The following is a 72,089-nucleotide window of genomic DNA, read 5'->3' on the forward strand; positions in this document are numbered from 1 at the left end:
TTTGACCGCATGTTGTCTGTTCACAACAAAATCTTCCACATGCAAGCACCACACCTCAAATCAACTCCAGGCCTTTTATCTCCTTAATTGTTAATGACATAACGACGGACTTGAACACACCTGCCCATGAAATAGCCTTTGAGTCAATTGTCCAAGTACTTTTGAGCCCCTGAAATGAAGGGATTGTGTTAAAAACTGCTTTAGATGGCTCACATTTTTGTGCAATCTTTTTGTTCAACCCACTGAATTAAAGCTGAAAGTCTGCACTTCAACTGCATCTGAGTTGTTTCATTTAAAATTATATATATAAAGAAGATCAAAAAATGTTTACATTTCTAACCATTAATTATAGAAATAAAGCAATAAATCTCTGTGTTTCAACTAAACTCAAGCTCCAAATTCAAGTTTCATGTACAAAGCAAGTACAGCCACTTCCCTGACTTCACCCTTATACTACGTAAAGGAGCCAAGATGGTTCTTTAGAGAAACACTTAAGTGGGACCATTACCAAAGGAACCATCCATATGTAGGTTCCCGAAAGAACTTTTAGATTAGATTAAATTCAACTTTATTGTCCTTTAACACAATACAAGTGCTGTGACAACAAGATGCAGTTTTGTACTCAACAGAAGTGCAAGTAGAAGTTAATTGTAAGTAATCAGATAAATATAAATAAGGACAGTAGTGAGGGGCTGCGGTGGGCTGGTTCCCTACCCGGGGATTTGTTCCTGCCTTGCACCCTGTGCTGGCTGGGATTGGCTCCAGCAGCCCCCCGTGACCCTGTGTTAGGATATAGAGGGTTGGAAAATGACTGACTAACTGACAGTAGTGAGGGGATTGTACAGACAAGATTAAGTCAAGAGTATATACAGAATGACTACTGAGAGTTAAAATACAATATGGACAATGCATGCAGTAAGTACAGTATGAATAGAAAAGAATAAGGACAATAAAGTATAAAAAGCATTTAAATAATAGAGATGGTAACATGAAGACAGTTGTGTAGGTAAAAGCACAGCAGAGCCCTGCTATTCTTGAGGTAGTAACAGACTAAAGACTACAGTGCAAACATGATAGACCTGAGGTGGTTACAGAGTCCCAAGGTGTACATCTCGATTTTAAGGTGTCATAGGAAGAGTGAAGGTGGCCTGGCTCTTGGATTTTCAGTTCAGCAGGGTGCCACCTGCAAGACTGAAGCTGTTCTTGAGCCTGCTGGTGTTGGCATATAGGCTCCTGTACCACTTCCTACACTTAGGTTTTGATATTTGGTTTAGTTTTTCCCCTTCTATTAGGACTTTGTGTTTCCACCCTTTCCTGGTTATTTTTGCTACATTAAGGTTTTGGTTATTTTACATGTCTCATAAATATGGTGCCTTGCAGAAATAATCTTTTAATGCCTCTGGACATGTGCTGATCAGGTTGAATTCTCTCTCACTGAAGCACATGTGTGCTTTGTTTGTAATTAAAATGAGTTACTTTCTTTTATTTTCCCCCTCTATGGTTGTTATACATATTTTACAAGGATGCTGGGATTCAGAACCTCAAAAAGAGAGAATTTCATATTGATTTTGGAAAATTCTCAAAGGTTATTGAGTTGAAATTTTGCAACATGTTTTTCCAGATGCCATTTTGTTTGTTTATTAAATACCAACTCTTTGATAAAGTAGCATCAATTGTTTCTTCGTAAAATGACAGATAGTCTGTTTTGCAATATGTATGTAATCTAAAGAGATGGATCAATAACATTTTTGACTTGAAAAAGGGATTGTATTTAGTTAATTTTATGTTTTTGTTTATCACCTATAGACTTAAGTACTTCAAAGAACTATCGAAACTGCAAGAACAGACAATCCATCCATCCATCCTACAGGGTTACGGGGGTCTGTTGAAGCCAAACCCAGCCAACCCAGGGCGCAAGGCAGGAAACAAACCCCGGGCAGGGTGCCAGCCCCCCACAGGGTGCAAACACACATACACACACCCACCAAGCACACACTAGGGACAATTTAGAATCGCCAATGCACCTGGGAGAACATGTAAACTCCACGTGGGGTGCACCTGGGAAGTGAACCTAGGTCTCCTAACTGCGAGGCAGCAGCGCTACCCACTGTGCCGCCCAAGAACAGACAAGGTATTTTTAAATGTATAAAATTGCTTCTCTTTAGAACAAAATTTGAAATGGCAAATTAATATATACCATAAATGTGAAGAAATAATTTCAACCTGAAAAAACAACAAACTCATCCTATAATCTGTACAGACGCCTGGTCATTTTTTCTGATAGGACACTCCCTGTTATTTATTTGGGGATGACTGTACCTGTGTCTGACAGATCCTGCGTAGGACGTACTTCAAAGTCAATCACTATTCTCTTCACACTCTCAAAAGAACGTTGTACAGTCATATGAAAAAGTTTGGGAACCCCTCTTAATTCTTTGGATTTTAAGTTTGGCTGAGCTTTCAAAGTAGCAACTTCCTTTTAATATATGGCATGCCTTATGGAAACAGTAGTATTTCAGCAGTGACATTATGTTTATTAACAGAAAATATGCAAGTATGCAACATGCATCATAACAAAATTAGACAGGTGCATAAATTTGGGCACCCCAACAGAGATATTACATCAATACTTAGTTGAGCCTCCTTTTGCAAATATAACAGCCTGTAGACGCCTCCTATAGCCTTAGATGAGTGTCTGAATTCTGGATGGAGGTATTTTTGACCATTCTTCCATACAAAATCTCTCCAGTTCAATTAAATTTGATGGCTGCCGAGTATGAACAGCCTGCTTCAAATCATCCCATTGATTTTCGATGAAATTCAAGCCAGGGGACTGTGACGGCCATTCCAGAACATTGTACTTCTCCCTCTGCATGAATGCCCTTGTAGATTTCGAACTGTGTTTTGGGTCATTGTCTCACTGAAATAACCAACCCCTGTGTAATTTCAACTTTGTGACTATTGCTTTAAGAATATGTTGATACTGGGTTGAATTTATCCAACCCTCTACTTTAACAAGGGTCCCAGTCCCTGAACTAGCCACATAGCCCCACAGCATGATGGAACCTCCACTAAATTTGACAGTAGGTAGCAGGTGTTTTACTTGTAATGCGGTGTTCTTCTTCTGCCATGCAAAGCACTTTTTGTTATGACCAAATAACTCAAGTTTTGTCTGATCAGTCCAAAGCACTTTGTTCCAAAATGAATCTGGCTTGTCTAAATGAGCGTTTGCATACAACAAGCGACTCTGTTTGTGGCGTGAGTACAGAAAGGGCTTCTTTCTCATCACTCTGCCATACAGATGTTCTTTGTGCAAATTGCGCTGAATTGCAGAACGATGTACAGATACACCATTTGCAGCAAGATATTCTTGCAGGTCTTTGGAGGTTACCTGTGGGTTGTCTGTAACCATTCTCACAATCCTGCACATATGCCGCTCCTGTATTTTTCTTGGCCTGCCAGACCTGTTGGGTTTAGCAGAAACTGTGCCTGTGGCCTTCCATTTCCTGATTCCATTCCTTACAGTTGAAACTGACAGTTTAAACCTCTGAGATAGCTTTGTGTAGCCTTCCCCTAAACCATGAGACTGAACAATCTTTGTTTTCAGATCTTTTGAGAATTGATTTGAGGATCCCATGCTGTCACTCTTTACAAGAGAGTCAAAGGGAAGCACAACTTGCAACTGACCACCTTAAATAACTTTTCTCATGATTGGACACACTGGTCTATGAAGTTCAAAGCTTAACGAGCTAATCCAACCAATTTGGTGTTGCAAGTAATTAATATCGAATGGTTACATGCATTCAAATCAGCAAAATTACAAGGGGACCCAAATTTTTGCACATCCAGTTTTTCACATTTGATTTAGATTTAGTTCATACAACTAAATACTGCTTCATTAAAAATCTTTGTTCGGAAAACTCCCCAGTACTCAGATGTTCCTAGGAAATAAAAGACATACCACTGTTATCTTTTTTGTTGAAAGTAGAGAAAATTATTATGCAGGCTGAGAGGGGTTCCCTTATGACCTGGCATAATATAAAATATTACAGTTATTAGTGTTAGTAAACTTAATAAAATTATGACATTCTTATTATAAAGACATAAACAAGTTATCTGCCAAAATGATAAATGAAATTGAAAAGGCAAACAAAAAGCAGAGGGTTCAATTTGTAAACTTAAAATTTATTTTTGATTTTTACTAACACTTTTATTTTCAAATATACTCAAGATGTACTCTCCAAGTAATAAAATAACATAATTAGATTAAAAGTAAATAAAGGAAACAGTAAAATAACCATAAAGATGGTTCAGTCAAGATGTATATTGAATGATGAGCTGAAAATACAATTTAGATGTGGTCTCCACTTTGAACATTGCAGGAGAACAAACTGACAACCTTAGCAAGAGAAGAATTTTGAGAAATTTCTTGTCAGAACTTCAGAAGCAGGTTCTAAGATAGAAAAATAAAAGTAAACTGAATGACAGAAATTAGAACAAGGAAACTGGTTAAGTAACATATAAAATAATAAAACTACACTCCAGAGCGTAACAGGAAATAAAATGTGAAATTGGAACAGTCATACATTAAAAAAGGACAAACATAAATCAGTATAAAGTGGAAATGTCCACAAAGAGATTAAATTTGCATATGATTAATAATGAAACATAAAATATGCTAAATACTCAAAAAGTAAGGTATAAATAAAATTAAAAACGAAACAAGAGGAACAGATACCTTATGTAATATAGCATTCTCAAACCTGCGATATCCAACTCATAGTCTCCTTGGGACTGGAACCTGAGAAGCTTTCCCCAAGGAAGAAGCTAATGCAGAAATTAACTTTCAGACAGCCCACTGACACTCACACTCACATGGGCCTTCTAAGAACTGTCAATCCACCTAACCTGCACATTTGTGGCATATGTTAGGAAAATCAGGGTAATCAAAGTAATGGGATGAACGTATAAACGTCATGGGGACAGCAATTGATTTTGGCACTGGAACACAGGATACTGGATTCATTAGACAGCTGTATTGACAACTGTTGTAAACTGCTGCTCCATGATGGAAAAAAGGTAAGAAACTACTGTACATAAAAAAGATTATATGTAAATTTAAAAAAAAATGCACACTAGCAAAAATATTATATTATATGCAATGATGTAAAGTCTAGTAATGCAAAGTACCTAAACAAAAATAAAAAATACATGGGTCAGTTCAGGTGCTGTATTGTTGTCAGAAGTCAGAGTTGACAAACACAGAGTCCAAAAAATAAACTTTCTGGGCGCTTTGTTGTCGACAGAGTATCTCACACCTGAGATCAAGGACTTGGATTGTTAGTTCCAGTCTCAGTTAAGGAGAAAGACCGCTGAGAGACTCTGCAGCTGCACACAAAGAGATTCACCTGCCCATATATAATGGTCAGGTCACCACCCAGAACTGCAGCGTCAAACACCTTTCTTGTATGAGATGAGAGCACATGGCTGAACATCTTTAGTCTGCCCTTATCACCGTCTACATTAGAAAAGAAGACCGCCCTGCTGTTCAAAGAGTTTCTGCACCATTACAAGGAGCTGGAAGTGGACACTTTGGCAGCTTGAAGGGAGGACAATGTAGTGATGCCGGTTCTTACATCAGCTGGGAATGACATCAGCACTGAAGCAACAGCAGTATGAACTGGCACTCCATTATTTAAAGGAGTAGCTTCAGCACCAGCCACTGGGGAGCCTATCAAAGCAGCAAACCTGCCACAGAAGCAAAATCATTATTCCAGTGTGGTACAAGTGAGTAGACCTTGCCTAATTTAGCGCTGTAATACTGCATTAACACTGCAATGGGCAATTTAGGAAACTGTAGCTTTGTGCCAATTCATTCATTCATCCATGAATGAATCCAGGTCTGGATCACAGTGCTAGAATCTATCCTGGCAACATCATGGTGGAGGACAGCCTTAAATATACAATGGGTACAAAATCATTGTACTGTTGCACTGTTGCACTGTTGCACTTGCACTGTTACCTGTAATAGCTCCATACTCATCTCATTCGGCTTGACATACCTGGAAGGGAAAACGGCAATGTTCATAAATCTAGCAACAAATGAGTACAATAATATATAAGACAACAAATCTCTTTCTGCATATTAATGCAACTTACTGGTCATTTATTTGTTGCATTACATCCTGTTGGCTAGATCTGAGTTTGACAACAAAGAAATAGTTGTCTTTATGAATAATTAGTTTCTGGTAGATACAGTAAAATGAGAAATGATTTATTACTACAAGCAGATTAAAAAAAAGGTTAATATACCACAGGAAAAACAAAAAAGAAATAAAAAATGAAACCTCTTTACGGTATTCTCACATCATGTTAAAATGAAATACTCTGCTATAAAGCTTGTGCTTAAGAAATAAGAAAAAAAATATAATTTCTTCCCAATTTTATTACTGTAGCTTCCAGAGAAACACTTTTTTACTGAAAAGGTCCTCAATGATTTGTTATCACTAGAGATTTAAAACAAAAATCAGATATATTAATTTCTATTAATCATATTAGACATCAAAAATGAATGTACATTGTCACACACGTGCAAATAGGAGGATGTTGTGTGGCATAGTGGGTCCACAGCTCTCAGCAAAGGCCAGTTTTACATAAGTAATCACCGCGCTCACGGCTTAGCGAGGGGCCGTGGTGGTTGTGGCTGCAGCAGTTCTCGGGGCGATTTGCGATGTGGGCGTTTCTCACCTAAGTGCACAGGTGAGAGACTGCCCACATCCGTGATTGTTCTTGGGGCTGCTAATTTGTCGCAGCTGCTATGCCCTCTCGACGCGTGAGCCAGCTAACGAGAGGGTGGAACGAAAAAGAGACAGAAAGAAGAGAACGGATGTTGTGGAGGAAAAAGCAGGAAGCAGTGAGGAGAGAGAGAAAGCCAGTGCGGGAGAACAAGCGAGCGAAAGCAGGCTCACAGCAGCTGAGCAGGCAGCCTGGGTGTTTGGCCTACACCCAGGGGAGTAGTAGTTGTGGTCGCTCCTGCAGAGTTTACTTTGGAGAGCGGGAGTGACCGGAAGGTGGAGGACTCTCCGTGTAAGGCCGTGGAAGGCAGCGGGAGTCGGGACTTAGGACAAGGTGTCCCCAACGTGAGAGCCTTGGTCGTTAGGGGAATCCCAAGTCGCTGTTTTGTGGTGCCTACCGGAGCCAAGGATCAGAAAGGCGACCGACCAGTCAGTAGCAGAGAAGGTCAACTGCAAGAAGGGCGACTCCCCTATTGAGAAGCCCAGACGGGGAGGTAGTAGGGGAGTCGCAGGTATTAAGGCACCAGGCTTCATGTTGTTGGTTTTTAAAAAAATGCATCCTGTTATATTTTAACCTCATTATTTTAAAGAAGACTTTTTTCTATTGTTTTTAACCTCCACGTTTTCACTTGCTTTTATTGGATTATTTATTTATTGAACTTTTGAAGAACTGCACTTATTTTGAACACTTTGTTTTTGTTGTTTTAAATAAAAGAACTTTAAATAAAAATAAAAGAACGGTATAGGGTTCAAGAGCTCCCGAACAGCAAACAGTAGCATGGAGCAAAACCCGCATCGTCACACGTTGTATGGACCAAGCAAAGGTAATTCCATACCAGGCCAGGGGGTGACGGGGTGCACTAAACCTTCTCCTGTTATCTCTGCAGACCAGCCGCGGAAAAAACCTGTCTGACTCATTGTTGATAGTGTCACTTCTGGGTCCGATGCCACCACTTCCGGTTTGACTACTTAAGACCGCCATCCTTACAAACCCTCATCAGTTCAGGTCTGGACTCCAACAGAGACACTTCTGTCAAAAAACCAAACCCATTGCAGCTAGGGATAATACTGTATATGGGTGGCTGCCCCAAAGCTTTTTAAGTGTGTTGAGTCTGATTTTTTCACAGCATGTACATGTAAATATAAATTAATACATATAGGCATTTTGACATTATACTCTTCTGAGATCAGTTAAAAACTGCAGCTGTCTTCTTGCAGTAGGATAGCTGAAACACAACAGGGACAGAAACATAATACAGTATGTCCCAGTCTAAAAAATGGACAAACAAAGAGCACTATGCTTGTGATGGATGCAAGCTTTAAAGCTATCAAAGTGTTCTGTTCTCTCTAAAAAAACAGTTCAAAATTGTTACAATTATAGGCAAGAAATAAAGTGAATAAGCATTAATTTCAAGTGATCCTCTTTTCTCTTGTCTACTTTTGCTCAATTTATCTGTTAATCATATTTTTATTGATATTTAGATTTCCTGTAAAAATTAAATTACAACAAATACACAAGTAATTAATAAAGCTTTTTAAAATAAATGTATATGTCTTAAAAAAGGCCATATAATTTTGGCAACAATTTATCTGGCTCTGTGCATACTACTTACGTCTGATAGATGCTCTCAGAGTGCCTTCCTCTTCACTTGGCTCCCCAGTACTAACAGAAAAAAATGTTTTAATTCTTATAGAGTTAAATGAGTTAAGCTATGAGCCTAATTTCTGAAAATCAATTAAAGCAATGAGCAGTATATTGCAGTATATCAAAGATGTTAACATAGCAAAGCCATAACAATCATTTACAAGGTATTTGGAAGCAAGTTTATAATTATTTAATCTCTAAACAATACATTCCAAAAGTTTATAAACAGAAATATAAACAAACAAACAAATAAATAAATAACTTACGGTTGCTGTTGATTAAACTTGCAGCGGCATTTTCTGCCTGTAATTAAAAAATAAATGAATTAAAACTAGTAGCTACCTAGTTTTCTAGAAATGCTTACTTCTTAGAAGGAAACGACAAAAATGTGCAGCAGGTTCACACTAACACATTTCATCTCATTAATATGTCAACACACAGGAAATGAATGTAAAATCTCAATTCCAAAAAAAGCTGGGACCTGCTCAGATCAGGACAGTAAAGCCTTGCAGAAGGGGGTAAAGTCTGCATAGAATATTTATTAATGGTACCCATCTCCCCTCAGTTCAGTACATGCTGTATGTACCACATGTTGTCTTAGAAAAAGAGCTCAGTCATTTGGCATAGTTACTGCATGTGTTTCGTTCTTCTGTTCTGGCAAATGCCACAGGCATACTTGCACTTACACTATTAGTTTCAGGGACATTTTCTATCCACAGTTCATACGGCTATTCAACGGTAATTACCACCAACAACCACATGATTTTTTTCCTTGTAGTTATTTCTTTGATGTTACTTTTACTCACTTTTTGTTTTGTTCATATTAAACATTTTTTTTTGTCTGTGGGAGAAATGCATGTAAGAAGTTATCTTTGTACAAATGACAATACATTTCAACTTGACTTTGAAACTAGCCAAAGAATATTTCAATAGTTTAACAGGGGAATTAAATGACTACAGGAGGCTTAATTACTTGAAAGATTCGAGTTATCAGCCATAAAGCAGATTGAAATGAAACAGCATGAGTGCTGAAATAAATAATTTGAAGCATCACAGAGCTTAGGGTTATAAGGTGATCTGACAATTTCAGAGAAAGCAAAATTAAGGAGGGCAATAAGGCTGAGAACCTAGCAACATAACCTAATTATAAGATACCCAAAAGACTTGATAGGAAAATATGGAATTTACTTATTTTAAAAATTCTTTAATTTCCAATGCTCTTTAATTACCAAAAGAACAGTATTTTATTAAGCAGATATATCTGGGAGAAGCAGTTTAAGTAGTACAAATTAATTTGACTGTTGCTACATAATGTCCACACATTTATCATCGAAGTCATTAATGATGGCAGTCTTCCTGTCAAAAGGTCAGGTAATAAAAATAGCAATTATAATGTCAACTCCATTGATGAAAGATGAAGATAAATTAATAATCACCACGCGCACAGATAATAATACTCTAATATTAGCCCCACAGGTGTTTTAGGATGATCACAGCTTTTTAGATTGCTGGCTCAAGCAAACAACCAAGATGTGGGAGCTTTAATTATTGTTACTTCTCAGTGGACAAAATAGGGCAAATAACAACAGAAAGATGTTAGTCCATAAATAAGGCATAGAAGTAGCTAGAAAGTCGTGTTCTGAAGCAGTACTTTAGTATAACCATAATTACTGAACAAGAAAAGGTACCTGTCTAAATAGGAAACATACTATCATTTTGAGAATGTCTTACAACAGTATGAACAAAACAGCAGTAAGGAACAAAGAGTTGGTATTTCAAAGTGTTAAAGAAGAAAATAAATAAAAAAAAGTGAATAGATAAACATCACAAATTGAAAGTCAACAACTGAAATGTGTATCTTTTCTGCAAAGACAACTCATTTGAAAAGTATCTTCTCTTTTTAATTTATAAAAATAGTGTAAAGTAAAAAAAATCACTTAAGTGTGATTAATTAATTATCATCGTTTTTCAAAAGGAGTTAAATCATGCCTTATAGCGCACTATAAACTGAAGGATAAAATTTAAAACGAGTACATTCAAAAGCAATCTGCATAAACCTAATTTGATCTGCAGTATTTGAGTTAATGCAATAAAAAAACCTTGATATTTTTTCAGTTTACTAGTATGGGTTGAGTAGCTTGATGTTACAATGAGTAGTGGTGCTGTGTCACTGTAGATGGTGGAAGAGAAAACTGTCCTTATGAGCCCTGTCGGTTTGGAATGTATACATTTCCCTGTGTTTTCGTGGGTGTGTGACTATTACATGTTTTTGTTCAATGTTGTACTTGGGTTTTTGTTGTATATCATTTTGTGGTTTAACTGAACTGTACTCTTTTTCTGCCAAACAGGTTTGACTTTTGTCTTAGGTTGTAGGGCTCCTGTGCATGTATGAGCTGACAATCAAGGAGTGATCAGCCATAAGTACAATACAGCACATACATCGGGGCTCTAAGAAAAGAAGATGAAAACTGTGCAAACAGAGCATAGACACGTTTGTCTGAAATTCTCTGTTTTTTCTCACCCCAACAAAGCAGAAAACATGAAAAAGACACCTTGAGTCATACAGGGTGGTCCAGATCTAATAATGCAATTTTCATTACGCTATAACTTATTAAGTTTATTACATAGATAATTCACAACTGAATAGAGGACAAGTGGGACATTATATGGAAAATCAGTGAATTACTTCAATGTAAGTCCATTTTCGTTTATTACAATATATTTCAAAAATTCTTTTGTATGGATTGTTTTCCTACATTGCATTAAAAGTTGCACAGTTCAAACAACAACAAATAAAACAGGTACTGAATAAACTAACAGACAAACTGAACAAACCCAACCTGACCCTAAAATAAAGGTACATAAGTTAGTAGCGATGGACAGAAAGGATTGAGGCCAAAATACTCCCTTTTTTACTGTATGCATTTCCTGAGGTGGCTCAAGCCTCAAAACTGTGTGGGAGACACAAACTGATGCTCTAACTACCATGACTGGTCTTCAACTAACAGCAATTACAAAATTAAAAAAAAAACTCCAATTAAAAGAATGTTTGGAGGAAGTAAACTTACACAGATTTGGCTTTACAAACTGATTTTAGTAACTCCATCCATCCATTTTCTAACCCACTGAATCCGAATACAGGGTCACGGGGGTCTGCTGGAGCCAATCCCAGCCAACACAGGGCACAAGGCAGGAACCAATCCTGGGCAGGGTGCCAACCCACCGCAGGACACACACAAACACCAAGCACACACTAGGGCCAAACCAGAGCGCCCGGAGGAAACCCACGCAGACATGGGGAGAACATGCAAACTCCACACAGGGAGGACCCGGGAAGCGAACCCGGGTCTCCTAACTGCGAGGCAGCAGCGCTACCACTGTGCCACCGTGCCGCCCTTTTAGTAACTCACGTTTAGAATTTTCAAGATACTAATGAGATTCATTTCAAATAAAGTGCAGTACGGCTAGCTTACTCTTTCTTGCAATATAATTAGGAATATAAAATTAGATGTATGACTAAAGCCTTCTACACATTTGGTGTCCCGATGATTCAAACCCAGTAGCTGTGTAGATTTTGCTCTGTACTAGTGATGAGTTTAACACTAGAATTTGTAAATTAACTGTAGGTAATAATTTGAAAATCAGTTCTTTCTGCAGGGCAGTATGGTGGTGGGGTGGATAACTTCTGCTGATGTTTTTTTATTACTAGCGAATTGTCTTACTTCACATGCAGCAAAATTGTACCAATAAGCAAATAACACTTCAAACATTATTAAAAACTTACTGAGAATTAGTACAATACCCATAAGGAACAACACCACTGCAAAGATCAGTCCTCCAATCCTCAAAGACTCATAATCTAAAAAGTAAAAATAAAACGATCAATTAACAGAGGTCTACTGAGACCTAATTCAATGACCATGCATGGTTTCTACTAAACAGAAGCTAACATTGCTAAGTTGTTCAGCAACTAATTATGTATTCTAGCTTTCAGTTAGGAATATTGTTACTTTTCTCTCACAACAAGGACAGTTAACAGATGTATTTATACATTAAGTGCAAAAGACTAATATAGTTGTTTTCTTTTCGTTGCTTTATTAATCCTCATGAAAATTTGGAGTATCTAGTCCATAAACAAGGCAAGTAGAAAGGCAGGGATTCAAAAAGCCTGGTAAATTTATGAATGCATTCAGTTTCTGCAAATATTCCAAAAAGGAACAGTATATTCTTTAGGACACAAAGAGATCTTTTGTAGCCTTTTACAGTACTTACCGTAATGAAATGGGTTATCTTCATTCTTGGGTCTGTCTGAAAAATAGTAGCTATGTGAATTAGCATTGATTAGTATACATGTATGTTGTTATTTTGTGTAAATAGATAGATAGATAGATAGATAGATAGATAGATAGATAGATAGATAGATAGATAGATAGATATGAAAGGCACTATATAATATAGATAGATAGATAGATAGATAGATAGATAGATAGATAGATAGATAGATAGATAGATAGATAGATAGTGTCAGATGGGACATTTAAAAATGAAATTAAAATACAATGTGATAATTGGGACAGAAATATCCCTTATATTGTGTTATTACCTATAAAATGATTAATTCTTTACTAGGAAAGCATATATTTTCATTTTTGGTCATTGCATATTACTGAATTCTCAGGCTGTCAGATGTGATGCAAGGCTAAATGGAATGGCAGTTAATCATGGGACAAAGTACTATAACAAAAACCCTACTAAACCATACAAAACAAATTTACAGCTGCCAGTCAACCAAATATGTACATTTTTGGGGTGTGGAAGAAAAGCACATCATGAAAACAGATGTACATACTAGTAGAATATTGAGACTACATATAAGCATTGTGTTCTAAGCCAGATCTATACTACTGTCAATCAACATTGCCATAACCTGAACCTCCTGCACAGTTGAATTGCCTAGTACTGCTCATTCAATAATGAGGCCATCATGTATCCTGGGAATTAACTAATTATTGTTGATGATCAACAGTGTGCAAGGAAACATGGCATATGGTAGGTAAAGCCCTCAAATGCGGTCAATTCATACTGTTATGTATTGTGAATGTAGATTTTAATCAAGATTGTCTAAAACTCTTTCTTTTAATGCTGATATCACCCATTTAAGTATCTTTGATATTGTTAATTCATTCAATTATTCATTCATTTTCCTCTGCTTATCTAACTGGTTTGTGGGAGCAACAGTCTTAGCTGTGAATTCAAACATCCCTTTCCCCAGCCACACTTGCGAACTCCCATTGCGGGACCCCAATGCATTCCCAGGTCATCTGGGAAATACGATCCTTCAGGTAAGACCTATGTCTTCTCTAGTGTCTCCTTTCTGTCAGTCATGCCCCTAAAACCATTGTAGGGAGCTGTTTTGGAGGCCTCTGTATCAGAGCCTCAATTGGCTCCTGTCGATGTGGATGGCCAGCGGCTCTACTTCAGCCCTCTCCCGGATGTCTGTGCTTCTCATACTGTCTCTAAGGGAGAGGCCAGCCACCCTAATGAGTAAGCTCATTTTAGCTGCTTGTAAATCTCATCCTTTTGGTCATTACCCCATAGCTCACGACCATAGGTGTGGGTATGGATTTAGATTGAACGGTAAATCAAGAGCTTTTCCTTCTGGCTGAACTCTTTCTTCCCCACTACACATTGGTATATCAACTGAATAACTGCACTAGCTGTTCCAATCCGTCTGTCGATCTCACTATCTCTTCTTCCCCTCCCTTGTGAACAAGACCCCTAAGATATTTAAACTCCTCAACTTGAGAAAATAACTCACCTCCCACTCAGAAAGTTCACAAAATTCCTAATGAGTACCATGACCACAGATTTGGAGGTGCTGATCCTCTTACTGAGGAACAGGTCCACAAAACACATGTAGATGGATTGGGTGGACTCCCACTCCCCCCCAGGATTCTCATGAAAGTAAAAAGCTGGTCTATAGTTCCAAAGTCTGGACAGAATCCACATTGTACCTCCTGAATCTAAGCTTTCATGGCTGGTGAAGTATCCTTTCCAGTACTCTTTCATAAACATTCTCAGAGAGGCTGAAGAGTGCAATCCCCTAATAGTTGGAGCATACCCTCTGATTCCCTTTTTAATAATGGGGGCCACAACCCTGGTCTGCCATACCAGGGGCACTGCTTCCATGCAACGTTGAAAAGGCAGGGTCTTCAACATTTCATCCACCCTGGGACTTTATGACTGTGGAGTTGCTAAACTACCTCAGTGACCTCCCTCAGGGAAATGGACATTGATCTTCCATCAGCATCTAACTCTGACTTCTCCACAGAGGGTGTGTCCATTGGGTCCAAGAGCTCCTCAGATTGTTCTTTCCATCAACCAGACTACAGAGTACCAAATAGTTTAGTGCCAACCCCTGGTTCTATCAGCACACACTAAACTCCAAATGAGAAAACCACAGCTGCTTGGTATTAGATGAGTCTGCTCGAATCTGTGAAGGGGTTTCATCTCCTACCTACTTCGATGTTACATACCTGTGTCAGCATGTTTAAAACTCCTACCTCCCCACCACGCAATTAAGAAAGCCAAGGAAAATGAACTGCACCAGCTATTATTTGTTTCCATTTCAGGTACTGCGCAGCATCTACAGTTTTAGAATGAATCTACTTAAATTTACAAAGTATATTCATAAGAAAGGTGGGCAAATATAATGCAATATCAGTTTAAATGTTTTTAAAATCAGTCAAATTTATCAGGTAGAAAATCATTTTGTAAGAAATGCTACATTTTTAAGAATCTTTAAATAATACACTCATGCAAAACTAAGCATTCTACTGCAATGAGATTAAGAAGAACCACAATATTGGTTCAATGATTTCAAAGTATTAGTGTGACTAGATTTAAAAAGGTAATAAAGTAAGTATTTTCTGATTTTAAGAAAATGTCATAAATAGCGGTATTCAAATGAAAATTTGCATTTGTATTTAGGCATAAGTTTGATTTATATTTATTTATTCATTTTATTTATTGATTTTTTTATTATAATACTTGGCATTTATAGCTCAGATTACTTCAATTTAAATGAAACACAAAATAATATTTAATAAAAACTAAAACACCTTTTTACAAAAAGTACATAAAAATGCCAGGGACATCTGGTTGAGGAGGCCTTAGGACTTTCTTTGGCAGTTCCTTACCCTAAGAGACCCTCCAGAGAATGTCCTGGTGACAACAGCAGTCTCAGCTTTAAAGTAACCTCAGTTACATTGGACAGGTGAGCTTAGAGTTCTGAGATGAGTTGTGCAAGGACTTAAATTGGCAGTGAGTTAATCTCTTTTCATTAGTAAGTCCAAAAAGAAACCACATACTACATTTTACTTAGAAATATGATATTTTCCTGTCTATTGCATATATACATTATAAACACTCTCGTTCTCTTTCTTCCATCCTGTATATTACAATGGATGGACGAGTGGAACGGCCTCCCGACCAAGTTGGTGGGGTTCGTCTCTCTCTCTCTCTCTCTCTCTCTCTCTCTCTCTCTAGAGAGATATACAATATGGACAGAATTATTGGAATTCCATACCATTACACCAACAGCGACTTTAATGACATTACATTCAAATACACAGACTTTAATATGGAGTTGACCCTTCCTTTGCAGCTTATAACTGGTTCTACACTTCATGTAAGGCTTTCCACAAGATTTTAGAATTTGTGTCCATTCACTCTGTAGAGCATTTATGAGGTTAGCTGAGGTGTCACCCATCGCATGGCTGCACTTGGGTCCTAATTTGGGGATCCTGAGTTGATTTGTCATGTGGTGGGGGTGGCAATGAACTGTATCAGCGCGTGCTCCTAACCTCTCTCTCTCTCACTAATGTCTGTTCCAATTCATCCCAAAAGTGTTTGATGGGGTTGAGGTCAGGGCTCTGTGCCGCCAGACAAGTTCTTCCATATTGACTCATTCAACCATGTCTTTATGGACCTTGCTTTATGTACTGGGGAACAGTCATACTGGAAAAGAAAAGGGCCTCCCACAAACTGTTTCTTCAAAGTTGGATGCATAACATTGTCCAAAATGTCTTAGTATGCTGAAGCATTAAGTTTACCCTTCACTGAAAGTAAGGGGCCTAGCCCAAACCCTGAAAAACTGGCCAACACCATTTTACTTCCTCCACCAAACTTCATAGTTGGTGCAATGAAAGTCAGGCAGGGAACCTTCTTCCGGCATCAGACTTGCCAAACAGAGAAGTGTGATTCATCACTCCATAGAATATGTTTCCACTGCTCCAAGGCCAGTGGTAGTGTGTTTTACACCACTCCATCTGACGCTTAGAATTGCACTTTATGATTTGATGTTTGTATTTCATGAAGTTTATATGCTTATATTAATGCCAGTGGAAGTTTGGAACTCTTCAGATGAAGAAGCAGCAGAGTGCTGTCAACTTTTACACACCATGCACCTTAGCAGTCGTTGACCCCGCTCTATAACTTTACGTGGACTTCCACTTCATGGCTGAGTTGCTGTTCTTCCTAAACACTTATACTTACAGTTGACCGTGAAATTTTCAGCAGGGACAAAATTTCACAAACAGTCTTATTGAAACTTGGCATGCTATCACAGTACCATGCTTGAAGTCACTGAGCTCTTCACAACAAGCCATTTTGTTTCACAAATGTTTGTAAATGGAGACTGCATGGCTTGGTACTTGGTTTTGTGCACTTGTGGCAATTGGTCTGATTGAAACACCTCAATTCAATATTTAAGAGGTGTGTCCCAATACTTTTATCCATATAGTGTAAATATATGTAGAGAAAGATAAAAGGTAACAATTTAATTAAAAGATCATTATATACAATCTTTAAAAACATCATAAAATAGTAAATACAAAAAATACATTTACGGTTGATATCAATAAATAAGCAAGCAATTATCTCACCTTGTGCATCATCAGTGCTTGTGGCTGGAAAACAAAAAAATATACTTAGTATATGACAATGGATATTGCAGGAAAACAACTAAATGAACCTGAAATCTGTGATGACAGAACTAACTATAACAACCCAAAGCCTATAATGCAGATTTCCTAAAAACCCCTGTTGTCATCATCATCATTTTGTTTTCTTAAGTAGTAATATTTATTTTTGTTTTTGTCTATCTGGACACCACTATTTTGTGTTTCTGGTTTTTATGTAAACTGACATTTTTGTGCATCTAATCTCTGTGATGTCACATGATTGCAAGGTCTTGTAAATCAAAAGCACACAAAATAACAAAATGTGGTGAGGACCTATAAACACTCCCTCACAATTTCTGGACAGCACCTACACTTCTGTCTAAAGATGGGCCTCACCCCAGAGAGCCTACAGCCTCAGGCAACAGACTGTCTTTTCCAGCCTGTGCAGGCCCAAAATGAGCTATGGTTCTTAAATTTCAAAAGTGACTTAAAATAACCACAGTATTCAAAAAAGAGGAGACAGAAAACTGAAAAAGAAAAAAAACTTTCTGGCCAACAAAACTAAGTATTTGAATATTTCTAAGAATTTATTGAAGAATTAAAGAGCCTAATAGGTTTAGCCTGATAAGCACCAACACCTTAAATGAAGAAATCCAAATACAGAAAACAGGAATAGTACTTTAATTCAAAATCAGGGATTGAAAAGACAGAACTCCCCTCCTAAATTCAATAGAACTTAATAGTCCACAGTAAATAGTCCACCATTCGACACTGCCAAAGCTGCTGTGATAAGCGCAACCTCAGCAGGAATACTTGCTGGGTGGAACCCCAGCTGCATGATTTGTTGGCCCCACTCCTTGGGGTTCAACCCAAACAACACACAAGAGACAAAGGAGAAAAATAAGACATACATAGATACTGTACAAGAAATATCATGAAGTTAATAAAAATTATATTATAATGACATAACAAAATCAACATAACAAATATAATATTTCAATAATAAACGTCAGCTGGAGTGACTACTCTGGCTGTGCCATGACACTGTGACCGGCGACATCATGGCTGTCGGTTTATATATGATGGCCATGTGAGTAAAGTAGTGTACTAATTTCTGTTAAGTAAATAAAAAAACTAAAGAAAAGTTTTTGTTCAGATTTGTAGTGGTGCAAGTCCTGGTATGAACTTCAGTTTAGTTTTGAATGGGATGCTTGTGAACTCATTTAAACTTGACAATAAATTTTTTGACTTTTTGTGTTTTGTCAAAAAGTTCCTTTCTGCAATGTCTTAAAAATAAATCTCTGTCACTTAACTTACTAATTTATTCTGTTTTGACAATTATGGAAAGATTCAGAAGCGTACAACAAAATTAGTAGATGGGATTTCAGTAATGAAACAGGGATTACTATCCTGCTACCTATCAACTATCACAAGAAAACGTTACAGGAAAATCAGAGCTCTGTCAGGGAAAACATGTGCAGGTAATAAAGGAATTAAAAAATGAGGGCCTTGGCTATGCCAATATGGTAGGCATGCCTTTTGCATCTTGCAAAAATATTAGTCACATTATTCAAAGAAACCTAAATGTAAAAGAGTAAAAAAGGCAGAAACCAAAAGAAAAGCCCCAAAGAAAGAAAGAAATCTCCTTAAAGTATGTTAGGCATTTCATGAAAACATGCCCAGCACCTCTGCGAAATTTTGACACTAATATTTCTGTCAGATGAATATTTCCAGTTCACAAGTACAACAATCTAATATATAAAGCAAAGTTGATGTATGTATGTGTGTGTGTATGTACAGTACAGGCCAAAAGTTTGGACACACCTCCTTATTCAATGTGTTTTCTTTATTTTCATGACCATCTACAGCACTCCATCACTCTCCTTCTTGGTCAAATAGCCCTTACACAGCCTGGAGGTGTGTTTGAGGTCATTGTCCTGTTGAAAAATAAATGATCGTCCAACTAACCTGACTTCTGCACAACACAACTGCTGGTCCCAACCCCATTGATAAAGCAAGAAATTCCACTAAATAACCCTGATAAGGCACACCTGTGAAGTGAAAACCATTTCAGGTGACGACTACCTGTTGAAGCTCATCGAGAGAATGGCAAGAGTGTGCAAAGCAGTAATCAGAGCAAAGGGTGGCTATTTTGAAGAAACTAGAATATAAAACATGTTTTCAGTTATTTCACCTTTTTTTGTTAAGTACATAACTCCACATGTGTTAATTCATAGTTTTGATGCCTTCAGTGAGAATCTACCAATGTAAATGGTCATGAAAATAAAGAAAACACATTGAATGAGGAGGTGTGTCCAAACTTTTGGCCTGTACTGTATGTACTGTATGTATGTTTGTTTGTTTGTCAGCATACATGTTGCAACAGACGTTCATGGTGGCGCCATCTAGCGGCATATTTGCTCCCTGTGTGTCGCTCTTTACCCATGTTTCGTTAAATTGCCAAGAGATGGCGCAAGTGTCCAAGTATAAGAAGGCCGACTGCTTTGATTGGGTGAAGGCAAACTGCCATATAGATGTAAAACTTGAATGACCCAGTGAGCATGACCGGCTCACACACCCGCGTTTCCGTGGGTCACACTCCCACACGCACTGATGCTGCTGTATTTCATTCGCCAACGTCCGTTATATGCAAGCACGTTTTAACAGAGACTTGCCTTAAAAAGACAGCATCCTTCCCCCACCATTTCCCCTAGACACAGCAGCGGATGTATGTCACTTCTGTCTGTAGTTACCATCGTCAACACTCCTTAGAAACAGAGCACCATCCCCACCATTTTTCCCAGTACAGTTTCAGTGCTACTATTTCTCACTGGCTTTCCATATTTGTGGTGCTATTTCCTTGCTTTTCCGACTCACAGTACGATTTCAGTGTTGCTCTTTCTGACTGACTGGTGCTATTTGTTCACTTTCCGACGTGTTGTAAATAACGTAAATTCATCTCACTGTGGTGGTTATTTCGTACGTAATACCATGTAACACATTATAATTGTCCTGCTTTTCGCTACTATACCCATGCCACCGAAAAAAAGATATAGAATTGGAAGGTCCACTTCAGATGCCACAATAAAGTCTATTTCAAGGGTGTCTGAAACGCCACAGCAATCCAGAGTGGAGGAACTTACAATAAAATGTCAATCAGAAAACTGTTTGTTCTATTTCTATGCTCTGTTTCTTTCATTTGGGAAATTCACCGGTTATAGATTCCCGGGCAACGCCTGGTACTCCTGTTAGTACTAAATAAAACAGACAGAGAAAACACCTAAGGGTAAAAGTTTTTTTTCCTTGATGCAAAAGATTTAATTGCATTTTTAATATGGAAAAATTAAACTAAATAGTTAATTGAACTGTGAGGTGGACAAAGGTAATTCTAAATGTTAAAAATAGTGCTGTAATTGGGACTATTTTGTTAATGCCCAGACCTTTAGCTACTATAAACATCAATCAATCAATCAACATTTATTTATATAGCACATATTCATACAAAAAAATGTAGCTCAAAGTGCTTTACAAAATTAATAGAAAAATAGGAGACACAATAAAAGATAACATAAGTCAACATTAATTAACATAGAATAAGAGTAAGGTCCGATGGCCAGGGTGGACAGAAAAAACAAAAAAAAAACTCCAAAGGCTGGAGAAAAAAATAAAATCTGTAGGGGTTCCAGACCAGAACATTCTGATGACTCCCAAAGATACTTCACTCTCTTTTCCTGTTCAGTGAGGCAATATGCTGGATATATTGAGTCAGTTGTATTTTGCTGCTGTGCCTATGAAGTACTGAACAAACTACACAAAGTATTTACTGGAAGCAAAGTTAGGAAGACAATTATCTTGCCATTGAAATTCAACTCATTTTGCCTTTTATGTTTTTTTACCTAATTCTACCAGGGAGCACATGTTGCTACGTTTTGAAGCACAGTTTGGTCTGGCAGGGGAAGTTGAAACACATATGTTGCAGTAACCTGAAGTGACCTGATTTGTGTCCATCTTACCTTAATCGTTAGACACATTTCTCACAACTTAGACAGTTGTACTCTTTTAAATCTGAATCTAAAACCAGTAAAAAACCTGATCCAAGTGTCTGACTTCCTTATCTCTTTCTCTTTCCTGTACTGACTGGTTTTGAAAGTCCTTCTGCCAGCTCCATTTCCTCGTTATGCTTTGTGTAAGTGGTGCTTGGAAATAATATAAAAATATTACAATTAAAAATCTAATGTATAATGTGTACAAGACATCTTTTTCATAATATGTTTTTTGTTCATTGTCACAATATTTTTTACTAGTTTTAATTAACGTTATAAGCCAGTGGATCCCAAACGCTATCCTGGGGACACACTGTGGCTGCAGGTTTTTGTTACAACTAGATTCACAATCGGTGATAATAATCGATAACACCTGATCTCATTTAATTAGCTGGTCTTTTTTACTCTTCTCTTATTCTGCATTCAGAAAAACACAACAGTATGGTTTATACATTTATCAGACATTTAGAAATATTTCTATTGTTTTCTAAAGCTATAAACGCTTATCTCTCTTTTGTTGTTTTCCTAGTATTTTCCCCCTTTTCCTGTGTAGTTTGCTTCCTTCATTTAACCCTAATAGTGACAATTAACAACCAGCATAGCAGACACTCGTGATGATGAAAGCAGCAACGACTTCAGTGTCAGACTTGCTAATTAGTAAAGAATCAATTAAATAACCAGAACACCAGGAAAAGCAGAATGAAAACTAGGTTGAAAAATTTGTTAATGACTTAAAAAAATAAAACTACAAATTCCCCATATAACTGCTTATTACATTTTAATGAAAATCTGCCAAACTTAGTTTGTTATTTCTACATTAGTTCCAAAATGCAGAAACTGGGAAATAACGACTCACTTAATTAGGCTAAGAGTCCAATGAGAAACAGAAGTTGGTTGGAACAAAAACCTGCAGCCACAGGGGGTCCCCAGGAGCGAGTTTGGGCAACATTGTTATAAGCAATTTGTCATCTTATGTTTGTCCCACGACCTCAGACCTGACAACCAATTAACACCCACAAAAGAATGAAAAAGTAATGTTGCAGGATCCCAGTCCTGATGTGCATCCCTAGTTTCATCTTCATAAAATTGTTTAATAAATATACTGCACTAACTGAATAAAGTACTGGTTGCAATGTGAACCTGAGGTCAATGTGGCTTATTACAGCCAAAGATTCCCAATTGTAATACTATATACAGACATGACTAGTATAGTGCCCCATGGAGGAAAATACTCCTAATATGATTTAGCAGGCGAAGTAACAAAAAGAGAAACTAAAAATCTGAAAGACTACAAAAGTCTACCAGGATGGTGTCATAAACTGTCTCTTCCAAGAGACATATGAGAAACGTTCAATTTATTTTTGTATAGCACTCTTCAATAAGTACAAAATCAGAGTGCTGTAGCAAGTTTACAAATGCAATGCAAATTATTTGATTTACATACATAAATATAGAATGGTTAAACACTTAAACAAAGCATATTCAATATGATTTACAAAGCAATCATAACAATATAAATCTGTTAACATTACTGTACAATTATGAAAAAGAAAGTTGATAAAAGCTGACATTGATCCTATGCATGAAAAGCTCCAGTGGCTTAGTATTTCTAAAATGGAAATATGCACATTTAGGGGAGCACAATGAGCAGTGCTACCATACAAGAAAAGTTATAAAATATACTGCGTATTTGTGATGTATATTTTATTCATGCATTACAAAAACATTATGTATGCAATACATGTCCCTGCATTGATGTGTATAAGTACTGTAATTATTTAACATGGGGATGACTAAAGTCTCAAGCTTGATTACTTCTGTATTAGATGCTATATCTATTTTAGTAATCTTTTTTATCATAAACTTTGAAACTCTCTTCAAATTCCAACTGTGCACGACCTTCTGTGACTTCTGACAGCACACTTTTGGTTTTAACAAGCACATTCATGCTGAAGATCCACAATTTTCCTCTTTGTTTAAAAGTTGTCATTACCATGTCTCATCATACTATCCTATCCTTGACCTTTGACATATTGTTCAGGCAACTACTGTAGAATTTAAATCTACTGAGTAACCTAAGTAATAGGATATCCAGTTTTAATTCATTGATTTTTTGATTCATGTTTTAATGTGAATCTATGTGACAGAATTTACATAAAAATTGTTTGATGGATGGATGTATGGACTGACTGAATGATTCCCTACTAATTTTTACAAGGTGTTTTAAAAACAAATCATTGATTATAGGAAGACAAACATAACATTTTTGGTTTTATACTTAATATCTTATTAATAATTTATAAAACTTACCCAGTGCCGAAGCCACCACTCCACAGATCACTAGCAAGAAAGACAAATCCATCACCCCTGTGTGTTAGAAGAACATGGCGATATTGAGTTTATCAACTACAAACAAATTATGTGTTTACAGAGAAATCAGAAACAATCATTCTAGATTGAATCAATGATTTGAAGGGTTTCTGTTTGTGACATTGGGATTCAATTTTTTTCTCACCAGGGTACCATATGAGTAAGAAAAATAAGTGAGCAACTACAATTAATGGTCAAAAAAATACAAAATTTCAACTCATATCATGCAAAATACATATTGAGAAAGTAATATTAAACAAAATGAACATATACTATGTGACCAAAAGTTTGTGTACACCTGATCATCACGCCTACAGTATATGGGCTTGTTGGACAGCCCATTCCAAACCCATGGGCATTAATATGGAGTTGGCCTTCCCTTTATGACTATAATAGTCTCCACTCTACTGGGGAGGCCTTCCACAATGATTTTAGGAATTTGTTCCCATTCAGACAAAAGAGCATTTGTGAGGTCTGCTACTGATGTTGGACGAGAAGACCTGGCTCCAGTCTAAGCCAAAGATGTTCAATAGGGTTGAGGAGAGGGCTCTATGCAGGCCTGTTCCTCCACACAAAACAAATCAAACTATGTCTTTGTGGACTTTTGTGCACAGGAGAATAGTCATGCTGGAACAGAAAACAGCCTTTGTCAAACTGAAAGCACACAATTGTTTAAAATATATTTTGTTTGTTATAGTATTAACAGTACCTTATACTGGAACCAAGGGGCCAAAGCCAAACCCTAAAAAACAGCCCCAGACTATTATCCCTCTTCCATCAAATTTTAAAATAGGGACTATGCCCTCCAGAAGGTAGGTTTCCCCTGGCATCTGCCAAACACATATTCATTCAGCAGACTGCCAGATTGTGAAGCATGGTTCTTCACTTCAGAGAACACATTTCCACTACACCAGAGTCCAATAGCATTGTGCTTTACAGCGGTGTTTCTCAATCTCTCTGGTATCGTAACCCACTTTTTGTGACCAAACAAGTGAAGGGGTTGAGGGGTCTTCCTTTGAGACATGAGAGCAAATGGGTAAGGGGTCCTTAATGAATCGTGTATGATAATCAGAGTGTTTGGATCAGGTGTATTTTTGAATTGAGAATGATTGTCAGAATGGGTGACGGATCAAGTGCGATTCTCAAAGCAGCAACCTGCTTTGTGACCCACTACCGTTATGAACAATAGCAACTTGTGACCAGGCAGCTGCAGTGGTTGAGAAACGCTGGTTTACACCACTTGGCATTATGCATAATCAAAGGCTCGTGTGCAGATGCTTGGCAATGGAAAACCATTTCATGAAGCTCCTGACAATCAGTTCTTGTGTTGTGTGTTGATGTTGTTTTGAGAAGTAATTTGGAAAACGAAGGAACAGCTGATGGGCAATTATTACACGCTATGAGTTTGCATGATATAAAGTACCAGTTTGTGGCTGAGCTGTTGTTGCTCCTAGATGCTTCTACTTTGCAATAGTTACTGCTGACAGGGGTAGATCTAGCAAAGCAGAAATTTCAGGTACAAACCTGTGGCAAAGGTGGCACACAGATTGTGGATCCTGATGTATGTATTGAGAAAATAGAATATCTTAACCAGTCACAATACCTTTAAAAATGTTTGCTAAGAGCAAATTAATTTAAATGCAAATTTCTTGGGTTTTTATTTGATAAAGCCAGCTACATCAAATAGTTGGTTGTGTCTATGGTTTTCAACTGACTCTCAGATCATAACTTGTTCACTTGACATTTTCTGTCTTATGAAAGGTAAACCTTTCAGTCCTTCCCAGGTAACATGTAGCCATGATAATTCTTACAAAATTAGTTCTGTGATAAGAAATAGAATTAATAATATTTTTTATATACTAATTTTACTAATCCTAAGGTACCCTATTCCTTTGATGTTAATACCACTAGTTTGTTTCATTTGGTCCTCTTAGATGTCTTTTACTTTAAGCAGTAACTTGCATCCAAAATAAGAAATAACAGTAATGCACAGACAAAATTAACCAAATTATATATGTTAACACAATAATAAAATCAAATAGCTGAAATATTCACAAACCTATAATTGGATTGAGCAGGTTTAAATATAGGTACACAGATATATAATACAAAAAAAGAAATTTCAAGTGTTTATCCACTTGGGTCATTACATTGGATGAGGTGGATAACAAAACAAAATGCAAAATGTATCAAAAATCTACAATATGGAAATAAGAAATTATGGACAGAAAACTGGGAACTCTAAAAAATAAAATTCCAAAAAGATTATCTTGTTTGAGTAAAAGTGATTTACAACAGAAGCCAAAACTGCTACCATTAAAAGAATATTTGTCCCTAGAATAATGTACTCTGTGTTCCACCAAGCTTCCTACAACCAAGAAAGATTGTAGGCAGAATATTAGAGTGGTGTGATAATGAAAGAAAATTACTGGGGAAAGTCAAGCGTCCAACATCTTTAAAAACATAACACTAAACACTAATAAACCTGTTACTTAACAGAAAATAAGAAACAATAGATATGAGGTATTTGTTGGGAACATTATTAAGAGTTGCTGTTATTTAGGGGATTTTTCTTGTTTAATTTTGTGTTATAATACTTTGGATAATGTTATTATTATTTTCATTGACATTTTGAAAACAGACATTTTGTGACATCTTTTTATTGGCAATGCCAAGCTATTGCTATTAGCGCTTGTTGACTGTGCAATTTGCATAATGCAATATCTAATATTATAATGCTGCCATTTTAAAATACGAAAGCACAGAAAAGTTGGCATCTCAGTTTTTAGATTCCATAATAAATAATGACTAGCACTTTTCTTGAATTGTATTTTCTCATTTATGACTACAGTTTTTAACTCTTGGCAAATGTACTTTGACTTTGATTTTGGCTCAAATTTTGAATTTTGTTATTATGATGGTTTTAATGCTAGTCCATTTGATTACCCCTTTTGCCAGATTCCTTTTATGTCCCAGTTCATCTGACTGGACAGCTAGCCTGGAGGAATCTAGGTGAAATAAGATGAAAGGGTAGTCTAACTGGGCATGAAATGGGGCTGAGTCTTGCTGAAACAAGATGAAGTGGTGAGTTGCCTTGCACTATGATATCCCATTGAGCTGAGAGGAAGCTGAACTGAGATAAAGATATACATAATAAAGAAGATCAGTCTCCATGTTTTTATCCATGGAGAAGGAGAAGAACATCTCTCCCTCAACAGCCACATTCAGAAAGACCGTGTCACCTGGGCCTATGGAGATGGCATGCTGAATCAAAGATCAGGCCAGAATAGAACATAATGATGAAGGGGCTATTTCCCAGGTCATATTCTTGTTAACATTTTGACAACACTCATTTGAACTCTGCCTATATTTTGGGCATATTATCTTAAATACATAAATAAAGGTATCTTTTTTTCTCCTGTCTTGTTCTGATACTCCTTCTACTTTCCTGGGGTTATAGAATTTTATGGAAAGTGGAAACATTCTGAACAACAGTAATAGTCAACTTTGACAGAATGGTAAGAGAATTGGATTTGGGGCGTTCTTTTAGGGTCTATATAATAAAGGATATAAAGGAGAATAGGGTAATTCTAGGACCCTGCCACATCAAAACACAAATAACACAAAATAATATTTAAGGAGACAGCCCAAAAACATAAGTTATAAAACAAATGAAAATATATTGGTGTGAGCTCTGTGACAGACTGAGAACCTGTCAAAGCAGATCTATGCCTACGCTGCCAAGATAGGCTCTAGCCCTTTTAATACCTTACTTTGGAATAAGCTGTATAAGAAAATTATGCATACATAGCCAGAATGGCCGAGGCAAGTTATTATGGGTAGACTAATAAATGTACAAAGAGCACAGACATAAAAAAATCAATAAACATGAGGATATAGTATGGTAAAGCATTCTGGAGAACATGTACTCAATTTGCATGCTAAAAAATGCTAGGAACAATTTAAGTTGTCCACAAAAGGGTTATAAAGAAGAAGAAAGCAGTAACATATTTATTTTGTGAATAAACAGTAGCAAAATAAATGTGGGAAATGCTGTAGGAAAAATAAAAACGTTTACTTTATACCAAAGAGATTCTAGCAAAGTTATTTACTGATTGGAAAAACAAAGAAAGATTAACAGAAAAAGGGAAAAGAATTTGAATAGTAATTAAAGTTATAAAAAAATCATTATAGTGGTAATGTAATAAACATATGAAATTAAGTTCATATATTGTCATTGTTACATTTTCCAATATAGAGTGTACATAATACAATGAAATTCTAACATATCCTCAGAACTGTAACAATAATACAACTCCCACAAAGACAAATACACAAAAATTGTATACTGTGCAGAACATGTTTAATCTACTTTATATCTCCATCCATTTTACTCACCCACTTACCCATAGGGCATGGTCATGGGTGATCGGCCAGCTAAAGCTAGTCCCAACAATCATTGGGTACAAGGCAGAAACAACACCTGCTCACAGCGCCAGTCCATTGTACAGTGAACGCACACACTAGGCCCAATTTGACAAGACCAATGCATCTAACCTGCATGTAGGTGGAAGCCTAAGCAACTGAAGAAAACCCAAGCTGACATGTGGAGAACACGCAAACACCACAGAGTAAGCACCTGAGACATGAACCCTAGTCTCCTTATTGTGAGGCAGTAGCGCCACAATGCCACCCATTTATACAGGGTGGCGCAGGGAAAAGGGAAATTTTGGAACTAGGTGTTGGCGAACCTGGTGCGTCAGCAATTGTTTGGGACCAATACAACGTTGTTTAGAACCCTTTGCCATTAGTTATACTGGAGCAGTGGAGTGGTGAGCCTTTTATAAGAATGGTGATAGTGTGACTGCTGCTCAAAGGGAACTTTGGCATCATTACTAGTTAGTTCATCATGATCATGTCCCATCTGCTCATGTGATTACGTCCATCCATTAACCAACCTGCTATATCCTAATTACAGGGTCACGGGGGTCTGCTAGAGCCACTGGGTGCAAGGCAGGAAACAAACCCCAGGCAGTGCGCCAGCCCACACACACCCACACACCAAGCACACACTAGGGACAATTTAGAATTGCATGTATTTTGACTGTGGGAGGAAACCAGAGTACACCCATGCAGACACGGGGAGAACATGCAAACTGCACGCAGGGAGGACCCGGGAAGCAAACCTGGGTCTCCTAACTGTGAGGCAGCAGCGCTACCACTGTGCCATCGTGCCACCCTTGTGATTACAACATGGGTGCGTAATTTTGAAGAAATGGGTTCAGCCTTAAAAAAAGAAGTCCATAGTTGGAGCCACTTGTCATGCTGCCCGACAATCGATGGCAGCTATTCGATGATTGCTTGGAAGGCACATCATTTCACGTAACAGTGACATTCCATGGCCTCTGAGATCCCCAGATCTCACTGTTTGTGATTTTTTTTTTTTTTGGGGACATCTTAAAAGCCATGTGCACCGCACACATCCTGCAACCATTGCTGAACTAAAAAGTAGAATTTGAGAGGAAATCGCTGGCATTCCTCTTGACAAGTTATGTTAGGCAGAATTTCCACAACAGACTGTCAGAATGCGTACGGAGAAATGGACACCTAAAATGGCTGTTTTACCTTGTTGTCCAGCACTTTGTTTGAGTCCCACCTTGATTTATATGTCCAGGTTAAAAAAAAGGAAAAGTCATTTGTGAATGTGTTTGTGTTCTTTTTCATCCATGTTTATGCTTCCAAAATTCTGTTTTGAAAAACTCTAAATAAGGCTCCTGTCTCTCATGTACATTTAGTCTAAATATTTACCCCCGACAAAGTGCATCCATGTGCCCTTTGGTGGACTATCAAGTGTGCTCTAGTCTAAATTTTATATGGTATAAAAGGTTTCTGGTATCTCTGCAATTGAAAAACTTCATTCAGTATTTGGATACACACAGGCCATGCTCATGTTTCACTCAAATTTGACACATGCAATTATTTTAGAGAAGTGTGAACCGCAAAAAAGTATCAGAAGTTTTCAGATCAGATTTATACTACTTTCTTACATGGTACTAAATCCAGTTCAGACATATGTTATGTGAATGTTGCGAATGTGACCAGTGGTTGAGCACTTGAAGTGATATTACTAAAAATTGACTCCATTCTACCTCATTATTTTTGCAACCTTAATCATACTGCTGCCTTAAAAAAACAATATTACTTATAGTACAGACCCAGCATGCAAAAGGAAAGAAACTAAGGTGATCAGATTAATAATCATTTGTTGTGTTTGTCACCAACCAACTGAGTACAGTCAGTACATGTTTTCTGACAAAAATGGTGTGCCTCAAGCAGGTAATTGAATAACCCATTTGACATTCTGAATTGTCAACAAACTCCTCCACATCTCACTCTCACCTGTCCTGGCTCCTCTCCTCATGCCTCTTTGACTCTAGGTACTGAGCTGACAGTGATAATTGCACTCATGCAAACAGCCACAATTTTTTCATGTCCTGTTTCCCTTCCTTGCCATCACAAGCACCCAAATTTGAAGACATCTGCACTGAAAACAACAAAAAGTAGTCAGAAAGCTGTTCGTATTTATGGGGATCTGTAACTGCATTTCACATCTGTCTATGAATTTGTTTATTACTTATTCACATGTGGGACACACTCAGCATTATTACACCTAATGTTAACTTTTATTATTAGATTGGGGTTTCTTGCAAAATAAAGTGGAATAGTACCATACCATTCCATTTTTTAACATCCTGAACAAAGTCACAGGGGGCTGGAGCCTAACCCAGCATGCACAGGGCTCTAGGTAGGAACAATCCCTGAAAAGGACACTAATCCATCATAGGGTTAAAACAAACACACACACACACACACCCTAGGGTCAATTTAGCATCCTCAAACAAAAAAACTAGATGTATGTTGTCAAATATGATAAGCATGGGAGGCAGCTAAAGGGCTTGAATAGTGACAATTCCATGTCTGACCAAGGGGTGGCAAGGTGCACTGACTTTTTCTCTGACTATTATGCAGACCATTCATGGGAAATTCCACAGAGTTCTGGCACCCATGATGACACCACTTCTTATTTTAGTGCCCACGATGATGCCACTTCCAGGCACCCGTAATGACCTCACTTCCGGTTCTGCTGCCTGTGATGAAGTCACTTCCTGCGCAGACCTTTAAAGCCACCATCTTTGCCACATGTCATCAGTTCTGTTTTTGACACTGGGCCAGATACAACTCTTCCAAAAATTAACCCTTCTGCAGCAAGGGCATAATATATGGGTGGCTACCCCAAACCATTTTTTGTCTCCTGTCCATTCTTGTGACAATGTCAAAAATCAGAATTGAGGCGCCTTTAGCTACAGTATGCATCCACAGATTATATTATATGAGAGACAACAGGTGTCTCTGCGTTATGTGTGTCACATTATCCTGCATGTTTAAGTCTGCTGTTTACTGGTCAGACTGAACTGGAGCAGTACTATGTTAAGTAGCAAAGTAACAGTACTATTAATGCTGTGGCTTCTTGCTGGACATCTCATGATTCTCTCTGTATTTCTTTAAACTAGTCTTATCTTCTAACTTGACCTTTAAGCAGAGTGTATCAACGGTTCATTGTTCCCAGTATAGATGAAAGGTAAAGTGCTGTGTGTTTGTTGTGGGGCTGGTTGACCACTGGTCTTCATCATGTTCCTAGTCTTACTTTTGATCCTTAATTCTTACCGTTTCCATTTCTTCCTTCTGCACTGAGTCTCGCTTTATCTATCTATACATGGGTGGGATGGGTATGGAGTGAGTGTCATGAAGGGGGTGTTATTGCTTGATATTAATGTTGATATCTGTTTAAGACCCTTTTTATGACTGTTGTTCCTTTTTCCATTCAACTTCAATAAAAATATCACAGAAAAGTAAATAAAAAATGACAAAAGTAATGAGCTAATGGTTAATTGTCTATACTGCAGATGGAGCAGAAAATCAACAGTGACTGTGGTTTTCTGCTTAACCATCACACAAAATGATGTGGAAACTTTCACAGAGACAGTTTACTACAGTGGTTCAGATGTTAGATTTGTTCCATTGATCGTGTATTCAAAAAATGGTTCATCACTGCCCCCTTCTTTCCTCATCATCTGGGAATCCTCTTCAAATGGAGGAAAGAATGTACTTGATTCAGTGCTACTTCACTGCTACTATCTACTGGCAGAGCACAACTTACAGTTAGTAAGCTGGAGGAGAGGCATACCTGGTGCACTGCACCACCAAACTGCCAAGGGCCTTTTTAAGGGGAACCACTGTACCACATGTTATATTATTATAAAGAAAGAAGAAAAACCAAGGAAGAGTGAGTAAGAGATTAACAGTAAAGGATTAGCCACTAGACCTATTGATGACAGTTTATAAAAAACTGAAGGGAATAAGATTTAGGGAGTGTAAATGACTGAAAAATCAGAATAAAAAAATTAAAAGTGGAGGAAACCTAATAGTCATAAGAATTGTAGTTATGATATACTGAATTGGTGTAAAGTGTAGGGTATAGTGAAGTAGTAACAATTACAGTATATCAAGCATTTGGAAATTATTGCATAACTACTTTAGTGAGAAGTCAAGCAAAATGACACATTTATTGGCTAACTAAAAAGATTGCAATATGCAAGCTTTTGAGGCAACTCAGGGCCCCCATATTGTAATCTTTTTAGTTAGCCAATAAAAGGTGTCATTTTGCTTGACTTCTCACTACATTCATAATGGCTAACAAACGGTACAACACCCTAGTACTTTAACTACTTTGAAATACTTTAAGTGAGTAAGTGAAAAGAGACCTAATAAGACAATTATTTTAAATAATGGATTTAGGGCAAGTTAAAAAAGAATGATTCTACATTGGTGTTTGCAAAGTTAGACATTAAAGATTAAACAGCACTGACTAGTAACAAGTGTCAGATTCTTTTCTGCTGACTTTTATGTAAATGATCCTTTGTTCTCCCCAGTTGCAAGCAGACTACAGCACCATCTTTTGACTGTCACTAAAGAAAGAAGCTGCACAGCAGCACAACACCAGCACTGCTTTGTTACCATTCCAGGGATCTGTGCACCGTTTGCATAGCATTTGCATGTGCTGTTTACATGTGTTTTCTGTGGGTAGTCCAGCTTTACCTCTCATGTTAAGATAACCAACACCTATAAACTGACCCAGTATGAATGCAGGTTTTTGTCTCCGTAGGTAAGCACTGTAAGATGCTAGTGTTTTTGCCAGTTTGGCTCTCCCAAGCACATATAGTTTCCAGCTCTCCACAACCTTGTTACAAAATAATCAAATTTAGAAAAAGAACAGAAATGTTATCTTCAGAAGAGTTTTTTTTCTCAGGTCCTTATGAAAGTTAAAGTTAAGAATGTTTATAACACCATCACAAATCAGTACTAATTATTTTCAAAAACAGCTTACTTTGGAAGGGCGACTGACAAAAACATGAGGACTTTCTACATGTCCAAAGATTTCTTTCACATTTATCCATGCACCTATTAATCCAGATGGCATGCTGGCTTTTGGGTTGGCGCTGCTGCTTTACAGCTCCAGAGATCCTGATTCAGTTCCAACCAATGTGATCGCCTGTGTATAAATTTCTCTGTTTTCCCACAACAACCCTGCAATGGACTGGTCTTCCAGTATCGGCCTTTGCCTTTGATTACTTTTTCAGATGTGTTCCATATAAGGTTTAATTGAAGCCAGAATCTATTCTGACAGCTCAAGTGTTAACACTGGGCTGGCCATCAGTAAACTTCAAGATACACAGGCACAAAGCATTCTCAGACACATCGAGTTAGTGTGCAGTGCCAATAAACTTGACATGGTAGGAAACTGGAGTACCTGGGGAAAACTAATAGCAAGAACATACAAGCACTTAACATACAGAGACTGGATGTTTTTTCTCCTTCCATTTTTTACACCATTATATGGCACTCTATACATTTGCTTATTTTCTTTTTGAGATAAAGTGTTTATTGAAATTTTATTAGTAAAAATGAGCAAAAAAATAACACAGTTTTCTCATAAAATAAAAAAATAGTCAAAAGAAGCAATGATAAATATTAACAGTGACAATAACCTTGCCCAGGACTCTATACCAACCACAAAAATATGCCGAGATGAACAGGAGGAAATAAATAAATTCAAATACAAAACCAAGGAGGGAAATGTAACCTGGACAGATCCTATATGGATAAAATGTAGGTAGAAAGAGAGAGCACAATGACTTCCACCACAATAGTTGCACCACAGCATGCTGCGTTGCAATATACGCATTTTGCAATATACACCACTGAGTTTTCAACAAGAGTAAGGTTGAAAAATGAAGATTGCCAAGATGTAGAAAAGACACATCAAATTTCCAGAGAGAGGCTAGAGATGCCTCTGCAGCTACTGTGCTAAACAAAAGAGCATCCTCTGGAGGGAAGATAGGGAGAAGGATGAGAAGCTGACTAAATGAAAACTTTGGTGAAGCAAGACAACTTAGTGTGAAATATAGTAAAGATAAAATTAGCATAGCAAAAGAAATATAAAAAGGTAAGACTTAATGGCATGCTGCAAACATATTCAAAGAATTACTTGTGATGTTTGACTGGCAAAAGAGACATCAGGGTTCAAAGAGGCAGACTCATGTAAAAATGATTTCAAGCAGTAAAGTAAATGCAGTGAACAGCTCTAAATTAAATATTTTGGACATTCAGGCTCTTTGAAGAAAAACTAGCATATTTTCTGGCCACACAAAAGGTATAAAAGTAGCATAAAGAAACACTAATGCTACCACTCAAAATTCCTTATTACACTATGCTAGAGATTTCAATACTAGACACTTTGTAAATGAGTAGAGAATAAAAAATCTATTTTAACATTGACACTGCTAGGAGTTAATGCAGTATTTCGCAGATAGCAATTTGTCAGCCTAGTCCTTTAAGCGCTTCTTTCTTTACTGAAATGCAAATATGTGAAATGATATGGCAATATGAAGCATTTTAATCAAATAGTATGTTACCTATTGCATAAATATGAATTAAGTCTTATTACTAACCATGCAGATCACTGTTTATATATACTGACATACTGCAACACACTCGTATGAAAATGATTAGGTGGGCAAAGGGAAGTAGTGAAGATGTGGCCTTACCATTAAGGATGCCATAAACCACAGAATATGAAGCAGTTAATATCCTAGCAGACAAATAACCTGGGAAAACTCAAATGACTGCAGTTAAACCCTTTGTTGCTGTTGATGCTGTTATATTATATTCCATTTAATAATTGTGTGTGTTACAAATAACACAGTCAAGTCTTTCTTAATTAAATAGCAGTGTTTAAAATAATACCAATATATTACACAGAACCTAGCATTTCTTTTATCAGCCATTAAAGATAAAGAAAGATAACAAAACAAATTACTTTTGTCACTTACAATCCGTATCATTTGAAGCACTTTAGTATCTTAGAATGAAACAAATAATATTTTATTGCACCTCTCAGCACCTACACCTGACGTGTGTGTTTTTAAAAAAGGTAACACTACAATTTCCTTGAATGAGTTCAAAAACACTTAACAGGCTGCAGAGGGTTTTGATATATACTGTAATTATTACTAGGTTACCATAGAATACCAGCAATTCACATTATATTTAAGAACACATTTAAGTTGTTCTAACTGAAATAAATTGCTTAATATTTACTAAGCCTTTTTGTAAACTTTCCTATTTAAGTTGGAACAGTGTATTTAACTAACCTCACAAACAGCAACTAGTTTGGTCAGCATGTTATTATTCTTGTCTAGAGGTGCTGCCAAAAGTTTACAAGAAACAAAGTTGTTGATTCTATACTTACTAAACCTAAATTTAAAAATATATGTAAGAGTTACTAAAGTTATTAAAGATCACGTACTATAAAAACAATTGTCAAAACAGTAATGTTGTTGAGTAGCAAAACAGCACAAAGTTTTCTTCAGGCATTCCACTTTTCACTTTCCCAAAGAAATGCTATGGTAACTGGTAACCCTTAAACAAACTGTTTGCATGAGGGTGCCATGTGTTGGACTAGTGAACTGGCTTTGCACTCCATGCTAGCTGGACTGACAGCAGCTTTTTACAATATTAAAATGGAAAATGTAGGCTAATCAAATGGATATTATATATATATATATATATATATATATATATATATATATATATATATATATATATATATATATATATATATATATAAAGATCTGATTTATCAGTTTTGGCATGATAGATAGATAGATAGATAGATAGATAGATAGATAGATAGATAGAACTGAAGAGCACTATATGATTGATAAATAGATGCGAGTTGTGCAGTTCTACTTACTGTGTGGGAGGTTAACAACATACTGTTTTTTCAGACCTGCTGGATCCAGTTCAGAGTCCCCGGGCTCCAGAGCCTATCCTAACTGCAGTAGAAGCAAGTTATGAAAAGCCTTGGACGTGGTGGTGGGGGTGGTGCCATTAGATAAGACTTGAAAGGGCGGCAGGCAACTTCCAGAATCACTGCCGCGTCCCCCATGTATAAATCTTCCTTCTTTACTTTTGTCTACTGTGCAAAAATGTTATCAGTTTCTTAACATTTTTTTTGTTCTTTCTACTTTTCATGTTTACTTTAAATCCTGGCATTTCATAGGTATTTTTCAGCATAAACTACATTCGGCACACTGAAGTAACTCGAGGTCGCGTTTTATCAGCTTCTACAGTCTAGCAAACAGACCCTTGCAGCCAGTGACCTCTTCAGAAGTTAAAAAAGAATAATAATAATAATTTAAAAAATAATAATAAAATCTAAGCAATGGTGAAATTAGGTATTCTTACCAATTTCTCGTTTTCTTCTAATGAAACAAACTTCCCTGAGACAGGGCCTGTTGCATACAAACTTTCAGGCTGTTTACTGTAACCGTGCACCGTTAAACGCTCGTAGACTCGTCGTCTCGTCTCCGCGAGCTGCGCGCGTGACTGGGACTGCGAGTGCGAGTGCGAGTGCGAGCGCGCCGCGCACGGGCCCAGGAGAAGCTGTCTGACAGCTGTGCTGTAACGCAGTCGCGATGGAGTAGATCCAAGTTTAAGTTTAGGGTGGGTGGGAGCTGCTGGACTAGGCTAGCAGGAAAAGAAGGAGGGGTCGAGAAAAGCTCTCGTGAACAAATGCGTCTTTCTTTTTTACCGCCTTTTCGAAAGTGCAAAGGGGTCTGTAACCTTCAGTGCATTCCCAGCATTGTGCCATATAAATAGAAACGACGCGAGAGCGGAGAAATGAACTGCAGTCCAGAACAGACTCGCGGCTTAAAATCTGCAACCTGAAACCCTTAAATATCATAGTACCCTAATGTTTACAGTGTCACAGTACGAATGCGACTATATGTTTAATTTAGAGATCATTCAGACGTACACATGGCCCGCATGTTCTGCACTTAGAGGGTCAAGACTAGTTTGCCAAAAACAGGGCCTGTTACAGCCCATTGAGGCCTTTGTTGTGTGGTTTTGGACTATACAAGAAATACATTGTTGTTGTTATTGTAAGACTCGAATACTGCTTTTAAAGATTTAAAAAAAATGCTTATATCAAAATACATCAATTTTGATGACAAAGAAAAGAAATTTCATGTGTGAAAAGATTAAAATAAAGATCTTGATGCTTTTGTGATTCGCATAAAGGTAAGGTTTTTGTGAAAGGAACTGCATTAAACAAACCTTGAAGAAATGCTTCAGGGTGAGACATTGATGCAGTGTCAGGATTTGCTTCCTTCTAACTACAAAGACTTCAGTACTGTTCCTGGTCAAACACTGTGCCAACCGTTCCCTAGTTTATGCTTTTTTAGTCTTCTTCTTTTTTTTAATTTGCTCTTTTACAGAAGGCTCTGACTTGATTTTTTTATTTCCAATTTGGAACAATTATTGTGTAATGTGTTTTGTCTGTGTTTAAAAGAATGTTAAATGGGATTCCATTGAGGGGATATGTATAGAGTTGACATGTTGCTGTAATACTTTGTAAATGTGAAAAATTAATGGGATGGGCTCAAGTATTACCAAGCAGTGTGAAATGGAATTCAACTACATTACACTAATCCTTAAACTAGCTATCCATCCCCTTTACAGTTTTTACATTGTGTGATATTTGAAAGTTCAGATGAATTGAATTGCTTAGACAGCATTAGTCTGATGGTTTATGTTATATTAAATTGGGTGACATCAAGTACTAGCTCACCTATTGAATTATCTCATCAATTATTTTTCTTTTGTCAAACAGCCTGTTCATTTATTCAGTCTGTCATACACGTGTGCCTCATCACCCCTCATCAGCTTCCATAATATATCCAACCCTGAACTGATCCCTTTCCACTACACTAATAATTTAATCCCAATGCTTCCCCTTCCTGAAGTTCTCTTGACTCCCCCGCCCCACGCCATTACAACCCTCATTTTGATCCCCCTGCCCGCTCAATCTGTTCACCTTTCCCAGCAACTGCCCCTCCAGAAACAATGTGTCCTGTCCGTCCTGATGATATTAGTTAAGCTAGTTCTCGTGGACCAAAAGAGAGATATATGGGAGAAAAGATTGTTTTCTTAATATTGCATGATGTTTGCACCTCCTGCATCTGGTTAGAAGCTGCCTAAAGTCATGTCAAGACAGTATTATTAATGATATACTCAGAGGGCTTGAATGTAAGATCTGCTCCATTCTAAAACATGACATTAACTTTGACACTGATCTATATCCTCTAGTCCTCATATTACTGAATTATTTAAAATCTACATTCTCCCATCGAAGCAATATGGAAAATATGGGAATTATTCATTTTACATAGAGCTGTCTTATTCAATACTTTTTCTCAGTCTTCTCAGATGACTGTATTTCCACCCTAAAGGTCTGTCAGAATGCTAAAATAAGGATTATTATTAGAAGTAAGAAATCTAGAGCAGCAGAATGAAGTTAGCACAAAGCAAAAATAACATGATTGTATAACTTTTTTATATACTCCTTCACCGAGTTCCAATTAAGTTGAACCAATTCACACTGCTCTGCTTGAAAGCACAACATACGGTAAATGAGTTAATTCAGTTTCAATTCTGGGAGGAGCTCTACAGAAGAAATCAACATCGAGATTACTTTTAATTGGCAAAGGAATTAGGGCAACTTTTTCAAACTTATTTCTATGTTCACAGTCTTCATGACTATGAGGAAGAGTATTTTCTTTTTTTCAGACACTGAATCATCCATCCATCCATCCATTATCCAACCCGCTATATCCTAACACAGGGTCTGCTGGAGCCAATCCCAGCCAACACAGGGCACAAGGCAGGAAACAAATCCCGGGCAGGACGTCAGCCCAACGCAGAGACGCTGAATCAAGAATGACAAAATAAATGTTATGTTCAATGTGACAACGATGCCCCAACACTATTTCATTAATGGCTATAATAATCAGAAACATGCGGATAACTGGATGTTAATGATGTGGTGATAGTCCTCTCGAGAGGCTTAGCAAAATGTTTTTGTTTTACATTTGGATGCTTATTTATTGTATCATGCTTACTTTTTATTAATAAAACTATTGCACACACATTTATTTCATTACAAGTAAGTCAGAGACTTTTTATGCAACATCATAACTTTGCTGCTTATCTTTACTTCTTTGTCTGTTATAGAGACTGTTGCAATCCAGTCCCAATGATAAAGGAGTTATGTTCAATTTATAAAAATGTTTTTCATGTCAACACACCCTTCGGCATTCTAAAGCAGTAGTGAAAACAGATCCTTATAATTATATTTTCAGACAGCAAGTGGAACTATTCCCTTGGAAGAATGCAGTCTATTTACCCAAACAGAGGCTATATAATTTTACACACTTCTTCTGTTTTAGGATTAAATCCTCCTTGGAAGAGATTCTGCCAAATGCCTGCTTTCTTTGTCATATTTTCTAGTTGTGTCGCTTCATAAACCCTATCCTGCTCGTTTTTCATTCACTTATTTTTTTATGTGTTTTTGGAATGTGGTAGTAAATTGTAGTATCCTGGGAAAAGCCACATTGACACTCAGGCTGTGCTGGCTGCACAACGACAATGGTCCAGTCAGCATTTGAAACAACTACTCCGAGGTTACAGTGCCATCTTTAATAATCTAACGTTTTGTTCTCTTTGTTGAGCACCACTGGGATCAACAATTGGCATCTTATAGTTCTCTTCAAATTCTTCCTCAATGAACAGTGTAGTGTGAGGGCTTTCCTTATGCTGCATGCTCCCAATCTTATTTTGCTGAAATGGAAGAATCCCACTAAACCTTCTACATTACAACAGGACTGAGATAAGTTCTGCTATGGAAAACCAGGAAAATTAATTTTACCTAATGCTGAACAATACTAACATTCTTCTGTCTATAGCATCACATTATCAGTATGTCCAATTAACTGTTGATCTTCATTAAATGCAATAACAACTGTAGACATATTGGTATTACTAATCAATGACTTCCTAATTTTTCCACTGTATTACTGTTTCAATGTTTCAGTTTTTATGAGAAATAAAGAACTTGACCAGGCCTATTTTGTTGTTTGTTTAAATGCATTTAAAATGTTGTACAAATAACTGACCCTGCACTCTTACCCTAAGCCTCTATCTCCCTTCCTGTGTGCGTCTGGAGACTTATTTGGGGTATGCTAAAAATGACAAATTTCCAAATCAAAGAAATTGTACATGGCAAATAAAGAGAATTAATTTTATTATTATATTCCTCATTTCCTCCATAACAGACATTCAGTTATTCAGACAGCAGATAAGAGTGCAGGCATGAAACTAGACTCCATGGTGGTCCTGTGTACATCATGGGTTATAAAACATGTCAGAAATATCATCAAAGAATTCACTCGCCCAGGCAACCATCTCTTTCAGTTTTACCATTGAGAAAATGTTACTAAATGTCACTAAAGGAAAGAACCAGTAAACATAAAAACATTTCCTTTCCTACTACAGTCACTCTGGTTAAACACAGCCTCTGATTCATCTCTGTCTTTTGCTGAATTTGAAACTCCTCTGTTCAACCTGAGTTATGCCTATTTTATAGACTTGATTTATTACTGGACATAAGTGCAATTCTACATTACTATATTGTTTTATATATTTGTGTTTTGTGTAATATATACTCAACCGCTTATGTATACATTGTTGTAATGTCGTCATATATTGTATGTTGTGTTGTTTAATGTCACACCAAGAGAAACTGTGTTGCCTCACAATAAAGTTCTAGTCCAAGTTCCTTATATCATTAAGCTTATTGTTAATCGAAACAGTATTTTTCATGCCACTGTACTCTCTCTTGTAAAAAATGAAATGGGGGGATAATATTTTAATAATCAGACACTGAGTAAAAGTGATAAACATGCTAAGATGGGGAGGCATGTTGGCACAGTAGGTAGCACCAATGCTCCAGAGCTCAGAGTCCTATTCAAGAAGCACTTAACAGGAGTTAGGAAAAACTTTAGATAGAACTGCAGGTGTAATCTGCAATTCCAAATGAACTTAATGTGTATGGTTTTGTCTCAAGGAAGAAAATCTAGATTCACTGGGGAAACAGAATGTCCAAAACTCCCAACAATAGTGACCAAACCGAGATTCAAGCCCAGTCTCCTTAGGCTAGAAGCAGTGGTTCTAACTGTTTTCCCAACACGCTGCCAACATACCCTAAAATAAACAAAAAAATTCCTACAAAAATTCTACATACAAATAATAGGGGGAGGGTGTGAGGCTGCATCCCCTATTATATAATACCTTTGAGGACAATAGTTAACACAGTACAAAATATAACAGTAGAAGACTTAGAACAGATAACTATTTACTATTTAGTTTTTTACCACACTTTTCAGATAAATAGATATTAATGTTCACAGAAGATTAAAATAACTCCACAAGTTAATTAGCTTTGTGGATGTGTTAAGAATTACCTTTAATGATTAAATTACTGACACTCTCCAGAGACAACAAATCAATAGATTGAACTGGTAAACTGACTTTCTTGCAATATTTATGAATGACCAATACATCTTTAACAATGTGATATACTGTACTTCCTGAAAAACAGATGTCACCTATGATTCTAAAGGTTTTAACCTCAAAATAACCATTTGATCCAAATAAAAAGAAAAATATAGATTTTGTGGCAGCCGGCTGGCGTCCGTGCCCAGCCGGGATGCCCCTGCACACTACATTCAGGGGGATCAGCCCTGGACAGTGCAATTCCTCCCCCTGGACGCTAGATGGCCGCCTCCCTGGGCTGGAGTAGTGCCTCAGTTTCCCACAGGGCTCCCTGGGAATTGGAGTTGGGTGCAGCCCTGTTGGGTCCCGCAGGGGTAGCTGTGTTTGGGACTCCTGAGCCTGTGTGGGCAACAGATTCGTCACACCTGGAAGTGCCGCTGGATCTTGGTGATCAAACACCGGGACACACTTCCAGGTGACCTATAAAAGGGAGCCAGCAACCACCACTCATCGACCAGAGTCGGGTGGAGGAGGACAAGGTTTCTTGAAGAAGAGGAGTGGTGGTGCCAAGGGGAAGAAAGTGCTTTACTGGGGAGTAATAGTACTTGGGACTGTGTTGTGGCTTGAGGGATTACGAGGAAGACGTGCCCTTCAGCTGAAGATAAATAAAAGTCTGGTTATTTTACACATGCCTCCAGTGTCCAATCTGTGTCGGGGCAGGCGCTATATAGTGTCTTCTTACAATTTAAATGATCAATGCAAATGTATGACCAGGTGGATACTATTTTTTTGTAGGCAGTCTGCTTCGCCTCTCAATACCTTATCATAAATTGCTGTTCTTTTTCCTCAAACCTTTTTGCATTTGTATTTTTGGTAATTTATGTTGTTGCTGTTTTGTATTATATTTTTTGGTGAATATTGTTTTATTAATTGTGAAAGTCAAGTCATTAAAAAATTACACAAAGCCATCTATATCAATGTCAATATGATGTCAGGGATCTAATGATATATATACCATTACTATGAGCAACAGCTCTATAATAGCAAAAATGAAATTGAAAAAAAAAATTGAAAGAAATACACAAAATGGCAGCACCCATGAAAAAAACAAGAACAGAAAATTGCAGTAAGATGACATCACCCAAATAGCATTAAATTTGAATAATGAAAATTAAAATAAATAACATGTACTAGACAATTACAAATATTGAAAAACAATGAGTAACACTTTTGAAACAGGAGATGCTGGCATGAATAAGGTACTGTGACCCTGACTAGACTGCAGCCACTGGTGTATCCTTAAAAAGGGTCCCTAAAGCAACAATAGACATTTCGAAGAGCTGGAAGGGTAAAGGAAGAAACCCTCAGGATCTTAAAGAGTATTTGAAGACATAAAATAGAATCTTCCAACAGAGAGCTTGTTCATCTTCAAAGGAAAACCATTGAAAGGGAATTTTGCCATTTTAGATCCCATCTTTCCACATTGCATGTTACCTCATAACTTTTACTTATGTGAAATATTAGAAGATCAAAGTATAGAATGCCATATACTGATGTAAATATATTAATTCACACCATTATATTTTTTTCGTGTTTTAACATATGTGGATATGTCAAGAGCTGATCTTCATTTAAACACTATTTTTACTGTAATTGTATGAAATTGCAATAACTTATTCAATGAAAAATTAACAGATAACCCATTTCAGTCTTTGGAAGTTGCTATTGCCCCCTCAAGTTGACATTTCCTAGATCTGTCGAGCAGTCTCTGTTTTTCCCACTTCTCCATACAGAATTATTTCACCAATGCAATGTTTGATGGGTATTTTGTGTGCAGACCCAATTTTTAAATCCCTCCACTGCATCTCAGCAGGATTTGAAGTAGGGTTTTCGCTTTGCAATTACAGAATCCTCTATTTCTTTCTTTTCAGCCAGGCCTTAACAGATTTACTAGTATATCTCCTGACAGATGGTCTCACATTATCCTCAAGCACCTTCTGAGCACCTGTACTGAAGACATTGAAATGGATTCTGTGATGGTCAGCTGTCCGGGCTGTCATGCTGCACCAAACCATAACATTTCCACCATTATGCTTTACAGTTGGTATCAGGTTCTTCGGGTTAAATTCTGTCTTTGGTTTTTGTCTAACATTTATTCTGGTACTGTTGCCAAATAACTCTATCTATGCCTTGTCAATCCAGAGCACAGTGTTTCAGAAGTCTTGGTCTTTGTCTAGGTGTTCATGTGTAAACTTTATTCTTTGCCTGATGTTCTTTCTGGACAGCAAATGTTTCCTCTTGGCACACCTCCCAGGTAGATCTAAACTGCACAGCCCCTTTTTAATGGAAGACTCATTCACTTTGACATCAACTGTGGTAAATGTTACCTGTAGGACCCATTATCTAATTCAGGGGTTCTTTGAGACTTCTTCGAGCATCTTGCTTTCTGCTTTCAGGTTGAATTTTCCTTAATGTTCCTTGCCCTGGACAAGCTGGCAGTTATTTGACATCTTCTCCACTTGTAGATTTTCTCCCAGACAGTGGAATGATTTGTTTCCAATTGTTTGGAGATCTTTTTAAATCCATTCCCAACTGTAAAGCATGTATAGCTTTCTTTCTGAAGGACTCAGAGAGTTATTTCGATCTCGGCATGGAGATGACACACATTTTAACAACAAAGAACAAACCAAACTCAATGTCTGAGGTTTAAATAAGAGGACAAGTTCTGACAAGATGCTCTGTAATGATGTTCTTATCATCTACATCTGACCTGGTGCACCTAATTATAGTTTTTGGTTTTGTGGGTAATGATAAAGGTAGGGGGGCGGAAAGGTGGTGCAGTGGGTAGCGCTGCTGCCTCGCAGTTAGGAGACCTGGGTTTGCTTCCCGGGTCCTCCCTGCGTGGAGTTTGCATGTTCTCCCCGTGTCTGCGTGGGTTTCCTCCGGGTGCTCCAGTTTCCTCCCACAGTCCAAAGACATGCAGGTTAGGTGCATTGGCGATCCTAAATTGTCCCTAGTGTGTGTTTGATGTGTGGGTGTGGGTTTGTGCACGCCCTGTGGTGGGCTGGTGCCCTGCCTGAAGTTTGTTTCCTGCCTTGGGCCCTGTGTTGGCTGGGATTGGCTCCAGCAGATCCCCGTAACCCTATAGTTAGGATATAGCGGGTTGGATAATGGATGGATGGATAGATAAAGGTAGGTGTGGACTTACTTCTTCAACAAGCAAAATTTGCATTTTGTTTATTTAAATTATACAATGGACTGCAACATATAGATGTGGCACGGTGTCTATTACATAAAATCACCTTTACCTATACATACTGTTTAAATGAACCTCAAATTTTGATAATGTCCAAATATGTTCTTAGTGTTTCACAGGACAGTATTCTACATACATGTGCACTGTGTTTACTTTTGTGGCTGCATTTCACACAAGTCTGCTTGTTAATCTCCTCAAAATGAACATTTGGTAAGCTGTATGGTTACACAGGTATGGGGAGGCAATTGGTAATTTATCTACTGTAAATTTATGGTACAGTCCCTAAATGTAAATACTTTAGCCTAATCAGTATTTTAATTTGTGTCTGTCTCTTTTACTTTTATAAATCACACTGAAACCAGTGAAGAGCATTACTAGAGCCTAAATCTTCAATCTTCTCTTGAGGGCCAGTGAGTATTCAGGGTTGATATGAACGCTCTTATGGAGCACTATGGTACACCGCACGCCAGAAAGACATTTTAGTCTAGCAGTTCATAGATTTTTAAAGTTTCACATTTCAGCTATTGAAGTTTCAGTCTAATCTCTAGGAAGGGAGAGAGTGAGACTATATATTTATTGCCATTGATGTGCAGTTTTCTATCCTCAACCTTCACATCACCCTTGAAGCGTCCATGTGTAAAATCATACTTGAACATATACACCATGTTGTCCAAGTCAATAAAAGGGTCATTGATGGCCACAACTTCCACCATCCCTGAAAGCACTGCAGCACAGGTAACAAGATGACCAATGCGGCCAAATCCATTGATTCCAATCTTCACCGTCTTTGTAAGAGGTGTAAACAAAAAAAGTCCTTATCTGTGAGATCACACCTCTCAGGAGACATAGCAGTCAGTCAGTGTATGAAACCTGATATATCTCTATATTATAAAGATCCTGATTCTGAATGGCAAATATGGCAAAAATTAATTGATATCTTGCAGAACATTTCTACACAGCATTTTCTGCGTTGGCTGTTGCTTAATTGCCGATCAGCTTATAATTAGGTAAACAGTAGACAACTTAAGGCATATTACAGACACATGACAATTTACTAAGGTTATAGTCTTTTTTCAGTCTGGTTGTCTTCAGTATAATCAGAGTCAAGTTGTTAACTCAGCTTTGCTCTGCTTTCTCCAGTGCAGGGTACCAGCTGCAACAAATACGAGGCAAGTTCCAAATGTGAATACAACACCAGCTCGTCTCAGAGAGCAATCACTCAAGCGGCCATTCTTAAAGATACTACTAAAGAACATACACCTACTGTTAAGCTGCAATTGTGTGCCTTTGGACAGTGGGGGGAAATTGAAAAGAGGAACAGAAAACCCAGCATAACTACACTGAAACAGATAAATGTGCTGAGGCTATAAAAGTCTGCTTCTTCAATGCTGACTGAGGTTAAAGTTCAAAAACAGAATGACAAATTATTTTACTCAAAGCATTCCAATATGACAATTTTGTAGGTGCTCTGTGATGAATTGGTGTTTCCTTCAAGTTTTTATTTTTTTACTGTTTGAGTCAGGAAACATTAATGCACCCCAAACCAAAAGGGGTTTGCGAATATAGTGAAGTTTTTGTACATACAATTTGATTTGTCAAAGTAGATCTTATTTCTCTGCTCATTTTAAGGATGATATATGGTAAATATTTGCTAACAGAGAATAAAATTGGTACAGTTAAACATTATAAGTAATATTACATGAGTTAATAAAACAATGCAAAAATAAATGTTAAACAGTTCTGTCAAAGATATTCTAAACTTAGGTAAATGGCAGCATTATACACTGCGTTAGCATAGATTGTGATATGGCAACCAAACTCAGGGAGCTACTAAGTACTTACCTTCAAAGTCTCCTTTAACTTTATCCAAGAATTTATAATGAAAAATCCCAATGGATTGAAAATACTGGCTTGTCATTACCTGGGCAACAGAAAAAACATACATAGGCATCTAGAGGCATGAGGTCTTTATAACACAGCATGCCTAAAATGTCTGATCCTTCATATTTGCTGATCTCATGGCTGTGAGAAGGGGTGCAGCTGCTTGAACTGTATTCAACTATGTAATAAATCTGTTTGGTCATTTCAGTGTCTCTGAAACTATGGTTACTGGCCTTTAAGGAAAGTCAGATTTTAAAAGGGAAACAAAACAAATCTATCTGGGCTACTTAGATTGTATAATGAAAGGATTGCTTGCTGCTACAACATAACTTTGATTAGGTCAAGAAAAGACCAATGGGAATTTTAGTACATTTTTAAAGCAAATTTTTATTAAAAGAGTGTTTTTTGCCTCAACAGATAGATGAGATAGAATTAAATCATTTATAAGTGCAGTAATTCATTCATTTAAAAAATAATGTTTAGGGCATTGAGGAGTCTAGTCCAGAGTCTCTCTCGACAATATCGGGTGGAAGGCAGTACGCCAGCTTGGGGAGTGTGTAAGTCCATATCATGGCATATTCACACACACATACGAGGTATAGTTTGAGTTTTCTACAAATGTAGAAGTAATCTTTGGAGTGTATTTGGGATATTTAGAGAAACACATGCAGTATAAAGCAAAAGATAGGTACAAAATAAATAGTCGAGGTCCCAGTTGTGACACACTCCACTCATTATTCTGCGTTGTAGGTGCTTGTGTTCAGAAACACTGCCAGCAGAAACCTTTTCTCTAAGCTTTGAAGGAAGAACAAATTGCCTCTTTTGTCAAGAGGAATCCCAATTATGATTTCAGTTCTATAAGAAAACATATTTAAGCTGCATTTCATATTTAAGATTTAATAAAATAAATGCCTGTCTGTACAGTGTAGCAGTAGGGGGTGCTACCGCTCCCTTGAACCCTCAGGTACCATGCCAAACACCAGGTAAAAGTTCAATAATTATTATTTTTATTATAATAATTACATGCACCAAGCACCCTCCACTCCACTCTACTCATTAATTAATCAATCATCCACTCCCAGACACTAAGCCACCCTTTCTCCCAGCTCAGCTCATTGTCTGGGATTTCCCTTGTTTCTTTTATATCTCCCGACCTGGAAGTGAATCCACCCTACAGTCCATGAGATTCCTTATTACTTCTGGGTCAGATACAAAGTCCTTTTCTTCACCCCAGAAGCACGTCATTCCTACTGTTCATGTGACCAGGACGTACTTCCGGGTTATAGGGCACGTAGCACTCCCCAAGCCTCATTACAGCGGCTCCTGGTGGTCCCCATGGTATCCAGCAGGGCTGTTTATAAAAACTACAAGGCCCATGAGGCCCTGCTGGAATTTGGGGGATCCTCCATGCTGCTGGGAGGGCTCTATCTGGCGGCTTGGAGGTGTGGGCCGGAATATATGGCCGGCCATCCTTCACAACAGGAAACTTTTTTTACCTAAGAATATAAAACATAATCCAAATTAAGTTTATAATTCATGCACTATGAATACCTTAAACAGTTCCAGTGTAAATCAATTGATACGAGAGCTTATAAAGGTTTGGGGCACCCAAAGGTGATCCCCATATAACTGAAGAGGTTACAAAAAGAAAAACCATGCAAATGAATGCGAACACAACTTCTCGGAAGTGAATCGTGTGTTGACTGACTCCAACATGGCGGAGGGTTTTCAGGCTTGAGAGGAGGAAGTGACATGTTCTGTCCATCAATCTTTCATTCTGCAGAAGGAGGAAGAGAAGAGTCATTAAGTGACAGTGCCAACTGTGGTATAGCATTCCTGTGGCATGTAATTAAGGCACTGTGCCCACGGAGGCGTGTGGGGGTATGTATATATAAGGGATGACACCATGAAAGGGGGAGAGATAGATGGATAAATGCATCGAGGTAGAGAAGAGTATTATAATGGAGGTTAAAGGACGGGAAAGGCAGTCTAAGCAGGAGGATCTGGCCACCTAGAAAGAGGTGACAGAACGAGATGGGGTCCCATGAAGGAGCATTTGTTGCTGGCGCTATATGGGCTAGTCTACCCCACTGAATGTTCGAGTGAGTGGGGTGAGCGAGGCAGGTGTCCTCCCGAGGGATCCGAGGAGCGACTACGGGAGAGCGAAGGATGAAGGGAGGAGTGCCGACTTCAATGGTCTGGCAGTGATGTCCATAGGGAAGCCAAGACGAAGGGCGGCTGAAGGAGCTCGTTGCTGTTAAGTCTGTGCCGGCTGAGGGAGCAATGGATGACCCGAGAAGAAAGAGAAATGTAGGTGGGCCGGAGAGTAATGGGAGAGACTACATTTTAACTTCTACATTTTTTAACCTCGGGTTTTATCGGATTTATTTATCGTTGTTTTTATCCTCACTTAGCACTTGTTTTTATGGATTTATTGAACCTGATGCACTGCACTTTGGGCAGTTTTGTTGGTTTTAATAAAAGCACTTTAGCACTTTTTGGAAATATCTCTGGTTCCATGTGAGGGATTGGGTTCAGGGCTTCCATAAGGACACTGGGAGCGTGGAGAGAACCAGCATCGTCACACCAATCCCTGACCCTGAGTGGAATTACCATTTGTCGGGCCATGAAGGTGTCTCCTAAGTAAATGTACAGTATGTGACACCCACAACAGTAGAATGTACAGAGAGATGTTCTACAAAAATTCAAGGTGATTAAGAACGTTTAAGGTTTATAATGTCTCAAGAACGTCTTGTGGATTTGGCCAGACTGAATTTTGAATTGCACATTGCCAGAATAATTAATTTTGATGCTGTCATTAGACATTTTACACAGAAAATGGCAAGTTAAGCTAATTTTTAAGTAATTACTGTCACACATACACATCTGATGACCACTCTCTGGACTCATCAGAGGTATGTATTACCACTTCTGGTGGTCGAGATGGGGCGTTGATGCTAACATTCTTCTCTCTTGTTTCCTCCATAGTAGAGAACACAACCAGTGAGGGCAACTGAGGGTACCCGAGCTACAAATCAACAGGGCTGCCATAAGAAGGTGTTCAGTCTTACACCCAACCCAACACTGGACAGAGTTCCTTCATGACTACCTTTCTGACATCTAGCCTAATGGCAATGTTGTTTTGAAGCTTTTTTCTGTTGGTAATTTTTTGTTGAGTTAAAAACAAAATATTTTGGTTTGAATTAAATGCCGATGACTGGGTTACCACCCCAAATTTTTCTAGTGGTAACTTGCAGTTCCTTTACTTGACCACAATACTAAGCCTATTTTTTACTTTTGAGTTATAATTCTTTCATCCTATATGCATTTTTGAATTTGTAGTATGAAAGAAGAATGTTCTAATGTGATTTTTTTTTCCTGATCTGGATTGTGGCATATAAAGATGTTCAAATGTGCATTTTTTCTTCTGACCTCTCTTTCCACTTATTATAGAACTTCAGATGCAGAAATTCAATTAAGTTCTCTCTCATCTTCTATAACTTTATTGACATTATATTTAAAACCTTAGTGGATAAAAACATGATGGCTAATGAAACAGGAAAAGAGCCATGAAAACATTTTTACACCATCTCATAAAATTCCTCTTTGATGGCCTACCTACAGTATATCAATTAACTTCTTGTTCATGCTCTTAATGCTGAGTCTCCTTTCTGGTGTCACAGTCAGCATCTGTTTTCCTAGTCTGGTAGCCGGCCCGGACACAGACAGATGGACATCACTGTTTCACTCACGACATATTTATTTACAATAATGTGAAGCGGGCGGCACGGTGGCGCAGTGGTAGTGCTGCTGCCTCGCAGTTAGGAGACCCAGGTTCACTTCCCGGGTCCTCCCTGCGTGGAGTTTGCATGTTCTCCCCGTGTCTGCGTGGGTTTCCTCCGGCGCTCGGTTTCCTCCCACAATCCAAAGACATGCAGGTTAGGTGGATTGGCGATTCTAAATTGGCCCTAGTGTGTGCTTGGTGTGTGGGTGTGTTTGTGTGTGTCCTGCGGTGGGTTGGCACCCTGCCCAGGATTGGTTCCTGCCTTGTGCCCTGTGTTGGCTGGGATTGGCTCCAGCAGCCCCCGTGACCCTGTATTCGGATTCAGCGGGTTAGAAAATGGATGGATGGATGGATAATGTGAAGCACACACAACCCCCTAAAGTCACCCAAAGTCCAGGCCAACTATACAAAATGCCTTACTCTTCAGGCCACCTCCTTGCCTCTCCTCCCAAGCTCCATCCTTCTCCAGTCCCGACTCAAGCCATCATATGGAGGGAGGCGGCCCCTTTTATAGTCACCCGGATGTGCTCCAGATGCCTCCCGACAATCTTCCTCCAGCACTCTCCAGTGTGGTGAAAGTGCCGGCTGCGCACACGGAGGCACTCCAGGTGTTCCCAATCCTTTTCCCCCAAGCACTTCCATGTGTGGTTGAAGTGCTGAGGTCCAGGGTTCCCAAGGCATTGGGGCATCCCCTGGCGGTGACCACGGGCCCCTACAGGGTTGAGCTTCAAAGCTCTACACCCGTGGTCGCCATAGGCACCAGGGCGGTCACCCCCATGTGGTCTGGGGGAGGCACAAGCCCTCCTCCGGTTCTCCGGGGCGTCCCAGCTGGGTCGCCCCCCCAGCCATCTGTGACACTAGGTGTGTTTTAAAATAACTCCGAATGCTGCTACCGGACCTCTATATTCTACTCCTAAGTACATTCACACTACTCCTCTACTCCACTCTTTTTGATTACTTCTTCATTCCTGACCTACAAGTCTCTGCAGAACCTGAAAACCCTCCTCTCCCCAAGTGATCCAACTGCTTGGTCCTATACTTTTGTGTGACTCCACCTTTTTCAAATGAAGCAAAAATATATATTGTTTCTTTTTTAAAGCATTTTATTGATTTTATTAAAATCAGATGACATTCCATACAAGCAAGTCAAGTTTAACAAAACTAGGTTCGAAACATATCAACCCCCACCATTAGAAAGAGAGCTAGGCCAACAAAGTACAACTTCAAACTAGTAAAAATATCAAATAGATAAATTTATAGATGAATAAAAATAAATAGAATAAGAAAAGAGGGGAGAGAATCCACTTCAAAATACACATCAATACACATGTCTTGATGCTCATTATCATACTTTGTAATGACTTGTTCCTAATCATATTATCTGCTTCCTATCTACTTACAGTCAGTTGTGAAAGCACAACTTTTCACAAAGCAGCTCAGTATTGCTTAGGCGTTATGCCACTCACTTGTCCTCTGAATATCTGTTTAGTTGGTATGAGCCTATCCATCCATCCATCCATTATCCAACCCGCTATATCTTAACTACAGGGTCACGGGGGCCTGCTGGAGCCAATCCCAGCCAACACAGGGCACAAGGCAGGAAACAAACCCCGGGCAGGGTGCCAGCCCACCGCAGGGCACACACACACACACCAAGCACACACTAGGGACAGTTTAGGATCGCCAATGCACCTAATCTGCTGGTATGAGTCTTTCAGCTCTTTATTTACTGTCCATTCACCCATTTCCCTATCCTGCATAATCTAATTGTGCATTTATAGTGAGCTGAAGGTATCCAAGAAATGGGTGGTGGGCAGAAACCAGCTTTGGTTGTGGTGCCAGTCAGTCACTTACAGTATACAATGACAGTTATGATAATCTGTACGTCATTGGGGTATGGAAGGAAGACTAGAGTACCTGGGGGAAAACCCATGCAGAGGTGGGGATAATGGGTGAACTACCCACAGTCAATGAACAGCCTGGAGTTCTAAGCCATTTTCAGGAAGTTGTGTAGCAGCTGTACCACCCACAATGATCTCACAGAAACAGAAAGAAAGTGAAATTTATCTGTGGCATATCTTTTCGTTATCTAAATGAGTTGTAGTAGGCGTGTGAACTGTCACCCTGAGCCATATGGCAGCAGTGCTAATTACTATGTGACTGTCCATCTTATGATTTACTGTACTTTTTTCGAACATGTTACTATGTTTCATCTAATCCTTATTGTATTAATTTAGTGTTAACTTTGACATCTCTTTCCATGTAATTGTATTTACAATATGCACTGTAGATTCCTTATAAACAACTATGTTTAAAGATCTTAGCTTAATAAGAGATATGACCTTTAGAAGTAACTCTTGAAATGAAGCTAAATACAAATAAAGACAAAAGAGACCAGAATGCTATAACAAGGGCATTTTATTAACAAAATAACAACACCAGAAGTTATTAAAATTAAGGGTAAAATATAACAAAATAAATATATCAAACAAAACCCTGGCTGCCCTACTGTGCCTAACTAACCTCAGACTTTGTACTTTTGTCTGCTGAGTGTTTAAAGAACTTGCCTACATTTCAAAAGATAGAAGTCCTTAAAGTTATCTCTAGTCCTCCTAACCTTCCCACACAGCCTTTTTGTCCTCCCACTAGTTGAACTTTTGTCCTCCTATTGATGAACTCATAGGTCAAAATTTCACTGACCAAAATTTGCTTTTAAGCTTAAGTCACAAACTACTTCTGTCTCTGGATCCCTTGGGGGCCATCATTCTAAATCTCCCTCCAGCAGCTCCAGGTGTCCTTGCTGTTGTTACTTTCCTATCATCCTGCACAAGCATCAGGTGAGACCCCCAAATGCTAATTTATGCTTTGCGTGTCCATGTATATGCAAGGGCCCATGTGACATAAAGTTTGTCAGCTGTCATGTCGTGAACATGGGCATCTGTGAGCACATGCTTCCAGTTTTTTTGTCCTCATGGTCCTGTGTGCATCTGTGCACGTTCACTTTGCAATGCACTAGACAACAAAATACAAATGTTTTCGAAGAGAAGACCAGTGTTAATACTGTAAATAATTTTGCATCAGCACATTTCATCCCTTCCATGGTTGTACTGTTGACAGAGCAGGATACACATCCTCTGTTTGCAACCATTTTTGCTGCTGTCTGTGTTCGTTTAGGTTTAGGGTATAAACATTACTTTAGTCAGCTTTCCATTCCAGTGAGAAGCAGGGGGGCATGTAAAGCACACTGACCTCTCGCTTACCAGACTGAGTAAACATAATATTTAAGTGACATGGACCAGGACCAGTGGATAGTGGGCATGCATGTTACCTCTGAGGCACAGAGTGGCAGCCAAAGGGATGAAGCCAACTGGGAGATGCCAGCAAAGTGCCTACTAAGTGTTAAGTATCTGTGAACACTGATCTCGGAGCTGCTGTTTAACCAACTTCTCCGGTAGTCCTATATGCTGTGTTTATTTGTGGTTAGAAAGGTAGCGGTGTGCCTTCAGATGTATTTGGTTACAAATATTATGCCACCAAAGAAAAAAGGTTGGGAAACACTGATCTAGACAGTAGCAGGAGGCTAAGTTTTTTGGCAGGTTTAGTGAAATGACTCAGTTTAATCACAAAGTAATTGAGAAACTTTCAGGCCTGAAGGAAAGGAAGGCAAAATTTATGTTCAAGGAAATCTAGATATCCTGTTCTTAAAGGCAGAATAAGATTTATTATGTTGGACTTATCCTGCGGGTGTAGTACAAGACAGGTTGGGGGAACAAGTTATTTTTTAAGATGGGGTCTGTGGATCTTTCAATGTGAATGTGTGCCCAGGTGAGGCAAGCCAGGCAAACTTTCATGGGACTGGGCAGACCGGCAGCAAGTGTTAGGGTGGGAATGCCTCTGTGGGTGTGTTAAATGATAAACTGGGATGCAAGACTGAGAAGAATCAGAGATCTAGTGATTCTATGAGGTGGATTTATGGAATATAGTAGAAATGACTAAGGACCGGGCCCTCCTTTAGCAGAAGGAGAATAACATTAGGATTGGGTTTATGTCATGGATATGTTATAGGACAGACAGAAGTTCATGTTATTGGAAGATTACAGAGATGGAGGTGTTGACATTAGATAGATAGATAGATAGATAGATAGATAGATAGATAGATAGATAGATAGATAGATAGATAGATAGATAGATAGATAGATAGATAGATAGATAGATACTTTATTAATCCCAAGGGGAAATTATGGTGTGGGTTTTGGCAGAATGGAGAACTGGGCAGGTTAGCAGAAGAACAGGTGTAAAATAAAATCTGGATGGCAGGTGCACCATTCCTTTCCACACCTATAGGGAAAGTTATGGGAAGAATAAGGGGACAGTGGATGTCACGGGCTGAAGTTTTGGAGCACAGCAGAAACGGGAAAGCTGGCATCAGATTGGGCAGCATGATGAAAGGGTACAATACATTTTAGCCTGGATTTGTCCTATGGGTCTGGTAGTGGGCAGACCAAGATATGCATTGACACTATAACGAGGACCACAAGAGCATGTGGAATGACCAGATAGATAGATATCAAGGGCACTATATAACAGATAGATTTGAAAGGCACTATATGATAGATAGATAGATAGATAGATAGATAGATAGATAGATAGATAGATAGATAGATAGATAGATAGATAGATAGATAGATGTCTCAGTTTTGTCCCCCCAAAAACTGCACCCCCACCCAAATTCTTTTCGCCAGCCACCACTGACCCTGACAGGTGTGCAGAAACACCTTTTAGTATACTTAGTATGCTTCATTTACTCAGGTGTTTCCTTTATTTTTATTCAATATATTTCTCTTGTAAATGCAAAAACAAAGATTAGATAGGAAAAGGTTTGTGACTTCAAACGAAACAATCCCATTTAATGTGACTTTTGTTACTGAAAGGTTGCAGTTTGCTGGAAACAGCCAGTTTGGTTCTCTCATGACTTTATCACCCTGATAAACAGACTAGTTTAGCTGTTACCATTTTACCATTTTTGGTGTGACAAGTGGTTTCTGCCTCACAGCATCTGGCCGGCTCTTGCGATTCTAGACAAATGACATCTCCTGCTGGGTGATCATTAGTTTTATACCAGCTGGGAGGAAGAAGAGGAGCTCGCAGAGGATGTACGTTTGTCATCTTACAGCCTCTGCTCTTCTAGTCTAGGGAGGGAAAAAAACTGTGTGAATAAACGTTCTGCCCCAGTTTACCCTACCAAAAGTCTAAGTGACATGCTAACCAAGTTTGGGTGTGTGACACTGTATTAGTTCCTTGTTATCTGAAAATGTAGTTGCTTATGCCTGCAATGTGAGTTGATGAATCATGTGTTGTGGTTGATGCAACTGAAAAAACAGCAGTAAATCACATTTTGCACAATAATGTAAAACATTGCAGTTGAATGTATTTTCAGTTAAATAGTTTTATAAAATTGTAACATGTAAGGACAATAGCTGTTATATTTTGGAGAAAACTATCATATGAATTAAAAGATAAACTTACATGTTGTGACCTTGGCAACAGTTTGCTTGTTTTAACTGAAAATAGTATTCTGTTTGCTAATTGAATAAAGATGAGACATCTTTAACATAGAAAATGTAGGTAAAGGTTTGTTTCGTTCTAAGTCTGCATTGCTGGAATCTGCCCCCAGTGATTTGTAAACAAATCATATTGTTTGATAATGACAAATTCCCCCAATTTATTGTTCATGCTTTTACTTGGCTTGCGTTGACAATGTAAAATAGAGGGGAAAGAATTATTGACTGAAATTGTGTCCTATGCAGTGCCTAGTCAAGAGTCATTTTCAAGTCATATTATGAAAGAAAAGTGTCAAAATGCCTCAGGATATCAACACACATCCTCATTAGCCCTGGCCAGACCCTCATTTCTTCACCTTTAACCCTTTGTGTTTCCTAAACCAATCAGCTTCTTGTTCTGTTTTGGCTGGACTATTGAGTTTCCTTTCTGAGGACTCTGTCAGCATCTGTTTTCCTACATGTATGTTAAACTTAATTCAGAATGCTACTGGCGGACTCATATATTCTGCCCCTTACTGCATTCACACTACACTTGTACTTCTGTCTTTCCACCTACTTTTTTCACTTATGACTTAATTCTTGTGGACAAAGGTTCAAACAAATAGCAGGCAGACACCAATTCTAATAAGCAGAATCGTTTATTTCTGACTTCTTGGTGAGCAGAGCGGCTTTTCCTTACAGAGAGAAAATGCAAGGAAGGCCCCCAACAAGGGCGGTTCAGCTGCATTTATAACAAAATCTTCAAAGAGAATGGTTAGAAAAAATAGAGCAGTTCCATCCAAGGTCACAGAACATTCTTTACAAAATTTGTTGATTACAACGGAAAGCATACATTCTAGTCTTATATTTGGAATGAAGCTTATCAAAAAACTTTGATGTTTGGCATTTTACTTGGACAATAATCTAGATACTGCTGAAGCAGCTGGGAAGAGTCAAAAACTGCATTCCACACCGGCAGCTCTACTCCATGCAAGTACGCTTCTGTTAATAATAATACCTAGCCACACAGAGAACATTCAGATTTTCATACAGAAGCTAGCAATAGATTTTAACTTCCATTCCACATTCTGTACCTGAGTAAGTCCATCTTTATTAAAATAATAATAATAATAATCTAGATGGAAAACAGTGTTGCAATATGAAGATCAAAAACTAAACATCACAACATGACACTCAAGATTAGATATACTCTGGGATGAAACCAGTGAAGATGCTGGTACAATTCAGCTTTCATTGTTCCTTCACACTCGACCAAATTTATTAGTATTAAAATAACAAAAGAGGAACCCTGACTAGTAACTGAAGAATCCCTCCAAGTGCTAGTGTGGGTAAGCACACAGAGATAATACTCCATGGCCAATAAAACAAGAGGATTTAGGGTCTTCCTGTATCCCCCATTTTGTACATTATAATTGCATTATATTTTGAATTCCCTTTTTCTGTTGAGAGGTTGAACCTTCATTGTTTAGGGTTAAACATTGTAAATGTGAAGGAGGACAGATGGAAAGATGGACTTCTTGCCCAAACTGGATTCAATAATTGAAGGACCGCAGGAATGGAGACACAAGCAGACCAAATGCACTATAATCCTTTTCCCATCTGGGATCAGTTTATAATGAATGGACTGGCTGAACATGGATTCTGCGAACAGTTCTTACCCCCAGACAGCTGGTGACAGTGTTCCTTGAGGCTGATCCCAATCAGGACACTCCCAGGGTTGCAGTGAGGAAGTTCAGCCCTGTTGGGGTCTTTGTGTATTGCCAGAGTGCCCTATCAGGAGAGGAAAATATCTGTAAATGCTCCTGACAGGCAATGGAGTGGCACCGAAAGCAGCCACAGGTTTTGCTTGCAAAGACATCTGCTACTTCACATCAGGTAATCAGAGTCGGGCAGCAGCCGGCAACAATCTTGGAGGAAGGAAGGAGGAAGAAATTGATAGAGTTGTGTATTGTGTGCTTATTGATCTTTTGACAGGTGATTGAGGAAAAGGTGTGGTGACTAAATAAATATCTTTAATATGAAGCCAGAATCTTGTTGGGCTTTACTGTGTCTGTAGTTTGAGGCTCTAGAGTGCCATCCTGTGGTTACAGCATCAAGTGTTTCAAATTTAAATAATTGAGGGATTATTCTTGTTTAAAAGAGTTAATTCTAAGTTTTCGGCATGTGTTACTTTTTTGCTATTTGTACATTTTTTAAACATAAGTTATATTGAATTTATGGATTTTCTCCAGAAGTATTGCTTTTTATTGGCTTCTGTAATTTGTTTATATGGATGATTGGTGTTTAAATTTAAATTTAATGACTAAACTATCTAACCTTGTTTTGTGAGTGTTTTGAGGGTCACGGTCTTTCTTGTTTCTCCCCTCCAAGTAATTATAATATAAGCTTGATCCTATGTAGCAGTCCTCAAAACACTTCTAACTGTGAAGTCACTATGGACACACAGAGCAAATCGGTGTACAAGAAATCGATAAAACTGCTGCCTGTCTGGACCTGACTAACAGAGTTTGGGCTCCTGTCTAACAAGTGGGGCCTAATAAATTTGCCCTCCACGGTACCAGTAAACTCAGGGATGGAACTGCAAACATCAGGGGTGTTCAAGATTAAGGAGTGACCAAGATAATAGGGAGCACATGGTTCAAAAGGTATTCATGGGAAACCATTGTAGTCTTTACAGGCAGACAGCTAAGAGGCCACCATGGTGCTCTGATCAATTAATGCCAATATTGACTGTCAGACAGAAGTCACTGGATGAAATCTTGTGTCTCCAGCCAAAGGGAGACCAGACCTTGACTTGCATGTAGCACCATATTGACTGAAAATTGTCTCAGGAAGGCCCCATAAATCCTCTTGTGCTCATTCAGTCTGTGACCTTGGAGTTGGGTGAATTGGTATGGCAAGACAAATTAACATTTAGAGATATCTCAAAATGAATTTCAGATATATTAAAATGTAATTTACTTTTTAAGATATCTGAAACTCACTTTGAGATATCTTAAAATAATTTTCTTTACATTTTAAGATATCTGCAATACATTTTGAGATATCTCAAATGGATTTCAAGACATCTCAAATACATGTCAAAATAATCATGCCTGCTCTTCAAGTGAATTTTCAGATATCTTAAATTGACCTATCATGCATTTTAAGGTATCTCAAATGTATTTCAAGATATCTCAAAATCATTTCCTGTAAAAATGCCAATTTGTTCAATGGGACTTCCTGTTTATTGTAAGATTCCTTAAAATGTATTTGAGATATCTTGAAATGAACAGGAAGTGATTTTGTGATATCTGAAAATGTATTTGGGATAACTTAAATTGTATTGCAGATATCTGAAAATGCTTTTGAGATATCTTGAAATACTTTGTAATTAAGTGTCTTTTTAAAGATATCTTAAAATGTATTTTAGATATCTTGAAATACAACTTGAGATATCTAGAAATATGTTGTAAGATATCTGAATTGGAGCAGAGGCCCATTTTAAGATATCATGAAATGAATTTTACATATCTAAGAATGTATTTTAGATATCTCAAACAACAGTGAATTTTAAGTTACCATAAATGCTTTTTAAGATATCTTAATTATATTTCGAAATATCCTAAAATAACTTCCCACTCATTTTCAGATATCTCAACATAACTTCTTGTGCATTTCAAGATATCTCAAATACATTTTGAGATATCCTAAAATAGACAGGAAGTCCCATTCAACGAAATGGAAATTTTACAGGAAGTGATTTCAAGATATCTCAAAATGCACAGGAACTTAAATTGCATTTAAGATATCTTGAAATGTAAAGCACGTCATTTCAAGATATCTTGAAATCTATTTGAGATATCATAAAATGCTTTTTAGATATCTTAAAATTAATTTTGAGATATCTCTCAATGTTATTACAGCTTGCCATAGAATTGGTACTGGCAGTGAAATGACTTTGAGGTAACACTGAAACTGAAAGGCAAAGACAGCCTAAAAGAATTGGGAGATGAGTAATATCAAAGAAGAAGAAATGATAAGCATGCTGAAACTGATGAATGTAGGCTTATAAAGCAGGAAACAAAGCCAAGATTCAAAGCAAATGCACAGTCGAAAGAAATGGCTAAAGGGATTCCAACGCAAAAATCTTCTTTCAAAGGCAGGAGAGAGGAAAGACCTGGTCAGGGATAGGCAAGAATTTAGAAATGCCAAAAGAGAGCCAGAGAAATGATTTACAAAAAGCAAAAAAAGAATTTCAAAAAACAAAGCCAAACTAAGCAAAAGGTCCTAACACGAGCTTTTTTTGATAACAACTAAGTATTCTCAAGAGAACCTGAAGGTGATTGTAATTAAATTAACCCAAACCCCCATGGCCAGGCTAGACATGCCATCATGTTTTAAAGTCATAGTGATGTAATGTCGGGAACAACTCAATGTCGTCATTATCCGTAACCACTCCTACTGTAGCTATGGTAAACAATATGGTGATGGCTATGAGGCAATTTTAAAATAATTAAACAATACAACAAAAATACTGTACATCTAAAAATGAGACATGTGCCAAAGGAATTACAACAGGCAAAGTGTTGACTAGTGGGTGGAAGGCAGTCCTGAGTTTGTGGAAAAAGGTATGGAAGACAGGGAGGTAGTGGTGATACCATGGTGGTTTAGTACTTTAGGCATCCCATTTTCATGCTCTGCTGTCCCTTCTGGAGTATTTCTTGCCTTGTGCAAAGATTCTGTTAAAGATAGAGAAGGATCACCAAAAATGAGCATGTGAGCATATAAAACAGATCTGAAATACATAAGACAGAAATGTCTATAATTGTTTGTGAATTACTGGAGCCCACTATTGAATGTGCTCAATGTTTGGCTCCAGCAACCCTATTCAGGAATAAGCAGGTTAGAAAATGACTGACTGACTATTAAATAGAAATTCGCTTATTGTAATTATAATTGACAGTTCATTGGTAAAATAATATAATTTGGTTGTATTCTTTTTATTCAATTAATGTAAAATGTATGGCTTACCCACAGCGCACCGGTGGCAAACTGGGTAGTGCGGTTTCCTCACAGATCCAGTGCTCTAGATTTGAATCCTTCATCTGCTTGTGTCTATGTGGAGTTTTCACATTCTTCCTGTGCACGTGAGGATATTCCTGCAGGTGCTTCAGTTTTACCCCCAAATCCCAAGGACATAATGGTTACATTGTTTGGTAATCTCAAATTGGCCCCTGTGCATTAGTGTTTTCCTGCTTTGTGTCCTTTTTGCCAGGATAGGCCCAGCCACTTGTGTCTCCAGACCAGATTAAGTGGGTGTGAGAATGTTGTAAGAGTATATGATGCCTGATAAGTCTTACTTCTGTAAATGATATATTATGAAAATATGCACAGCTTGTTGCTATGCCAATGACCGTGCTTTTAGCCTTTGTTTGCATAAAGTTAAGAATATAAGGGCTCAAAGTCAGCCTGAGAAAAATTGAAAAATGACTCTGGAAGATGTAAGAATGCAATGTAATTCAAAGGAGCCATCATCCTTTTATAGTATACTAGGGAGTCTTCCATCTTTATCTGAAAAAAAAAAATCTATTATTTCATATGCATGATGATTATGCCTCTAAAAATATTCAAATAATACTCTTTGCTCCTTACCAAGATCACAACCGTTTTTTGTTTTTTTTTGTTTGTTTTTTTTGTTTTAGAACTGCAGTAAGACTACTTGTTTTTTTTTTAATCTTACTTGTAAAGAAACCCAAAGGCTATTGGACTTTCTACAACAAACTTTCGTTACAGAGTCACAGTGCTGGAGGTAATTCAAGTTCAGCTTCAAGTTTAATTAAACATATGCATAAGTGTAATTAAACACTGGTGACAGTAATTCAGTATCAACAAAAAGACACACAGACAGACACACAAAACAGCTAGCATACATAGAATGAAACATACCATATATGTACCATATACAATTACTGTATATAAGATACTGTATATATAGACAAGAACACAGTAGTGTTGGTAAGACTAGCTGTTCAGTAACTGGCATGCAATAACATGCACACTATTTATTATTAGAACTGGCTGTTCAGTAATCTTAGGATCTGTGGATAGAAACTGTCTCTAAATGTACTGGTGTGAGTGTGAATCAACCCGTATCATTTGTCAGAAAACAGGGGTGATAAATAGCAACTGGATGTTATATGGCAAGTGAGGATGGTCTCAACTGTGCACCTGGAGAAATAATTGAGAACTAATTTAATAATAATAATAATAATAATAATAATAATAATAATAATAATAATAATGAGAAGAAGAAGAAGAAGAAATAATTCTTCTCCTGGTCAATTCAATGGTCTAGTTTGCTCCAACCGATGATGACATTTTGTATACCGCACCTTCTTGTGCAGTTGGCTTATTCAAGTTTTTGCACTTGCTTTCATATAATTTACAATGGACATATAATTTATCAAATGCTTTCCTTTCTGAAAATTGTTGGTAATTATGATAGACACAGCTTCAGGCTGAACACAAATAGAATTTTAGAATAACTGTATCATGTAGGAATTTGAAGTAACAAGAAATTAAACTTTGCATCCTTAATTTCTTCATGATGTGGACACATTGTATTAATTCAGTTCAGCTAAAAATATTTTGCTACTTGTACTGTACTCCATGTCTGATGCTTCTTGTTTCAGTGTCCAATGATAGACGGGAGCATTGATGGATTCCACTTGCTCTGATATCCCTTTCCTATCTTTCCTGGTGAAAACTGATCCCTAAAGCTTGGATTGATGAGGGACATGCATTGCCATTCTGCGCTCTTCATTGAAGAATGGGCACCACAAATGCATGACTATCACAGGTTTAAAAAAACATGTAACAAGATGAACTTGAACTGAAAAACCAGGAAGTCAGATACCACTTACCTAACTACTAAGTCAAAGAACAGCCCTATGCCAGCCATGTGCTACTCTCCATGACATAATTCCCATTTCACCAGCCAAAAATAAATTAACAAGAATGATAAAGACAGGTGTAAAATGCAAATCTCATGCTTAGATAAATGTAAAATAACAATAAGAAAATGCCAAACCCCACGAACAGCAAAAAACTGGCATATAAGCAAAAACATTCAGAGATTTTTAAATTAGTCAAATATCTTAAACAATTCCATATTTATCAATAATTTTGGATGTTAGATGGAATTAGAAAGCAAATAAAAGAAAGTACAATTCTGAAAAGGAAAGCAGTGCTATGGCAGTCAAAACTGAGCCATAAAATTAAACTGAAATCAGTTCACCCAGCATCTTGAAATAAACTTCCTGATTTTGCTGGTTGCACTGGCTTGGTGTCGTCTTACAGATCTCATGCAGTTGATACATTATTGGTGGTGCCATAATCCCAGCCTGTCCAGTTTTTGTTATACTGTAGTTTGACAGTGGTCCAGACAAATGTTGATTTGCTTTCTTTGTTGGTCTCCTTTCTTTTCTCTTACCTTGTACATTCAAATATGGCACCTGGTGTATGTCCGAGAATTGTGACTGTCAAACGAATGTACTGTCTTAAGGGTCACGGCTGCCAATAAGGCACATTAAAAAAGGAAAGTAGTTGCCAAAACACAAAAAATATATGTTGTTTATACACATATTGATAGTCTATTGTTTGCGAAAAGAGAGAATTGCTGGGTCGCATGGCAATGTTGCTTTGGATAAATGGAGGAAATGTGTTCAACGCTGACTACACCAAGGTTAGCAGAGAAGAAGTCCAAGTCTGAATACCAAATACCTGAATACCTAAAGACATGTTATACTTTATGGTTTTGTATACTTGAAGTATGTCATCAATCAGTCGGACACCTAGTAGTCTGGTTTTCTAGAGTTGCTAGAAAAATCATTAACAACATCCTTGAATGCCTTCCATGTGATTTCCTGCGGCCCCACTAGCAGATCTTTGTTCACATTATTATTGACGACATGTCTGATTTGTGGACCAATAAAAATGGCTTCCTTAATTTTGATGGCAATTACTTGTGGAAGCATCTGTAAAATATCAAAATCCTTCACCTTCCCTGTGCATCGCTTTCAGAAATTCTTTTATGAGTCAAAGTTTTATATGAAGAGGAAACAAAAATACCTTTGTTGGGTTGACAAAAAGTTGATGTGCCACACGTTTCTGTCATATTGGAGTAGCCAGTTCTTTTTAATGTAATGAGACTCTTTAGCATGGCTGGGTCATTCACACATGAAACAACATCTGGCATTTCCAAGCTGCATTCCTTTTAGGAGTGCCATTACTTTGAGATCACCACAAATGTTCCAGCTGTAGTTGTTGTATTGTATATGTAAACTTCTAGAATGAACGGAAATCACAAAATTAGGTGATTGCAATAAAATCGTATGTAAAAGGAAAATCTAAAGTTGATTAAAGATACATCCAAAATCTTCATTGTCTAGTGCTATTTCTGATATTATTTTTAAATCTCCCAGGTCTGATGTCTAGATTTTCTGAAATTGCATGTCCTATGGTCAATATTCTGCCAATTGTTTACACTAACATTTAAACCAATTTAGAATTACTAAAGCACAATCCTGGAGGTAGCACCAGTCCGTCATAGTACACACTAACATTCATTCAAGTTTCTCCGATGTTGTCTTTAATTAGTTGTGTTAGTGAATTAAAGGAATGGATGAATGAGAACTACTTGTCTTTAAATACAGATAAAACAGAGATGTTAATTGTTGGAGGGAATGACGCTGATCACAGCAATATTTTGTCGTCATTTAACTCAGTTGGAATCCCAATTAATTTTACTGAATCAGCTCGCAATCTAGGAGTTATCTTTGATTCTAGCATGTCATATAAAGCACATATTACAAAGTCTTCCAAAACATGTTTTTTCCATCTTAAAAATGTTAGGAAATTAAGGCCATTCTAAATAAACAGGATTGTGAGAAATTAATTCATGCATTTATCTCTAGTAGGATTGACTACTGCAATGCGGTGTTCACTGGCTGTTCAAACTGTTCTTTATACAGCCTCCAGTTAATCCAAAATGCGGCTGCAAGAATTATTACAAGAACAAGAAAATATGAACACATAACTCCAGTTCTTAAATCTTTACACTGGCTCCCAGTTAAGTTTAGGGCAGATTTCAAAATCCTCCATTTAACATATAAAGCATTAAATGGCCAAGGTCCGGCTTACTTGTCTGAACTTATCATGATTTACAAACCTGAGCGCACATTAAGATCTCAAGATGCCGGTCTGCTTAGGATTCCAAGGATTAATAAAATAACAGCGGGAGGTTGAGCTTTTAGTTACAGGGCCCCTAAACTGTGGAATGGTCTGCCTGCTACCATAAGAGATGCCCCTTCAGTCTCAGCCTTTAAATCCCGGCTGAAGACTCACTACTTCAGTTTAGCATATCCTGACTAGAGCTGCTGATTAACTGTACAGACTGCATCTCTGTTGTTCGTCATTAGCACTAAAACATAAGTAACATGATAATTATAATTGAATACTAACCCTCACCTATTCTGTTTCTGTTCTCGGTACCCAAATGTGGCAATTGGTGCCACGGCCCACCTGCCAAGTTGTTTGCCTGCCTATGGTAAAGTCATCCCTGATGGAGGATCACAGGAATCATGGGAAAGAGGGGTCCTTTCATCGGAGCAACGTTTCAGCCGTGGCATGGCCAAATGGGGAGGCAGCTAGATGGATGAGGTCTCCAGGACTCTAAAAATATCCAAACCTAATTATGTCATATCATCTGCTATTAAACCTTACTTCTAAAATTTTTATTATTATGCTGTATTAAGGAATTGTTCTGTTCTGTGTATTGTATTGTATTGACCCCCTACTTTTGACACCCACTGCACGCCCAACCTACCTGGAAAGTGGTCTCTCTTTGAACTGCGTTTCCCGAGGTTTCTTCCATTTTTCCTTACAAGGTTTTTATTGGGAGTTTTTCCTTGTCTTCTCAGAGAGTCAAGGCTAGGGGGCTGTCAAAAGGCAGGGCCTGTTAAAGCCCATTGCGGCACTTCCTGTGCGATTTTGGGCTATACAAAATAAACTGTATTGTATTCAGGAATAATTTATTGTGACCAATAAAACCATCCTTTGTGTTGCTGAAATATGACATATCACGACAAACCCTGTATATGCTGAGAATAAGAAACAAAAAAATAAGAAGAATGTTCAAACTCAACACGGAGAGTAAAACTCATTCTGAACGTTACCCAATATTCTTACATTGACATTCCAATTTTCTAGTTTACTTCAATAATTTTCCTGTTTGTTTTTAGTTAAATCGTAATCTAAAATGTACGTTTGTTTTATCAGTTGTTTCAGTTCAGCTCCCAGTTACAGTTTCCATGTTTTCCTCTTCTTTTAAGGCCAAGCGTACCCTGTGCAATTTTTAGAAATTGTGGTCAAGCGACTGCTCACACTGCACGATAGAGTCATCTGTGTGATCAAACTATACGGCCACGTTCAGTTTAATTCAAATGCCATGATGTGTGTGTTCAGTCTATACTTGTACAAAGTCCTGACGGACAGTTACATCCTTTGATATTTTGCAATAAATCTTTACCCATTCAAAAACAACATGGCCACAGAACTCTGAAAAAGTCAACAAAAAAAAGAGTTGCATCGCGGACTTTTGCTGTAGTGTACTTTGAAACAAGTAAAGAAAACGCGTAACTAGACACACAGATGGCAGAAAGGGTGCGGACAAAATGGTCTGTCTATTTTACACAGAGAATTCAAGGTGATTAATTTATGCAATTGGCCATTTTGTGTGTTAATTTCAGGTTCTTATAGTAAATGTTAACTAAGTTTTATCATGAGACATTTAATTGTATGTGTTTTGCTGTATGATAGTTAGCTTTTGGAAATCCAAAAGATGGAAAGGAGCATGACAAAGGCAACACCCGTGTACAATGTACGGCATTCACTGCACAATAAAGACTGGGAAATTTTAATGCTGACTTTTGAAAATCGAATTGCAAGACTGCTCACACTACAAAGCAGATGGCTGAACATTCTGCCGTGACAGAAATTCTGACAATCATAAAAGAGGTCATTCAATTGTAAGTTGTAATCAGGTATTGCATCCCCCTTATACTGCTTGTGAAACGATTGCTGTTGTGGTTGAACTCTAGGCCAGTTTATGACTGCAAATCAGGCTTACAAATTGTGTCAGATTTGCCCGGTGTATGCCAGGCTTAACAATTCAAAGGCATACTGTTAGTTACTTTACAACTTTATATTGCTCATGTTTCTGTGTCACAGTGACCGCAGCAACAGGCTACTTCCATCTTGGAGTGGTTCTGCTATTATCTTTGCTTTCATCATAACTTTAACTAAAGTAGAAGAATATTTAATATCTTACCTCATCTGAAATCAAATGACCTATCAAAGTAGGTTTCTTTAAGATATACTGTACACTTTCAACCAAAATTGTACTTATTCCTTTTATTTTTCAACTCTGTACTTATAGCCATTTGTACAGTCTAGAAAAAGTTACTTCAATGGCGAAAGTTGCAACTAAATGTGTTCATTTCATGTGATCTGGCCTGCCTCTGGAATCAGTGGTCCTTGATACTTACATTATAAAAGTAATCAGAGTATTGAAACTTATGTCACATAGATATTTAAATGACACATTGGCATTAACCCAGAGCATGACTCAAAATTCTTTGCAAATATGGTTAAACCCGAGTCAAGCTGTGTAATAATACACTTCATAGCGTTTAGCTTTAATAACTCTAGGGACAGTATTCTGCTACCATCTAGTGGATGAAATGACATCATTTTACAAAAAATCATGAATATGTCTATGCGTTCGGCAACTTTAGGGTAACACTATGGTAACTCATCAATATTCTAAAGTGAGGCAGGGCCTCCAGTGTAAAAACAATAGCAAATAAAAAGCCTTAAAGGCAGTTTTAGAATGAACTGAAAATGATCCATTGCTCGAATCAAGCATTATCGATGATGATGTGAATTTGTCATCAAAACTTGAAATGGAAAATTAAATTGATGCATGATATGGCACTGTACAACCACCTGTGAGTTTGGTTGTGTGACAATAGCTGCGTTACAAAACGGTAAAATAATTGCTATCAAGTGCAAGGACAAGCAAGACTTTAGCCCACTAAACACTGTTCACAAAGCAAAAGACAATGGTCATGTCAGGGAGCCTTCGACTGTGGTAACCTGCAATAACAAGGGTAGCATTGATTGTGCAGATCAGCCACTGACATTCTACCCTCTCATGTGCAAGCAACAGAAAGAATATGAGAAAAGTGCATAAAGAAACATGCTTCTGTTGTCCCAAATGCAACATCAATTGTGTGTTTGTGACTGTCTCAAAACATATCACATGAACAGCGTGTACTAAATCTGCATCACTGGACACTAGACATGCCTTTCCAACTGTATTGATGTTGACATTTTGGTATTTACATATTTCTGTTATATATATTTTTTCTTTTTGAAAAAAAATCAGTGTTTTTGGCTTATAACACTAAGGAAGCTACTGCGCTGACTACCTTAGGGACCTAGGGGGCGCGAAGATGTGAAAAAAAGAAAGCAAGAATCGAAAATATGAAAAATACATCTATTGAAACCAAAGCAAATTAACTTAAACTACATTCTGATACTAGAAAAATAAATATAGAGTTAGATAAATGTTAATAAAAGTTAAGTAGGTATAATAAAACTATTATAGCGGTAGCGGTGTATTGGCAGCAAAAAATATAGGAATACACTTTATTAGGGTTTCAAAAAAGTTAGAGGGGTGCAATTAAAATTGTTATGAAAACTCGGGTTGCAAATACTTAAAGGTTGAGAAATGCTGCCTTAATCCAAAGAAACTACATAGATTAAAAAACCTAACTGTTGCCCACCAATGCAGTCTTAAAGACAATAAACACATTACCAAAATAACTGAATGCCATAAGGCTTATAAACCACTAAAGGTGTTGGAAGACATTTTGATGAATTAACTCCCAAATCTTGGTCAGAGCATTATCAAAATGTTTCGAACTTCCACTCCATAATACTCAAGAATAGGTAGAGTCATGACTGTCTATTTCTTAGTATATGAACAGGCTACAGTCATTAATGATAGATCATTATACTAAGAATTTTTTTTTTTCCTACCTTTAACAAATCTCAGAGAAAAACAAAACATTTTTATCCTATTATCACATATCCAAGGATACGGTCCTATTAAACGTCCTGGTTTTCTTTGCAGCTCTTCCTATTAGCTGTAAAACATCCAATAGGCTTCATTAAATGTAACTGATGATCACGATTCCTAACAGCTTATCCATTTCTCACCGACTAATGAGTTCCCGAAAGATAACTGTCAGAGTGTAGTTGTACTCAAATATCATACGTATTATTTACAAATGATTGGTAATTACTCTAGTTATTCTTAACAGTTTTTTTACTTCTGTAATTATGGATATTTTATCATTTGTTCAGGGTGAATTAGGAGTAAGATTTTGTACTGCCTTGTAGAAGTCTAATCCACATAATGTCAAGTATGTTGCAATAACACAACCACCTAGCCAGCAGCCTCCAAGGCAGATGTTATTTTTGATTTATTATTATTAGTTCAAATAGGAATTTATGAAATTTATGTCTGAGGCGTCTCACTGCGTGCTTTGTCTTAGTTCTTGAACTCCAGTCTCCAAATCATGAACACTGTCATGATTATCAGCTGCACTCAATTTAGATGGTGATATTTTTTGAGAATTTCTTCTTAAAGGTAAGGATGTGATCTGGCATGCTAATAGATACTATAGGTTCACAGCTTCATTCTTAGGATTTTCTACTTGAAAACTCGACTTTTCTACTTCATGTTCTGGAATCCCTACAGATTTTATTTTTTCTCCAGTCGTCTGGAGTTTTGTTGTTTTTTCTGTCCCCCCTGGCCATTGAACCTTACTGTTATTCGATGTTAATTAATGTTGATTTATTTTGTTTTCTTATTGTGTCTTTTATTTTTCTATTCTTTATTATGTAAAGCACTTTGAGCTACTGTTTGTATGAAAATGTGATATATAAATAAATGTTGTTGTTGTTGTTGTACTTTGCGAAATATAAAAAATGAAAATAAACATCACTGAGAGGGCAAGTCCAATTGTTTTTTACTTTTGAGTATGCAGATGGTTACCTCTTTTGTCAGGTAATGAACCCTAATTCTTGTCTCAAATATGTCAATAGCTGATTTTTACTGAGTTCTTAAATCTCCTGTTATTTGACTGTAATTATATTTAAAGAGCCCAGTTCCTACCTGCTCTTTTCCCAGTTTCACGAGTGTATTGCTATAGTATATTAACCAAACAGCTTCACAAATGTGTATGGAGTTTCATTTACCTGGTCATTTATTATCATTAAAAACATAAGTAAAGAATTCATTTTATTAGTTTTTCTTTTTCACAAAACTCTGCATATTCATAATAAAAGACACATTTTATACATGTGTTTTAATATTATTTTATAGGTTTTTTCCTGATGACTAGTTTTCACTGCAATTTATTTATGCAACATTGTTGACTAATTTTATATAGTTTTGTTGAAGCCAGCTGTATAATATATACATTTAGAGACCACCATGAGTGAATTTTGCTTAAAACTGGGTGGGAACAATTAAACAGCTCACTGAGTGTCAAATTTCTAAACCAATCAAACGCCTCATGAAGACGACACTCAAAGTAGGGGCGGTGATTTTTGGTCTACAAAGATCAGAGGTGCTCTCGTTGATCTGATCTGACACAGAGCAAGCTTTCTGTCAGGTTATCATCAGGTTATGCATTTACATTCGATGGCATCAAAGAACGTATGGTAAACATGAACAATGTAACCACAGGAGCTGTGTGAGCGCTCTGCTGTTTAGTGTTACAACATGTACATTTACCTGTACATGTTTATGTAAGCTTTAAATAAATGGCTGATAGTTCCAAGAAAATATGAACTGTAAAATATGCATTTGAAGTAAACGGTATGTCACACTCAATAAAAAGGACTGCTGTTAAGAGCTCTGATAATGAAGAACATGAGGAGAAGCAGATTTCAGTACTCAAAACACCAGAATCTGCCAAATAAGAAAAAATCTGCCAAACAACATCAGCAGATGTACAGATGAGGCTTCACAACATTCACCTTCTGACTACACATCTAAGCAAATAATTAAATGAATATAATATTACTGCCTAATTAAAAATGCAAACATGCCATGACAAAATAGCCATAGCATTTAACATGTTGTATAGCCATAGACCACATTGCTTATCTTAGCTCTATTTGCTCTATGTTATATACTGATGCAATAGTTAAAATGATAGAAATATATTGTAGCAGCATGTGGAGCCCAGCAGCTGTGGTGGTCTACGTGTCTGTGTCTGTCTGTCTCCATTGTTGCAGCGCTCATTACAATGTGAAAATTAATTATCAAACTTCAGTTACATTATGCTACTGAGCTCCTGAATGGATCACATAACATAAATATTAGCTTTTAAATTTCTCTCAGCATCAAGTCTTTTATTCAGCATCTTTTGCTGTCTTTCTGAAACTCGGATTGGAGAAATTGGGGGCAGGTGTTTTATGAGGAAGCCCTGTGGATGTAGTGTGGGATTACAGAGGTCTTCACTACACACATTTGAACAGGTTGTCTCCAGACATGTATTCTCATTTGAGAATCACATCTGGCCTCGATAGACTACATGTTATGCTCCTTGCCATCAGGTTTGTGACATCATGGTCATTATGTTATAAATTCCTGCC

At 37.6% G+C, this 72,089-nt stretch overlaps 1 protein-coding gene across 4 annotated transcripts; it reads right to left on the reverse strand.

Annotated features, from left to right (window-relative positions):
* Positions 1 to 4,221: 4,221 nt before the first annotated feature.
* LOC120541720 (phospholemman-like) lies at positions 4,222 to 36,929 on the reverse strand. 4 transcript variants are annotated; one of them, XM_039773610.1, is made up of 10 exons: positions 36,683 to 36,929; positions 30,215 to 30,354; positions 23,756 to 23,812; positions 17,385 to 17,408; positions 12,712 to 12,747; positions 12,224 to 12,298; positions 8,706 to 8,742; positions 8,408 to 8,457; positions 6,023 to 6,062; positions 4,222 to 4,453 (listed from the first exon to the last, which is right to left on the reverse strand). In XM_039773610.1, the coding sequence occupies exons 2-9, from the start codon at positions 30,234 to 30,236 to the stop codon at positions 6,040 to 6,042; spliced, it is 324 nt and encodes a 107-aa protein (XP_039629544.1). In that variant the 5' UTR covers positions 30,237 to 30,354; positions 36,683 to 36,929; the 3' UTR covers positions 4,222 to 4,453; positions 6,023 to 6,039. The 4 variants fall into 4 exon arrangements, with proteins under 4 accessions (XP_039629544.1, XP_039629542.1, XP_039629546.1 ...); XM_039773608.1 differs by having other exon boundaries at positions 30,215 to 30,359; XM_039773612.1 differs by lacking the exon at positions 30,215 to 30,354 and adding an exon at positions 36,189 to 36,413 and having other exon boundaries at positions 4,223 to 4,453; positions 36,683 to 36,927.
* Between the last annotated feature and the right edge of the window lie 35,160 nt (positions 36,930 to 72,089).

Source organism: Polypterus senegalus, chromosome 12 (assembly GCF_016835505.1).
Source record: "Polypterus senegalus isolate Bchr_013 chromosome 12, ASM1683550v1, whole genome shotgun sequence".
NCBI classification, from domain to species: Eukaryota; Metazoa; Chordata; class Cladistia; order Polypteriformes; family Polypteridae; genus Polypterus; species Polypterus senegalus.

Coding starts and splice junctions, on each gene's coding strand:
- LOC120541720 (XM_039773610.1), bottom strand. CDS start 30,236: ATGAGGAGAGGAGCCAGGACAG. Junction 12,299..12,711: donor AGATAACCCATTTCATTACG/GTAAGTACTGTA, acceptor TTTACTTTTTAG/ATTATGAGTCTTTGAGGATT. Junction 6,063..8,407: donor TCTGAGAGCATCTATCAGAC/GTAAGTAGTATG, acceptor TTTCCCTTCCAG/GTATGTCAAGCCGAATGAGA.